Source organism: Tursiops truncatus, chromosome 8, assembly GCF_011762595.2.
Source record: "Tursiops truncatus isolate mTurTru1 chromosome 8, mTurTru1.mat.Y, whole genome shotgun sequence".
NCBI classification, from domain to species: Eukaryota; Metazoa; Chordata; class Mammalia; order Artiodactyla; family Delphinidae; genus Tursiops; species Tursiops truncatus.
In genome coordinates, this window is record NC_047041.1 from 9494829 (window position 1) to 9566917 (window position 72089).

The following is a 72089-nucleotide window of genomic DNA, read 5'->3' on the forward strand; positions in this document are numbered from 1 at the left end:
GCTTCCTAGTGTGTGGACACTTTTCCTCCTTCACAGCTCTCTCCCGCTGGTGCAGGACCCGTCCCTATCCTTTTGTCTCTGTTTAGTTTTTTCTTTTGCCCTAACCAGGTACGTGGGGGGTTCCTTGCCTTTTGGGAGGTCTGAGGTCTTCTGCCAGCGTTCAGTAGGTGCTCCGTAGGAGTTGTTCCACACGTAGATGTATTTCTGGTGTATCTGTGGGGAGGAAGGTGATCTCTGCGTCTTACTCTTCCGCCATCTTCCCGGAAGTCTCATAAATACAATTTTAATTGGGAAAAATATTTGTTTTCTTCATGCGGAATCCCCAGATGAATTCACATTAAAGGCATCGAGCCTAGAGTATATCCTAGACAGATGCTCTCGGAAGGGTAAGAATAGAATGTGTCTGACGTGATGGCATATACCGTACTTTGGCCAGCGTCAAGAATGGTCAGCCAAGTGAGGCACTCACTGCTCTATTTCAACAGCCCGACCAAAAAGGCACTCCACCACCTGCTTACCAGCTACAGCAGCCACACGCAGAGGGTTCAGAGTCCCACAGGGATGCTGGGGGAGTCTGTTTCAGGTGCCCAGGAGCACAGTGCTTGGCCTGTGGTGGATGCCAGGCAAGGAGTCCTGATGTTCGCAGCTCCAGGCAGATGCCCTAGTCTCTGGCTCCCCATTTCATGTACTTCTGTCCATCTCCAGCCAATTTATCCTTTTCGTGGCATCTAAACTAGTTGAAGTGTGATTGCTCTAAGAATGCACAAGCCTTCTGCAAATTGGGTTTCTCTGTTATTTTGAAATATTTGAAATGAAAAAGCGAAATTAGTTCCAAATTTGTTGAACATTAAATTTGTCAGTAAAAAGAAAATAACTCACATTATTTAAATATGATTTCAACGGCAAAGTTTTAAATGGTGGTAAGAATGATCTAAACTCTACCACTGTGCATACAAAATTTCTCACTGATGATGATTATAAAAGAAATTAGAGATACAGTCATTAAAAATTCTTGCTCAAGAATTGCAAATAACTATTTCAAGCACAAAGCCTGTTAACAAAGAAATTATATTCCAGAAGCAAGTACCAATTTTCATTTAGAATTATGAGTATATTTTATTTGGGAATGTTATTTAATAAAAAATGATAAATCTCATTTAAGAGATATTTTTGATGTTTGAATAATTTACATTATTATAGTAGGTAATGAATATACCAACTTTTCTGATTTTACCATCAAATATATCCTGAAAACTTCATAATACATACATTTTCAATTTAATAAATAATGCAAAATTTATGTAATCACAAACCAGTTCATAAAATAGAATATTGTAGAATATTTTATTCAGTATTTTTAGCTGTTTTGAGTGGGTGGTAGACCCAATAGCCTAGCCCAACAATACCAGAAATGACAGTTGTTAAATAGCTTATTTAGTCAACTTTGTTCTCAAATTAGATTAGGTGGTAAGGGGGCATTCACTGTATAGTGATACTTTAGGTGGATGTCTTCAGCTGTTATGTCTTCAAATATTTTTCTACCACTCCTCCTCTCTGCTGTCTGGGACTCCAATTACATATGAGGTTACTCCAATTACATAATATGATGTCTTAGGGCTCACTGATGCTCTGTTCATTCTTTTCTAGGCTTTTTTTGTTGTCTCTGGATATCATTTTGGTTACTTTCTATTGCTGTTCTTTAAGTTCACTCATCATTTCTTCTGATGTGGTGTTAACTCCATTCAACACATTTATTTTTACATACATTTTTTAGAATTATTTTAGATTTATAGAAGAATTGTTAATATAATAGAGAGTTACTATATATTTCATATTTTGTTCCTCTTGCTATCTTACATTAGTGTGATACATATGTCACAGTTAGTGAACCAATATTGATAATTATTGTTAAAGTCCATACTTTATCCAGATTTTCTTAGTTTTTACCTAATGTCCCTTTTCTATCCTAGGATCCCATTCGGGATACCACATTGTGTTGATTAGTCATGTCTCATTGGGTTCCTCTTGGCTGTCACATTTTCTCAGACTTCCCATGTTTTGGATAACTTTGACAGTTTTGAAGAGTATTAGTCAGGTATTTTGTAGAATATCCCTCAATTGGGATTTCTAATGTTTTTCTCATGATTATTTTTGGATTCTGTATTTTTTTGGATTTGGTGTATTTTTCATTTCACACGTTGTATTTTTCAGATCAAGGAAGTCAATATGGGCCTTGTCATGCCTTGACATTTTTTTTCTTGAATATATAGAATATATTAATAACAGCTCTTTTTTTTCTTATCTGCTGATTTTAAAATATGTTATTTTCAGTATGTTTCTACAGATTGAGGTTTTTCCTCATTGTGGATTGAATTTTCCTGCTTTTTGCATGCCAAGTTTTAAGCTAGTTTTTAGTTGGATTTCCTGTTATTTTAAACATGAAATGTTGCCATATTTTTAAACTGAAATTACTCATTTGTAAATTTTTTATAAGAAAGATAAAAAGAGATTGAAGCTTGGCTGTCACTATTGGTGATAGAAACACAAACACACTGTAATAATTGGCAGGGCTCATGGAGCACAAGCTTAAATGGGAAGTGATTAATGTCCCAGTTGTATCTGATTATTTTTTTTTCTCGGTTTTCTTTCTTTATGTCAACTTCATTGAATTTCCCCAGGTTGGAGACATGGATTCAATATAAGTCAGAATATTCTTTATGGAAACACCCAAGCCCAATCCTGTGTAAGACTACTGACCCATCTGGTCCAGTATTAAGCCTCTAAGGTTGGTATGGAAAGGTGTGGATTGGCCTACGCATACTGATAGTAGATATTAGAGATGTGTTACAAAAACACAGACTAGTTTTCCATAGTAAGTCCTGAGAGATCTACTGAACAATATATTGTTTAAACTATTGAGCTGTATAAATTTTTACACAAATTTTCCTTATAAAGTTTTATAAAAACATTTCAAATTATATTTTATGAGGTCTAGTTTACATATAGTAAAATATACAAATATGAGGTCTACAGCTTGATGACTTTTTACCTAAGTATAAACTCATTTAATCACCACCCAGAAAAAGATACAGAACATTTCCATGACCCCAGAAATTTCCCTTATGTCACTTTCTAGTCAATAGACAAATCCCATACACCAGTTGAGGTAACCATTGCTCTCATTTCTATCACTTTAATTTTGCCTGTTATTTAAAATCTTATAAATAAAGTCATACTGTTTATACTCTTTTGAGTCTGCCATCTTCGTTCAACATAATGATTTTTGTATTTCAACCATATTGGTGCATGTATCAGAACATTGTTTTATGAGAAATATCTCACTGAATGTATTTTCTACAATTTCCTTATCTATTCTCTTATTGATGGAAATTTGGCTATTGAAATAAAACCTCAGTGAACATCCTTGTACAAGTATTTTTTCTGACATATGCACTAACTTCTCTGTATATGTGATAGCCGTGGAATGTCTGGATCAGATACTACATATGGTGCAACTTTATTAGAAAATACCAATTTGTTTTCCAAAGTACCTATATAATTTTACTCTTCTAACAGCAGTGTATGAAAGTTCCAGGTGTTCCACATCCACATGTTCACTTGGTATAGACAGTTAGTAATTTTAGCCATTCTAGTGTGTATGCAGTGGTATCTCATTATAATTTTAATTTGCATTTTCCTTAGGACAAAGGATGTTGAGATACATTTTTTCAAATTTATTAATATTTGAGCCTGTATTGCTTCTTGGAATGATAACTTTAAACCGTTTTTAAATACATATTGGAAAAAAAAGAAATACAATTGTCTGTGTTCTCAGATGACATGATTGTCTCTGTAGACAGTCCCTCAAAATTGACAGCAACAACTACAAAACAAACAAATGAACAAAAAAACCTCTTGGAACTAATAAGTAGCTAGAGGAGAGTCACAGGATACGAAGTTAACATACAAAGGTTAATAGCTTTCCTATATACCAAGCACTGGATGATTGGAATTTGTAATGAAAAACTCAATACTATTCATATTGTCACCCCACCCCTACCCTCCAAAAAGAAGAAATAATTAATTATAAGTCTAACAAAATATATAAAGTATCTATATGTGGAAAACTACAAAACTCTAATAAAAGTAATAAAAAATCTAAATAAATGGAAAGATACTCCATGTTTGTGGATTAGAAGACTCAATTATGTTAAGATGTCAATTCTTCTTAACTTCATCTGTATCGTCAATGTGATCCCAATCAAAATCCCAGCAAGTTTTTGTGGATATCAACAAACTGATTCTAAAGTTTATATGGAAAGGGAAAAGACCCTAAATATCAAATACAATACTGAAGGAGAACAAAGTTGTAGGACAGATACTGTCCAACTTCAGGACTCACTATAAAACTACAGTAATCAAGTCAGTGTGGTAGTGATGAAAGAAAAGACAGTGGATCAGAAGAGAGAACCTGACGTTGACCAACAATATATAGTCAACTGATCTTTGACAAAAGAGCAAAGGCAATCAATGGAATAATGGTAGTCTTCTTCACAAATGATGCTAGAAAAATCAGATGCCCATTTGCAAAAACATGAGTTTAGACACAGACTTTACACCTTTCAAAAACAAACAGGGCTTCCCTGGTGGCGCAGTGGTTGAGAATCTGCCTGCCAATACAGGGGACATGGATTCGAGCCCTGGTCTGGGACGATCCCACATGCCGCGGAGCAACTAGGCCCGTGAGCCACAACTACTGAGCCTGCGCATCTGGAGCCTGAGCCCCACAACAAGAGAGGCCGCGATAGTGAGAGGCCCGCGCACCGCGATGAAGAGTGGCCCCCGCTTGCTGCAACTAGAGAAAGCCCTCGCACAGAAACGAAGACCCAACACAGCCAAAAATAAAAATAAATTAATTAATTAATTAAAAAAAAAGAGTGGAGGCTTCTTCCTTCAGCTCTACCGTGCTGTTTATCCATTGAACTTCCAGTCAGAAGACCTGGGTTTACCTCAGGTTCTGTCACTAACAGTCAAATCTTGCATGGATCACTTCACTTCTACTGACCTTTGTTTAAAAAACAAAACAAACAAACAAACAAAAAAAACCAGAAACAGGACCAGACTCTAGGACCCCACCCAAGATCTGCTGAATTAGATTTTGCCTTCCCATTTTCTTCCTGACACTTACAGATTTAACTTTCTTTCCATTATATATTTACATTTAAAAATATATTATTAGCCAGTGATTCCAGATGCTTGCAGCAGCTTAGCTCAGTGTGACATAATACTGCAAATTAAAATTCTGTTTAGTTAAAAAAGGTTTACATTTTTTGCATCTTTATGATAATATAGTATGGTATAAAACTTAAATTACCACTGACATTGATAAATTAGAACATAACGGGCTTGAGTTACTTAAAAAGGAGCCAGGAATTAACAAAAGATACCATGGTATATCTCAGTGAAAAGGATCAGGCTACTGTGACCATCATGTAGGTAGAAGAAAGGAGGGTAATGGATTAGTTTTGCAATGTAAGAATAAGCTCAGAGTATCTCTACACTCATTCTCTGCCTGTATTTACACTGGTTGTGTTAAAAGTGAAAGAATGACCTTTAATTCTAATTTAGTACCTTGCTATAAACTTTTCTTGTAATGTGATTTGATGTAATATAAACTTAAAGGGAGTGTTTCTGGTTCTTGCATCACCTAAATAAGAGTTCTTAACATTTCCAGGAAATAAAATAGTTTTAACGAATCTCTAAGGTCCTCATCAAGGCTAAGCCCAAGAAAGTCTGTCTTGTGAGACACATTTCAAGTTTGCCCTAAGGAATTTTTAGTCCCCTTGTAATTTCTAAGGGTCTGATCATAATAATTGGGACTCATTTTTGTAATGATTAGGTTTTCAACTATCCTACGTGTAAAACCCATATGAGGGATTTCCCACATGTATTTCTTGCCTCTCTGCTCTTTTTCTTTTTATTCTTTCTCATTGAGTTCACCTGATTCCATGGCTTTAACCTCTGTGGAAATGGTCCCCAAATCTTTTTCTCAGATTCTGGTCTTCCTCTTGAGCATTATTTAGCCTTATTTAGGTTGTATACTTCTACTTGCTTGTCCAGCTGGCAACTCAAGATCACCATGTTCAAAGCTGAATGCCTATTGTTTATGAATATTTCCATTCTTTCTGAATTCTCTCTGTTTGTAGTTAACACCATAATTTAACCAAGCACCTAGGCTAATATCTTTGGGATTTTTTTGGTCTACTTCTATCCCCTTTGTGAGAAGTTCTGATGACTCTTTCCTTTCAGTGTCTCTTGCATGTGTTTGTTTCTTGGAATTGCTCACAATGGCACTGTTAATTCAGGGAATTTCTTATCATTCATTGACTATTGGAATTGCCTCTTGTGAGTCACCTTGCCTCCAGTCTCTCTTATGCCAGTCCATTCTGCCAGCCATTGCCATATTACTCTTTCTAAGCTTGCACTTAGATTATTTCAATCCTGTGTCAGAAAAGAAGTAAAAATGTCAAATGGTTCCTAATGGCCTCTCATAGTGAGCTGACCTTGATTTTGGCATTTGAAAACTTCCTGTATTGACCCAAATCTGCCTTTTGATCTGAGTCTAGGCAGTCAGGGAGAGACATTGAGACCTTTCTGAGAGTCTGTGGAAGTCCTCTTTGTGACATTCAGGGAGGATGGAAATTATATTCTTTTCTCTGAGCTTAGCAACTTTGATCTGAGTTTATGTTGCATTCAGCAGGGACCTTTCTGAGAGCTTGTGGAAGTCTGACAGTCTGGGAGGATGGAAGTTACTTTATTTCTCTGAGCTCAGTTAATCCAGCAGGATTGAGGTCCCCATGTAAAAGGGTGAGTGTTGAATTTTATCTGTCATGTTATTCTTCCAAACCTCATCTCAGAAAGCCAAGGACTCCCTGAAATGACACACCTTCTCTCTGCTGAGACAATCATTGATCATTAGGTGGGCCTGGTAAGCTCTCAAAGCAGAAGTGGAGCAAAGATGCTGTAGTCATGAGTGGTCACAGGGTTACTGAATCTTATCCCTGTAGAACTTGCCCATTAGTGTTTTTGATATATATTATCTTTAAAAATTCCCTCAGCCTTTACACAAAGGAGAAAACAAAGGCACACAGAGGGTTGGCTTGGGTTCATTCTCCTATTCTGTGTCTCAACCTCATTATAGTGGGATTGGGTGGAGAGAGCTGGGTACTCATTTTAATGTTACACTTTGTCCTGTTCCCACAGATATGTCCTAGGGAAGAATGGCCCCAGGGAACGACTCTTCAGTGACTGAGTTTATCCTGCTGGGTTTAACACAACAGCCAGAACTCCAGCTGCCTCTCTTTTTCATTTTCCTAGGAATATATCTGGTCACGGTGGTGGGGAACACTGGCTTGATTATTCTGATTGGTCTGAACCCTCACCTGCACACTCTCTTCAACTTTTCCTTCATTGATCTCTGCCACTCCTCTGTCATCACCCCTAAAATACTGATGAGTTTTGTAAACCAAAACATCATCTCTTAAGCAGAGTGCATGGTTCAGCTTTGTTTCTTCTCCTTCTTTGTTATTGAAAAGTGCTGTATTTTGACGTCAATGGCCTATGATCGATATGTGGCTTTCTGTAAGCCCCTGCTTTACAAGGTCTCCATGTCCCATCAGGTCTGCCTCACACAGATGGTGGGTGCATACGCGATGGGGCTTGTGGGTACCATGGCCCACACTGGGTGCATGCTGAGACTCCTTCTGTGATGGTAACATCATCGATCATTACATGTGTGACATTCCTCCTCTCCTCCAGCTCTCCTGCGCAAGCACCTACATCAATGAGCTGGTGGTTTTCGTTGTGGTGGGTGTCAGTGTCATAGTGCCCAGTCTCACCAACTCCATTTATTATACCTTGATCCTCTCCAACATCCTCTGCATCTGTTCTACAGCAGGTGGGTCCAAAGCCTTCAGTACCTGCAGCTCTCACATAATTCTGGTTTCTCTTTTCTTTGGATCATCAGCATTCATGTAACTGAAGCCTTTTCCTGCTGTGTCTCTGAATCGAGATAAAGTATCCACAGTTTTTTACACCATTGTGGGGCCAATGATGAATCTTTTCATTTACAGTATGAGGAACAAAGATGTCCAAGTTGCACTGAGTAAGACTTTGCGTAAAATGGTGTTCTCCTGAATGAAATCTGTGTTAGTTATTGATGCCAAATCCTCATAAGGGCAAACAACATATAAAGCTATGGAGATAATAGTAAGAAATCAAAAAAGAAATGTAAATGATTTGAAAGTGTAAATTAACTTAGTTATATAAATCACTTCTCAAGAAAATGTAAGGAAGAGGAGGATCAGCCGTTCACTCTCACCTTCTGATATTCCAATTATGCATATTTTTTCACTTTTGAAGTTGTTTCAGAGTTTTTGAATGTTCTGTTTTTCACTCTTTTTCTCTTTGGATTTGATTTTGGGAAGTTTCAATTGACTGATCTTCAAGCCACTGGTTCTTTTTCTAAACTGTGTTGGGTTTTGATGAGCACATAGAAGGAATGCTTCATTTATGTTACTGTGCCTTTTATTTCTAGCATTTTCTTTTGATAGTTTTTGTTAGAGTTTCCATCTCTCTGTTTACCCATTGATTCTTACACGTTGTCTATTTTTCCCTTAGAGTCCTTAACATGTTCATTATAGACATTTTAATTCCCTGTTCAATAACTTCTACATCTCATTCTTATCTGAGTCTGGTTCTGTGGCTTGCATTACCTCTTAAGACTGTTTCTTTGTCTTGTAATATTTTGTTGAAAGATAATATGCTGTCTCAGGTACTAACCACTTAGTTAATAGCTATTAGGGTGAGAATTTTTGGTATCCTGGCTAGGATTTTGGCTATGTTTAATTCTGTTGTGTCTATGGTTGCCAGAGTTATTTGTATGGAAATATGTTAATATAAATGTTTCAGACCGTACATGAAATTTCTAAAAATCTTATATGTTCTGGTATAATGTTATAAGTCATAATTCTAGTTATTACTTTAAAATGTATATCTCAGAAATAATTAAATTTCCTTGTCAATTGCATTATTATGAACTTTCATCAAATCTTTAACCGTGGTCATTTTTAAGTCTTTTGTCATTTACAGACAGTTCTGGGTGTACTCTGATGCTTTCGCAAAAATGTTCCTATAAAAGGGTTTCATCTTCAAGGAATTCATGGAAAAGACTCTGACAAGTACAGGTTTTTGGTAACTGATTATACTGCTGAACTGAATGAATAAGTGTTTTCAGAACTCTAATGGAAAACTGATGAATTCGTAAAAGTGCTAACAAAAGATCGAGATAAAAAAATTAATTACATGGGACTGAGTGAACTGCTGAGGATGACTACAATTTTTGTGACTTTCTGTTTGAATAAAAAAAAAATCCCACAAGGACTCAGAGGCAAAAAATATACAAATCAATTTTCATTGCAAAGTAAAGGAGCTGTTACAGTGGAGGATCACTGGACTGAATGTCAATATTATGACATAGTATGAGTGTGTTTCGTGTTTGGTAATTGCAATCATTGTTTGCATCCATTTACAATACTTGGTGTCAGTTTATTTATCTCTTGTAAAAATAAAATACAGTGTGTGTGGGGAAAAAATTTTTGTCAAAATATATTATATGTACTGTACAAGTTTACATGTCATAATAAGTATACAGCTTGATATATATTCACTAACAACAGATAATTTAATCAGCACCCAAATTAATTTATTTCACTTTCATGCCATCCTACAAAACCTGGGAAAGCATATCCACCTTCCTTTATTCATTCTATGTTCAGCTAGGATGGAATAGAGGAGGAGAATATGTGGAAACAATGCAGTATATGGTTAAGTATAAAGTTTAGGCCACCAAGGCTCTCCTCCATACCTGTTATCAATTGTTGACTTCATGGAATCTTGTAGTAAAGTACCTGAAAATCCAAGAGACTCTTAGCAACTCCCTTCTAGGAAGCAGAATATGGTTATGGTCTCTGCCCTGTGGGAATTCTCTCTTTCTTGAAGGTCATCACAGGGGAACTGAGATAACTCGTAGAGTGATGGAAACATGAGTAGGAACTAAAAAGTGACTGGTCAGATGAATAGGAGGGAGAGATGGGGATACAACCCCACCACCAAAGCCCATCAACAGGTAGGCTTTTTCCACAGCTACCCCATCCCTCTGTCTTCTAGTAAAGATAAAGCTGTTGTTTGTCCCATGCAGCTCATGCAACAAAAGACAGTGATTTAAACGTAGAGGGGTATGTGTTGCAGTACTTACAGACCCTGTGAAGCAAAGGAAGACGTGATTTCTGCCAGTCTGAGTCTCTTTCTCGTAAAGCTCATATAAAAGAGAGTCTGTAAGGACAGAGCTGGGTTCCCTATTAATGTAGTTTTCTTCTATTCTCACAGATTTCCGAAGTTGAGAATGCTGGCTAGAAATGACTCCTTAGTGCCTGAATTTATACTTGCTGGATTAACAGACCATCCAGAGCTCCAGCAGCCCCTCTTTTACCTGTTTCTAATGATCTACATTGTCACCATGGTGGGCAACCTGGGCTCGATCATTATTATTGGTCTAAATTCTCACCTCCACACCCCCGTGTACTATTTAGTCTTCAACTTATCCTTCATTGATCTCTGTTACTCCTCTGTTTTCACCCCCCAGATGCTGATGAACTTTGTATTCAAGAAGAATATCATCTTCTATGTTGGGCGCATGACTCAGCTGTTTTTCTTTCTCTTTTTTGTCATCTCTGAATGCTATATGTTGACCTCAATGGCCTATGATAGCTATGTGGCCATCTGTACTCCATTGCTGTATAAGGTCACCATGTTCCATAAGGTCTGTTTGGTGCTATCTTTGGCTGTGTATGTGATGGGGTTTACTGGAGCCTCTGCCCACACAGGGTGCATGCTTAGACGAACCTTCTGCAATGTTAATATCAACCATTACTTGTGTGACATCCTCCCACTCCTCCAAGTCTCTTGCACCAGCACTTATGTCAGTGAGGTGGTAGTTCTCATTGTTGTGGGTATTAATATCACAGTACCTAGTTTCACCATCCTAGTTTCTTACATCTTCATCCTTACTAGCATTCCTCATATCAAATCTGCTCAGGGAAGATCAAAAGCCTTCAGCACGTGTAGCTCCCACATCATTGCTCTCTCCTTTTTTGGTTCAGCAGCATTCATGTACCTTAAATATTCTTCTCCTGGATCTATGGACCTGAAAAAAATTTATTCTGTTTTCTATACTAATGTGGTGCCCATGGTCAATCCTTTGATTTACATTTTGAGAAACAAGGATATCAAAGTTACACTGAGGAAATCCCTGTTTAAGAATCCAGAGGAGAACCATGTTCTAATTTGAATCAGCGATATTGTAAAGAAATTCAACTTTTTATTTATTTTTACTGGTGTCTTTCAAGAAGACTGTATTTATCACCATGTTGCTTCTACAGATATTTTTATATGTGGTATGGACTTGTCTTATCACTTCCCTCACTGCTGATCTTGTCTCATATTTGGCCTCTGTATCTCCTGCACCTCATATCAGTTTACTGAATAACATGTTTATAAAAGGAATAAATATGCTGACCTTTTTAAAAATAATTTTTTCATACTTCCATCTTCTGAGCTATTCCTAATCTGGACAAATATGGTGAATCATAAATCACAGAAAGTTAAAATTATATCTTACTCATCTAAACACAGAAGTGCCAAATACTGTAGAAATATTCTCATTCTTGTCGATACTCTTGCTGGTATAGGGAACGGGATTCAATAAAATGTCTTAATACAAACTAGTATATAGCTTGAAGTATCATCAGGTTCTCTGATCTTTCCCTTTTGTTCTATATTTCTTATCAACTCTCTTTTTATATTTTGCCCTTTCTTGTTCCCTTTGAGAATGGCAAAATCTATACAATTTACCACCTGTTTCTGAGAGCCTCTATCAGCCCAGTTCATTTAATATTGAAGAGAATATATGTAGCTCCACCTTTTATTGCCAAAGATGGTGTTAATAAAGTACCATTAAAGGAATAATATGTACCTTAGGATATGTACCTTAGGATCCTAGCAAGGGGGCTGACTGGTTTATTATAAAACTTGCATTCGTTATTATCTACAATGACAGCAAATATTTTTAAAAAGAGCATATAGCTCTTACTGCATAGTTTGTTATTTATCACTTTAAAGGAAAATACTGCACATTAAGTTAGGAGAAATATGTTAGACATTGTTTTACTTACCTAATGAGATTTATGATGAAAAAAGGTGTATATTAATGATAATAAACTATATTTTTTCCAACATTTTTTGCGCTTGTTTAAACCTGTACCTCAGTCCATTCAGGCTGCTGTAACAAAATACCACAGACTCAATGACATAAACAACAGAAATTTATTTCTCACAGTTCTGGAGGTTGGAAGTCCAAGATCAGGGTATCAGCATAAATGGGTGAGGGCACTTTTCTGGTTCGCTCCCTTCTCATTATATGCTCACAAGGTGGAAGGGGCTAGTGATTTCTGTGAGATGTCTTTCATAAGGTACTAATCCCAATTATGAGGGTTCCATCTTCATGACTTAAGTACCTCCTAAAGGCTCCATCTCCCAATATCATCACCTTTGGGGGTGTTAGGATTCCAACACTTGACCATAACACCTTGTCTCCCCAATAAGATAATAAACAGATTTAAAGTAGATGCTGTTTTCTCTAATTTCCCTATTTCTCCAGTGCTTTTCTGTTTGTATATTTAGAATGTCAGATGTATTTGGAGGGCAAGAAGAATAGTGGTTACCTCTGGGGAGGGGATGGGTATTGACTGAGAAGGGGAACAAGGGAACCTTTCTAGGAAATGTGTATCTTGAATTATATTTTATATGGGCATATATATATAGGTAAAATTCATTGAACCATACTAAGATTTATGTTTCCTTTTTAATGAAGTATAGTTGATTTATACTATCATATTAGTTTCATTTGCACAACATAGTGATTCAATATTTTTATAGATTATACTCCATTTAAAGTTATTACAAAATAATGGCTATATTTCACTGCACTGTACAATATATCCTTGCTGATTACTTATTTTATACATAGTAGTTTTTAAGCCTTAGTCCCATACATGTAATCTGCCCCTCCCTCCTTCCCTCTGCCCTTTGGTAACTAGTAGTTTGTTTTCTATATCTGTGAGCATGTTTTTGTTTTGCATATACATTCATTTGTATTATTTTTTTAGATTCCATATGTAAGTGATATAATACAGTATTTGTCTTTCTCTGTCTGACTTATTTCACTAGGTCCATTCGTGTTGCTGCAAATGGCAGAATTTCAATATTTTTATGGCTGAGTAATATTCCATCTTTATCTGTCTATCATATCTTTATCCATTCGTCTATTGATGGGCCTTTGGGTTGCTTCCATATCTTGGCAATTGTAAATAGTGCTTCTATGAACATTGGGGCATATGTATCTTTTTAAATTAGTGTTTTTGTTTTTTTCCCAGATATACCTCCAACAGTGGAAATGCTGGATCATATGGTAGATCTATTTTTTAATTTTTTTGAGGAACCTCCATACTGTTTTCCATGGTGGCTGCACCAATTTACACTCCCACAAACAGTGTACAAGTGTTCTCTTTTCTCCACATCTTCTCCAACATTTGTTATTTGTAGAGTTTTGATAATAGCCATTCTGACAGGCGTGAGGCGATATTTTGTTGTTTTGATTTGCGCTTTCCTGACAGTTAGCGATGTTGAGCATCTTTTCATGTGTCTGTTGGCCATCTATATGCCTCCTTTTGAAAACTGTCTGTTCAGGACTTCTACCCATTTTTAACTTGTGTTGTTTGTGTTTTTTTGATATTGAGTTGTATGATCTGTTTACATATGTTGGCTATTAACCCGTTATCCGTCATATTATTTATAAATATTTTCTCCCATTCAGTATGTTGTCTTTTCGTTTTGTTGATGGTTTCCTTTGCTATGCAAAAGCTTTTAAGTTTAATTAGGTCCCGTTTGTTTATGTTTGCTTTTATTTCATTTACCTTAGGTGACAGATGTAAAAAAATATTCCTACAGTTTATGTCAAAGAGTGTTCTGCTTATGTTTTCTTCTAGGATTTTTATGGTTTCATGTGTTACATTTAGGTCTTTAATCCATTTTCAGTTTATTTTTGTATATGGTCAGGAAATGTTCATCCCATTGTTTTACAAGTAGCTGTCCAGTTTTCCCAGCATCACTTGTTGAAAAGAATGTCATTTCTTCACTGTATATTCTTCACTTCTTTGTTGTAGATTGACAATAAATGTGTGGGTTTTTTTCTGGGATCTCTATTCTGTTTCATTGATCTGTGTGTCTGTTTTTGTGCAGGCACCACTCTGTTTTGATTACTCTAGCTTTGTAGTATAGTCTGAAGGCTGGTAGGGTAATACATCCAGCTTTATTCTTCTTTTCTCAAGATTGTTTTGGCAGTTTGGGGCCTTTTTTGGTTGTATGTGAATTTTAGGATTAATTTTTCTAGTTCTGTGAAAAATATCATAGGTATTTTTTTAGGGATTGCATTAAATCTTTAGATTGCTTTGTGTGGTATGCCCATTTTAACAACATTAATTGTTTGAATCCAAGAGCACAGGATATCATTTCATTTCTTTGTATCATATTCAGTTTCCTTTACCAGTGTTTTATATTTTCCAGATTACACATCTTTCACCTCTTTGGTTTAGTTTCTTCCTATGTATTTTATTCTTTTTCAAACTATTTTAAATGGGCTTTATTTTTTACTTTCTTTTTCTGATAGTTTATTGTGTGTGGAAACTCAACAGATTTCTGTATGTTAGTCTTGTATCCCGCAACATTGCTGAATTCATTTATTCTAATAGCTTTGGGGTGGAGACTTTAGCATTTTCTATATAATGTATCATGTCATCTGCAAATAGTGGCAATTTTACTTCTTCCCTTCAAATTAGGATACCTCATTTCTTTTTCTTGTGTGATTGCTGTGGCTAGGACTTCCAATTCTGTGTTGGAAATAGATAAATAGAAGTTGCAAGACTGGTATCCTTGTATGGTTCCTGAATTTAGAGGAAAGGCTTTCAGCTTTTCACCATTATGATGTTACATGTGGATTCATCATAAATGGCCTTTGTTATGTTGAGATATGTTCCCTCAATACCCACTTTGCTAAGTGTTTTTTATCATGACTGGATGTTGAATTTTGTCAAATGTTTTTTCTGTCTATTGAGATGATTGTGTGATTTTTATTCTTCCCTTTTTTTTTTTTTTGCGGTATGCAGGCCTCTCACCGCTGTGGCCTCTCCCGTCGTGAAGCACAGGCTCTGGACGCGCAGGCCCAGTGGCCATGGCCCACAGGCCCAGCCACTCCGCGGCATGTGGGATCCTCCCAGACCAGGTCACGAACCCATATCCCCTGCATCGGCAGGCAGACCCCCAACCACTGCGCCACCAGGGAAGCCCATATTCTTCCTTTTCTTAATGTGGTTTATCACATTGATTGATCTGTGAATGCTGAACCATCCTTGTGACTGTAGAATAAATTCAACTTGATCATGGTGTATGATCCTTTTTATATATTGTTGGATTTGGTTTGCTAATATTTTTTTGAGGATTTTTGCATCTATATTTGTCAGAGATATTGGCCTCTACCTTCCCTTTTTTGTAGTGTCTTTGCTTGATTTTGGTATCAGGGTAATGGTGGCCCTGTAGAATGAGTTTGATAATGTTCTGTCCTCTTCATTTTTTGGAACAGTTTGAGAAAGATAGGTATTATTTCTTCTTCATATTTTTGGTAGAATTCCCCTGTAAAGCTGTTCAGTCTTGGGCTTCCCCCCCCCCCCCCCCGGGAGACATTTAATTGCAAATTCAATTTCACTACTAGTGGTCAGTTCAAATTGCCTGTTTCTTCTTGATTCTATCTTGGAAGGTTGTATGTTTCTAGAAATTTGTCCATTACTTTTAGGTTGTCCAATTTGTTGGCATATAACTGTTTGCAACATTCTCTTATGATATTTTGTATCTCTGTGGTATCAGTTGTTCTTTCTCTTCTTTCTTTTCTTATTTTGTTTATTTGGGTTTTCTATATTTTCTTCCTGGTGAGCTTGGCTGGTGGTTTATCTTTTTTTTTTTTTTAAATTTTTCAAAAAAATAGCTCTGTTTCCTTGATCTTTTCTGTTGTTTTTTCTATTTCTATTTTATTTATTTCCTCTCTGAACTTTATTATTTCCTTCCTTCTCCTGGACTTTGGGCTTTCTTACTTCTTATTCTAATTCTTTTAGGTGGTAGATTAGGTTGTTTACTTGAGATTTTTCTTTCTTGAGGAAGACTTGTATCACTATAAACTTCCCTCTTAGAACTGCTTTTGCTGCATCCCATAGATTTTGGATTGTGTTGTTTCCATTTTCATTTGTTTCAAAGTATTTTCTGATTTACTCTTTGATTTCTTCATTGACCAATTGCTTTTTTAGTAGCACGTTGTTTAGTCTCCATGTGTTTGTGGTTTTCCCATTTTTCTTTATGTAATTGATTTTTAGTTTTATACCATGTGGTTGGAAAAATGCTTGATATAAGTTCTGTCCTTTAAAATTTGTTGAGACTTGTTTTGTGCCCTACCATGTGATCTATCCTATAATACACAGAACACAACAAAGAATTATCCACTTCAAAATACCATTAGCGCTAATTTGAGAAATCCTGCTATAATGAATATGGATTAATAGCAATGGGAACACTTCTCAGGTTCCTATTATATGTCAGGCATGTTCCTAATAAACTTTGGGTGATTTAACTAATTTAATCCACAAAACAGCCCTATGAGATAGCTCTTTTGCTAGCCTCATTTTATATACATAGGGATAAGTATATAAAAATATGCAAGGATCAGAGAGGTTATATGATTATCTATGGTCTTACAATTAAGAAGTTTAACAGCCAGATTTAAACTAAGTCTGACTTAAGGGGCCCATTCTTTTAACCATTTTGCTACAACACGTCTTTACAGAGGTGAAATCCATAAGCATGGACAGTGTTAAAGCTATGATACACTATTTCACTAATGCAATCCCAGAGGCTCTAGGAAAGTGCTAGTAAAGGCAAGTGATCATGCCCCATATGTTCCTTTTTTAGAACTGTGCATAGACACCAGGAGATGATGAAGAAAGTACAAAAGGGGCACCAATTTTTCTGCATTGGGGGTTAAGAATTCTCATTGTGAAATTATAAACTGAGTAGAACATTGTGTCTCCAAGGATCTATGATACAGGATGGAAACACAAACTCAGTAATTTCTACCCTCAGTGGGCTCACTTAACTTGAAAGGAAATCACGAGGGAGAGAATAATTTTCTGTGCTTCCAATCAATTTTCCCAGAACTATAGGGCATGGAAGAGAATCTCATTTGAATCAACTGATTGTTTTGGAGCTCATGTAAGGTTGCTTTCCTCCTTGCAAGTAAAGAGGACCTTCTGGGTAAATTCTCAAATAGAAATTATGGCTTGTTCCCCAGCATACCTCTTTTAGCAAGTCAAAGACTGAGGACCGTGCTGGTGGATACTGCCTCCTTCATTGTCAGAAACTTTGACCCTCTCAGGACTGTAAGGCAGAAGGGGCCTTAAGGTTCAATGGCAGTGAAGCATTCAGAAAAAAGGTGAGGGTTGAATCAACCCCCTTTTCTTTTCAGACCCCAAACTACATAAATCAATGGTTGTGGGGAACACTACCTGTTTAATTGCTCTTTTCAGCCCTGATCCTTAACGGACACGGGGGAGAAGGGAGAAAATGACATGCAGAGACACTGGGAGTCTACCAGCATGATTTCTGAACAGAGAAAAACAACAGTAGTAAGGGTAGAAAGGAGAAAATGAGGAATCATCAATCATTGCTTTTTGGATGTCTTAATATATGTCTTTATAAAAGTGAGATTATAAACGAGCAGATCCAGCTCTCCCTTGGAAAACAAAGAGGAAAAGTCCATTGTTAATGTCAGTTTCTACCCCTGTTCCTGCAGATCACAATTGGGCAATTAATGGCTACGGAAAATGCCTACTCTGTGACTGAGTTTATCCTTATGGGATTCACAGACCAACCTGAACTCCAACTACTCGTTTTTCCTGTTTCTGGTGAACTACATGGTCACTGTGGTAGGCAGTTTGTGCTTGATGAATCTAATTTGTCTAAATTCACACCTCCTCACCCCCATGTATTTTTTCGGCTTTAATCTGTCCTTTATTGATCTCTGTTACTCATGTGTCTTTACCCCAAAATGCTAAAGAGATTTATTTCAGAGAAGAACATCATCTCCTTTACAGGATGCATGTCTTAGCTATTTTTTTTCTGATTTTTTGTCAACTCTGAGTGCTATGTGTAGACAGCCATGGCCTGTGATCACTATGTGTCCATCTGTAAGCCACTGCTGTACACAGTCACCATGTCCCCTCAAGTCTGTTCTCTGCTTATGTCTGGTTCATATGTGATGGGGTTTGCTGGTATTGTGGTCCACACAGGGTGTATGATCAGGCTGATCTTCTGTGATTCCAACATCATCAACCATTACCTGTGTGACATCTTCCACCTCCTCCAGCTCTCCTGCAGCAGCACCTTTGCCAATGAACTTGTGGTTTCTGTTGTTGTGGGTACAGTTGTCATGGTATCTAGCTTCAATATCTGTTTCTTATACCTTGATTCTTTTCAACATCCTTCACATACCATCAGATAAAGGTTGGTCCAAAGCCTTCAGCACCATGGCTCCACATAATAACAGCTGGTCTATTCCATAGACTTGGGCTGCTCATTCATGTCAAGCCATCATTTGCTGGGTCTGTGGGTCAGGGGAAATTTTTCTCAGTGTTTTACGCCAATGTAGTACCCATGTTGAACCCTCTCATTTATAGCCTCAGGAACAAGGATGTCAAAATTGCTCTGAAGAAAACCATGAAGAGAATTACAAACTGAGCTGAACCATTTATACCTCCATTTTTGTCTTTTCCTTCTCTTCCTGCTCCACTTTATCCTCTTCCTACTATTCTTTTTTTTTCTTCATTTGTCTTTCTAAATTCTTCTTGGCAGGATTTCTTCTCTAATTTCTTTTATTTTCTTTTATTGCCACATGATGTAACCCCATGGGCCTATTCTTGGACTAGAGGGTCATTCTCAGCCCTTAGTAACCCTATACAAGTTGGAGACAATGGGCCAATAACCTTTCCCATCTAAGGATAACACTACTTACTTCTTTTCTTGTGTCTTTCCCATCCAAGGTAAGCCATGGAGGGGTATGCTGTCTAACCAATTTTTTTCTTTCTTGGTTTCATTACACAGCACCCTTTCCTGTTTCAATGATTTATTACTTACAATTTCATAAAACAGAAGGAATGACAAAAATTGTGGGTATGCTAAACTTGTAAATATTTCCAGAATTTATCAGAGTTCTTTTATTAATCACTCTTATTCTAGATTTTCAGTATGCATATATATATAGCAATTGAATACTTTGTTGAACTAAGGTTCTTTATTCTTGAGAATGCTTGAGAATGTATCAGCTACACTATTCTGCTCACCTTTCACAATACACACCAATAACAAACGCCTCTGTTTATGGTATTGGTCAACTGATATTTTGTCAGAAATGTAATTGAAATTGTTATCAACTTGTCTACATATCTGTGGATTGTGATTGTGATTAAAAATTAACCAATAGTATTTTTGGCTACAGAATAGATTGTCACATGTAATGTCAGGATTCTCTGTCTAACTGCAAAACACGGGTTCACCTTTGCAAAGGAAGATTTATTTCCTGCTTTCAAAACACAAACAATAATATATGGCAAAACCTTGTCCTACTGGACAACATGGTAATTGACTTTCAACATGGTAATTTGAACTCCTCCCTTTTGTCTCTCAGAAGGAAAATCTGTACTCCATAACAGATTACTCCATGGTAATTTGTAATTTGACTCCTCCCTTTTGTCTCTCAGAAGGAAAATTTGTACTCCATAACAGATTACTCCATGGTAATTTGTAATTTGACTCCTCCCTTTTCAACATGGTAATTTGACTCCTCCCTTTTGTCTCTCAGAAGGAAAATCTGTACTCCATAACAGATTACTCCATGGTAATTTGTAATTTGACTCCTCCCTTTTGTCTCTCAGAAGGAAAATTTGTACTCCATAACAGATTACTCCATGGTAATTTGTAATTTGACTCCTCCCTTTTCAACATGGTAATTTGACTCCTCCCTTTTGTCTCTCAGAAGGAAAATCTGTACTCCATAACAGATTACTCCATAATCTGTACTTTAATTCCTATTAAAAGATAAGTCTCCTCATCCTGTTTTATAGATAAGGAAATAGTTATATGACTTAATCAAGATCCTACAGCTAATGATGCAGAGCCCAGTTTTTGAACCCAATGTTCATCTCACAAAGAAATGGAATGAAAGAAAGAATTGTGAAGGGACAGATAGAGCTCCTAGAGCATTGTTTCTGAATGAGTTTGAAAGTGGGAGTTTTCCTCAGCCATGATTGCTGTGGCAGAGGGATGTTCTACAAGGCTCTGGTGCCTAACTAGAAAAGTGTACCTGCTTTTATGCCAATACCATACTGTCCTGATTACTGTAGCTTTGTAGTATAGTCTGAAGTCAGGGAGCCTGATTCCTCCAGCTCCGTTTTTCCTTCTCAAGATTCCTTTGGCTATTCAGGGCCTTTTGTGTTTCCATACAAATTGTGAAATTTTTTGTTCTATTCTGTGAAAAATGCCAGTGGTAGTTTGATAGGGATAGCATTGAATCTGTACATTGCTTTGGGTCATATAGTCATTTTCACAGTGTTCATTCTTCAAATCCAAGAACATGGTATATCTCTCCACCTATTTGTATCATCTTTAATTTCTTTCATCAGTGTCTTATAATTTTCTGCATACATGTCTTTTGTCTCCTTAGGTAGGTTTATTCCTAGATATTTTATTCCTTTTGTTGCAATGGTAAATGGGAGTGTTTCCTTAATTTCTCTTTCAGATTTTTCATCATGAGTGTATAGGAATGCAACAGATTTCTGTGCATTAACTTTGTATCCTGCAACTTTACCAAATTCATTATTTAGCTCTAGAAGTTTTCTGGTAGCATCTTTAGAATTCTCTATGTATAGTATCATTTCATCTGCAAACAGTGACAGCTTTACTTCTTCATTTCTAATTTGTATTCCTTTTATTTCTTTTTCTTCCCTGATTGCTGTGGCTAAAACTTCCAAAACAATGTTGAATAATAGCGGTGAGAGTGGGCAACCTTGTCTTGTTCCTGATGTTAGTGGAAATGGTTTCAGTTTTTCACCACTGAGAACGATGTTGGCTGTAGGTTTGTCGTATATGGCCTTTATTATGTTGAGGAAAGTTCCCTCTATGTCTACTTTCTGGAGGGTTATCATAAATGGGTGTTGAATTTTGTCGAAAGCTTTCTCTGCATCTATTGAGATGATCATATGGTTTTTCTCCTTCAATTTGTTAATACGGTGTATCACATTGATTGATTTGCGTATATTGAAGAATCCTTGCATTCCTGGGATAAACCCCACTTGATCATGGTGTAGGATCCTTTTAATGTGCTGTTGGATTCTGTTTGCTAGTATTTTGTTGAGGATTTTTGAATCTATGTTCATCAGTGATATGGGCCTGTAGTTTTTTATTTGTGACATCTTTGTCTGGTTTTGGTATCAGGGTGATGGTGGCCTCGTAGAATGAGTTGGGGAGTGTTCCTCCCTCTGCTATATTTTGGAAGAGTTTGAGAAGGATAGATGTTAACTCTTCTCTAAATGTTTGATAGAAATCACATGTGAAGCCATCTAGTCCTGGGCTTTAGTTTGTTGGAAGATTTTTAATCACAGTTTCAATTTCTTGCTTGTGATTGGTCTGTTCATACTTTCTATTTCTTCCTCGTTCAGTCTCAGAAGGTTGAGCATTTCTAAGAATTTGTCCATTTCTTCCAAGTTGTCCATTTTATTGGCATATAGTTGCTTGTAGTAATCTCTCATGATCCTTTGTATTCCTGCAGTGTCAGTTGTTACTTCTCCTTTTTTATTTCTAATTCTATTGATTTGAGTTTTCTCCCTCTTTTTCTTGATGAGTCTGGCTAATGGTTTATCAATTTTGTTTATCTTCTCAAAGAACCAGATTTTAGTTTTATTGATCTTTGCTATCATTTCCTTCACTTCTTTTTATTTCTGATCTGATCTTTATGATTTCTTTCCTCTGGCTAACTTTGGGGGGGCTTTTGTTCTTCTTTCTCTAATTGCTTTAGGTGTAAGGTTAAGCATGTATTTGAGATGTTTCTTGTTTCTTAAGGTAGGATTGTATTGCTATAAACTTCCCTCTTAGAACTGCTTTTGCTGCAACCCATAGGTTTTGGGTCATCATGTTTTCATTGTCATTTGTTTCTAGGTATTTTTTGATTTCCTCAGTGATCTCTTGGTTATTAAGTAGTGTATTGTTTAGCCTCCATGTGTTTGTATTTTTTACAGATTTTTTCCTGTAATTGATATCTAGTCTCATAGCGTTGTGGTCAGAAAAGATATTTGAAACGATTTCAATTTTCTTAAATTTACCAAGGCTTGATTTGTGACCCAAGATATGATCTATCGTGGCGAATGTTCCAAGAGCACTTAAGAAGAATGTGTTGTTTTTGGATGGAATGTCCTATAAATATCAATTAAGTCCACCTTGTTTAATGTATCATTTAAAGCTTGGTTTCCTTATTTATTTTCATTTTGGACGATCTGTCCATTGGTAAAGTGGGGTGTTAAAGTCCCCTACTATGATTGTGTTACTGTCAATTTCCCCTTTTGTGGCTGTTAGTATTTGCCTTATGTATTGAAGTGCTCCTATGTTGGGTGCATATATATTTACAATTGTTATATCTTCTTTTTGGATTGTTAAATCTTTTTTCACACTGTATGACAGTCTCTAGATCCATCCACGTCTCTACAAATGACCCAATTTCATTCCTTTTTATGGCTGAGTAATATTCCATTGTATATATGTACCACATCATCTTTACCTATTCATCTGTCAATGGGCATTTACGTTGCTTCCATGACCTGGCTATTGCAAACACTGCTGCAATGAACATTGGCATGCATGTGTCTTTTTGAATTATGGTTTTCTCTGGGTATATGCCCAGGAGTGGAATTGCTGGATCATATGGTAATTCTATTTTTAATTTTTTAAGGAACCTCCATACTGTTTTCCATAGTGGCTCTATCAATTTACATTCCCACCAACAGTGCAAGGGGGCTCCCTTTCCTCCACACCCTCTCCAGCATTTGTTGTTTGTAGATTTTCTGATGATGCCCATTCTAACTGGTGTGAGGTGATGCCTCATTGTAGTTTTGTTTTTTTGTTTTTTTTGTTTTTTTTTTGGTTTTTTTTTTTTTCGGTATGTGGGCCTCTCACTGTTGTGGCCTCTCCCATCGTGGAGCACAGGCTCCAGACGCGCAGGCTCAGCGGCCATGGCTCACGGGCCCAGCCGCTCCGCGGCATGTGGGATCTTCCCGGACCGGGGCACGAACCCACGTCCCCTGCATCGGCAGGCAGACTCTCAACCACTGCGCCACCAGGGAAGCCCCTCATTGTAGTTTTGATTTGCATTTCTCCAACAATTAGTGATGTTGAGCAGCTTTTCATGTGCCTCTTGGCCATCTGTATGTCTTCCATGGAGAAATGCCTATTTAGGTCTTCTGCCCATTTTTGGATTGGGTTGTTTTTTTAATATTGAGCTGCATGAGCTGTTTATATATTTTATAGATTAATCCTTTGTTGATTCATTTACAAATATTTTCTCCCATTCTCAGGGTTGTCTTTTCATCTTGTTTAGGATTTCCTTTGCTGTGCAAAGGCTTTTAAGTTTCATTAGTTCCCATTTGTTTTTGTTTTCATTTCCATTACTCTAGGTGGTGGATCAAAAAGGATCGTCCTCTAATTTATGTCAAAGAGTGTTCTTCCTATGTTTTCTCTAAGAGTTTTATAGTGTCCAGTCTTACATTTAAGTCTCTAATCCATTTTGAGTTTATTCTTGTATATGGTGTTAGGGAATGTTCTAATTTCATCCTTTTACATGTAGCTGTCCAGTTTCCCCAGCACTGTCTTTTCTACATTGTATACTCTTTGTCATACATTAGTTGACCATAGGTGTGTGGATTTATCTCTGAGCTTTCTATTTTATTCCATTGATCTATATTTCTGTTTTTGTGCCAGTTCCATATTGTCTTGATTACTGTAGTTTTATATTATAGTCTGAAGTCAGAGACTCTGATTTCTCCAGCTCCGTTTTTTTCCCTCAAGACTGCTTTGGCTATTCAGGGTCTTTTGTGTCTCTATACAAATTTTAAGATGTTTAGGTCTAGTTCCGTAAAAACTGCCATTGGTAATTTGATAGGGATTGCATTGAATCTGTAGATTGCTTTGGGTCATATAGTCATTTTCACAATATTGATTCTTCCAATCCAAGAACATGGTGTATCTCTCCATCTGTTGGTATCATCTTTAATTTCTGTCAACAGTGTCTTATAGTTTTCTGCATACAGATCTTTTGTCTCCCTAGGTAGGTTTATTCCTAGGTATTTTATTCGTTTTGTTACAATGGTAAATGGCAGTGTTTCCTTAATTTCTCTTTCAGATTTTTCATCATTAGTGTATAGGAATGCAAGAGATTTCTGTGCATTAATTTTGTATCTTGCAACTTTACCAAATTCATTGATTAGCTCTGGCAGCTTTCTGGTGGCATCTTTAGGATTCTCTATGTATAGTATCATGTCATTTGCAAACAGTGACAGCTTTACTTCTTCTTTTCCCATTTGGATTCCTCTTATTTCTTTTTCTTCTCTGATTGCCGTGGCTAGGATTTCCAAAACTATGTTGAATAATAGTGGTGAGAGTGGACATCCTTGTCTTGTTCCTGACCTTACAGGAAATGCTTTCAATTTTTCACCATAGAGAATAATGTTTGCTGTGGGTTTGTCGTATATAGCCTTTATTATATTGAGGTAGGTTCCCTCTATGCCCACTTTCTGGAGAGTTTTTATCATAAATGGGTATAGAATTTTGTCAAAAGATTTTTCTGCATCTATTGAGATTATCACTTGGTTTTTATTCTTCAATTTGTTAATATGGTGATTCACATTGATTGATTTACGTATATTGAAGAATCCTTGCATCCTTGGGATAAATCTCACTTGCTCATGGTGTATGATCCTTTTAATGTGTTGTTGGATTCTGTTTGGTAGTATTTTGTTGAGAATTTTTGCGTCTATATTCAGCAGTGATATTGGTCTGTAATTTTTTTCTTTTTTTTGTAGTATCTTTGTCTGGTTTTGGTATCAGGGTGATGGTGGCCTCATAGAATGAGTTTGGGAGTGTTCCTTCCTCTGCAATTTTTTTGGAAGAGTTTGAAAAGGATGGGTGTTAGCTCTTCTCTAAATGTTTGATAGAATTCACCTGTGAAGCCATCTGGCCCTGGACTTTTGTTTGTTGGAAGATTTTTAATCACACTTTCAATTTCATTGCTTGTGATTGGTCTGTCCATATTTTCTATTTCTTCCTGGTTCAGTCTTGGATGGTTATACCTTTTGACGAATTTGTCCATTTCTTCCAGGTTGTCCATTTTATTGGCATACAGTTGCTTGTAGTAGTCTCTTAGGATGCTTTCTATTTCTGCAGTGTCTCTTCTTTTTCATTTCTAATTTTATTGACTTGAGTCCTCTCCCTCTTTTTCCTGATAAGTCTGGCTAATGGTTTATCAATTTTGTTTATCTTCTCAAAGAACCAGCTTTTAGTTTTATTCATCTTTGCTATTGTTTTCTTTGTTTCTATTTCATTTATTTCTGCTCTGATCTTTATGATTTCTTTCCTTCTGCTAACTTTGGGTTTTGTTTGTTCTTCCTTCTCTAGCTCCTTTAGGTGTAAGGTTGGATTGTTTATTTGAGATTTTTCTTGTTTCTTGGTGTACGCTTGTATAGCTATAAACTTCACACTTAGAACTACTTTTGCTGCATCCCATAGGTTTTGGATCATCATGTTTTCATTGTCATTTCTCTCTAGGTATTTTTTGATTTCCTCTTTGATTTCTTCAGTGATCTCTTGGTTATTTAGTAACGTATTGTTTAGCCTCCATGTGTTTGTGTTTTTTAACGTTTTTTTCCCTGTACTTGATTTCTAATCTCATACTGTTGTGGTCAGAAAAGATGCTAGATATGATTTCAATTTTCTTAAATTTACTGAGGCTTGATTTCTGACCCAAGATGTGATCTATCCTGGAGAATGTTCCATGTGCACTTGAGAAGAAAGTGTAATCTGCTGTTTTTGGATGCAATGTCCTATAAATATCAATTAAATCTATCTCGTCTATTGTGTCATTTAAGGCTTCTGTTTCCTTGTTTTCATTTTGGATGATCTGTCCATTGGTGTAACTGAAGTGTTAAAGTCCCCCATTATTATTGTGTTACTGTCGATTTCCTCTTTTATAGCTGTTAGCAGTTGCCTTATGTATTGAGGTGCTCCTATGTTGGGTGCATATATATTTATAATTCTTATATCTTCTTCTTGAATTGATCCCCTGATCATTATGTAGTGTCCTTCCTTGTCTCTTGTAACATTAAAGTCTATTTTATCTGAGTATTGCTACGCCCAGTTTCTTTTGATTTCCATTTGCATAGAATATCTTTTTCAATCTCCTCACTTTCAGTCTGAATTTGTCCCTAGGTCTGAAGTGGTCTCTTGTAGACAACATTATATATGGGTATGTTTTTATATCCATTCAGCACGCCTCTGTCTTTTGGTGGAGCATTTAATCCATTCACGTTTAGGGTAATTATCGATATGTATGTTCCTATTACCATTTTCTTAATTGTTTTGGATTTGTATTTGGCGGTCCTTTTCTTCTCTTGTGATCCCACTTAGAGAAGTTCCTTTACCATTTGTTGTAAGCTGGTTTGGTGGTGCTGAATTCTCTTAGCTGTTGCTTGTCTGTAAAGCTTTTGATTTCTCCATCGAATCTGAATGAGATCCTTGCCAGGTACAGCCATCATGGTTGTAGGTTCTTCCCTTTCATCACTTTAAGTATATCATGCCACTCCCTTCTGACTTGCAGAGTTTCTGCTGAAAAATCAGCTGTTAACCTTATGGGAGTTCCCTTGTATGTTACTTGTCGTTTTTCCCTTGCTGCTTTTAATATTTTTACTTTGTATTTAATTTTTGAGAGTTTAATTAATATGTGTCATGGTGTGTTTCTCCTTGGATTTATCCTGTATGGGACTCTCTGGTCTTCCTGGACTTGATTAACTATTTCCTTTCCCGTATTAGGGACGTTTTTGACTATAATATCTTCAAATATTTTCTCAGTCCCTTTCTTTTTCTCTTCTTCTTCTGGGACCCCTAATATTTGAATGTTGGTGCAGTTAATGTAGTCCCAGAGATCTCTGAGACTGTCCTCAATTCTTTTCATTCTTTTTTCTTTATTCTGCTCTGCAGTAGTTACTTCCACTATTTTATCTACCAGGTCACTTATCCGTTCTTCTTCCTCAGTTATTCTGCTATTGATCCCTTCTAGAGAATTTTTAATTTCATTTATTGTTTTGTTCACCAGTTTGTTTGCTCTAGTTCTTCTAGGTCCTTGTTAAACATTTCTTGTATATTCTCCATTCTATTTCCAAAGTTCTGGATCATCTTTACTATCATCATTCTGAATTCTTTTTTAGTTAGACTGCCTATTTCCTCTTCATTTCTTAGGTCTGGTGGGTGTTTGCCTTGGTTATTCATCTGTTGTGTGTTTGCCTTGGTCTTTCATCTGTTGTGTGTTTCTCTGTCTTCTCGTTTTGCTTAACTTATTGTGTTTGGGGGGTCTCCTTTTTGCAGGCTGCAGGTTCGTAGTTCCCATTGTTTTTGCTGTCTGCTCCCAGTGGCTAAGGTTGGTTCAGTGGGTTGTGTAAGCTTCCTGGTGGAGGCGACTAGTGCCTGTATTCTGGTGGATGAGGCTGGATCTTGTCTTTCTGGTGGGCAGGTCCACGTCTGGTGGTGTGTTTTGGGGTGTCTGAGACCTTATTATCATTTTAGGCAGCCTCTCTGCTAATGGGTGGGGTTATGTTCCTGTCTTGCTAGTTCTTTGGAATAGGGTGTCCAGCACTGTAGCTTGCTGGTCGTTGAGTGCAGCTGGGTCTTGGCATTGAGATGAAGATCTCTGGGAGATTCTTGCCATTTGATATTACGTGCAGCTGGGAGGTCTCTTGTGGACCAGTGTCCTGAACTTGGCTCTCCCACCTCAGAGGCACATCCCTGATGCCTGGCTGCAGCACCAACAGCCTGTCATCCACACAGCTCAGAATAAAAGGAAGAAAAGAAAGAAAGAAAGAAAGAAAGAAGATAAAATAAAATAAAATAATTAAAATAAAAAATTTTAATAAAAAAAAACAAGAAAGAGAGCAACCAAAGCAAAAAACAAATCCACCAATGATAACACGTGCTAAAAACGATACTTAAAAAAAACAAAAAAAAAAATGACAGAGAGAACCCTATGGTAAAAGCAAAACTACACAGACAAAATCACACACAGAATCATACACATACACTGGAAGAGAAAAAGGGGGAAAATATCTATCTATCTATATATATGCAAAATATAAATTATATATTTAATATATATTAAATATATAATATGTATATAAAATATGTTATATATTAAATATATACATATATTATATATGTGTGTGTGTGTGTGTATATATATATATATATGTGTGTGTATATATATATATATATATTGCTCCCAAAGTCCACCTCCTCAATTGGGGAAGATACATTCTCTATTCAGGTATTCCACAGCTGCAGTGTACATCAAGTTGACTGTGGAGATTTAATCTGCTGCTCCTGAGGCTGCTGGGAGAAATTTCCTTTTCTGTTCTTTGTTCACACAGCTCCTGGAGTTTAGCTTTGGATTTGGCCCTGCCTCTGCGTGTAGGTCGCCTGAAGGCATCTGTTCTTCGCTCAGACAGGACAGGGTTAAAGGAGGAGCTGATTTGGGGACTCTGGCTCACTCAGGCAGGGGGGAGGGAAGGCTATGGAATGCGGGGCAAGCCTGCGGCGACAGAGGCCACCATGACGTTGCACCACCATGAGGCGTGCCATGTGTTCTCCCGAGGAAGTTTTCCCTGGATCATGGGACCCTGGCAGTGGTGGGCTGAACAGGCTCTCAGGACGGGAGGTGTGAATAGTGACGTGTGCTTGCACATAGGCTTCTTGGTGTCTGTAGCAAGCATACATATTGTCTCGTGCCCGTCTCTGGGGTCCGCACTGATAGCTGCAGCTCGCGCCCGTTTCTGGAGCTCCTTTAAGCCACACTCTTAATCCCCTCTCCTCACGCACCAAGAAACAAAAAGGCAAGAAAAAGTCTCTTGCCTCTTCGGCACCTCCAGAAGTTTTCCCGGACTCGCTCCCAGCTAGCTGTGGCGCACTAGCCCCTTCAGGCTGTGTTCACACAGCCAACCCCAGTCCTCTCCCTGGGATCCGACCTCCGAAGCCGGAGCCTCAGCTCCCAGCCCCCACCTGTCCCGGCAGGCGAGCAGACAAGCCTCTCAGGCTGGTGAGTGCTGGTCGGCACTGATCCTCTATGCAGGAATCTCTCCGCTTTGACCTCTGCACCCCCGTTGCTGCGCTCTCCTCTGTGGTTCTGAAGCTTCCCCCCTCCGCCACCACCCCCCCATCTCTGCCCGTGAAGGGCCTTCCTAGTGTGTGGAAAGCTTTCCTCCTTCACAGCTCGCTCCCACTGGTGCAGGTCCTGTCCCTATTCTTTTGTCTCTGTTTTTTCTTTTTTCTTTTGCCCTACCCAGGTACGTGGGGAGTTTCTTGCCTTTTGGGAGGTCTGAGGTCTTCTGCCAGCGTTCAGTAGGTGTTCTGTAGTAGTTGTTCCACATGTAGATGTATTTCTGATGTATTTGTGGGGAGGGAGGTGATCTCCACGTCTTACTCTTCCACCATCTTGAAGCTCCTCCTATCACTCACTTCTTTTAGAACAAGTTCCCACAGGTCAACAGCCTGCAGACACATGGCTGACAGGACTGTCCTAGATCACAACCCACCTTCCTGCCTCAAGCCAGACCACCTCTCTCATTTCATTCTTTTAATATTATCTTTCTCAGAGGAAAAGTCTTTAATTTTGATAACATCCAGTTTATTTAAAATTTTATGGACCATTTCTTTTCTCTCACATTTTAGGAGAGTGAAAAATAATTACCCAATTTTTCTTCCACATTATATGTATAATATCTTTTGCAGTTTTAAAAATAAGATATATGTATATCTCAAGGATCTTAATTTGATTTTTTTAAATGTTCTTAAAGCCTTCTTGGGATATTCCAAACAATTTTTTTTCCTTTTAATTCAAATATTGTCTAAGACAAAAGTCCCCATCAGAGGGAGCTGTTTACTAAGATTCTCACTGAAGCAATTTCCAATTGACAATAATTCCCTTCACTGATAGAGACCTACTTAGACCACATAACACTGTGGCCTAATTCATAGGGAAAATGAATATAGATTAATTTTTCACACTGTTCCAGTACTGATATGAAAGAAAATTATTATTTTAGGACAGTTAAAATTATAAGAAGGCTTTCTCCTAAAGACCCAGTGTTCCTTTTCTCCTTTAACAAGAGTTATGTTCTAGACTGTTTAGAGAATTTATGAACTAGCAAATCTCAGAGGGAACGTTTTTCCTTAAGTGAGTAATTGATAGGAGAGTTAATAGCCAAAATAAGGTAAAGTCCAGATTCCTGCATTTCTCTTTAAATAATAAATGTACTGTCCCATTGCAGGATTTGCTGGGATATATTTCTGAGTTCTATTGTCCAGAAATGCAATTGTTCATTGCCTTTGTACCCAGCTTCAATATGTCTGGCTTCATGCATGAACTGAGTGAAAGGCCTTCAACAAGTTTCAGAATTTCCTACAAATTCTCTACATAAATTGTTTTGACAGAGAAATTATAATCTTTACAAACAAGCAAAAGTTAAGAGAATTGCGCAACACCAACCCAGCTTTACAACAAATGCTAAAGAAACTCCTCTAGGGAGGATACACAAGAGAAGGAAAAGACCTACAATGACAAACCCAAAACAATTAAGAAAATGGTAATGGGAACATACATATTGATAATTACCTTAAATGTAAATGGATTAAACACTCCAACCAAAAGACATAGACTGGCTGAATGGATACAAAAGCACGACCCATGTATATGCTGTCTACAAAGACCCACTTCAGACCTAGGGACACATACAGACTGAAAGTGAGGAGATGGAAAAAGATAATCCATGCAAATGGAAATCAACAGAAAGCTGGAGTAGCAATTCTCATATCAGACAATATAGACTTTAAAATGAAGTCTATTACAAGAGACAGGGAAGGACACTACATAATGGTCAAGGAATCAATCCAAGAAGATATAACAGTTGTAAATATTTATGCACCCAACACAGGAGCACCTGAATACATAAGGCAAATGTGAACAGCCATAAAAGGGAAAATTGACAGTAACACAATAATACTAGGGGACTTTAATACCCCACTTTCACCAATGGACAGATCATCCAAAATGAAAATAAATAAGGAAACACAAGCTTTAAATGACAAATTAAGAAAGATGGACTTAATTGATAATTACAGGACACTCCATCCAAAAACAACAGAATACACTTTCTTCTCAAGTGCCTATGGAACATTCTCCAGGATAGATCATATCATGGGTCACAAATAAAGCCTTGGGAAATTTAAGAAAACTGAAATCATATCAAGTACCTTTTCTGACCACAACAGTATGAGACTAGATATCGATTACAGAAAAAAACTAAAAAATACAAACACATGGAGGCTAAACAATGTAGTAATAAATAACCAAGAGATCACTGAATAAATCAAAGAGGAAATAAAAAAATACCTAGAAACAAATGACAATGAAAACACGATGACCCAAAACCTATGGGATGCAGCAAAAGCAGTTCTAAGAGGGAAGTTTATAGCAATACAACCCTACCTCAAGAAACAAGAAAAATCTTAAATAAACAACCTAACCTTACTCCTAAAGCAACTAGAGAAAGAAGAACAAAAAAACCCCAAAGTTAGCAGAAGAAAAGAAATCATAAAGATCAGATCAGAAATAAATGAAAAAGAAATAAAGGAAATGATAGCAGAGATCAGTAAAGCTAAAAGCTGGTTCTTTGAGAAGATAAACAAAACTGGTAAACCACTAGCCAGACTCATCAGGAAAAAGAGGGAGAGGACTCAAATCAATAAAATTAGAAATGAAAAAGGAGAAGTTACAAGAGACATGGCAGAAATACAAAGCATTTCAAGAGACTACTACAAGCAACTCTATGCCAATAAAATGGGCAACCTGGAAGAAATGGACAAATTCTTAGAAAAGTATAACCATCCAAAACTGAACCAGGAAGAAATAGAAAATATGAACAGACCTATCACAAGCAATGAAATTGAAACTGTAATTAAAATCTTCCAACAAACAAAAGTCCAGGACCAGATGGCTTCACAGGTGAATTCTATCAAATATTTAGAGACGTGCTAACACTTATCCTTCTCAAACTCTTCCAAAATATAGCAGAGGGAACACTCCCAAACTCATTCTACGAGGCCACCATCACCCAAACCAGATAAAGATGTCACAGAGAAAGAAAACTACAGGCCAATATCACTGATGAACATAAAAGTACAAATCCTCAACAAAATACTTGCATACAGAATCCAACAGCACATTAAAAGGATCATAAACCATGACTAAGTGGGGTTTAACCCAGGGATGCAAGGATTCTTCAATATAGGCAAATCAATCAACGTGATACACGATATTAACAAATGGAAGGAGAAAAACCATATGATCATCTCAATAGATGCAGAGAAAGCTTTCGACAAAATTCAACACCCATTTATGATAAAATCCCTCCAGAAAGTAGGCATAGAGGGAACTTTCCTCAACATAATAAGGGCCATATATGACAAACCCACAGTCAACATCGTGCTCAATGGTGAAAAACTGAAAGCATTTCCACTAAGATCAGGAACAAGACAAGGTTGCACACTCTCACCACTCTTATTCAGCATAGTTTTGGACGTTTTAGCCACAGCAATCAGGGAAGAAAAAGAAATAAAAGGAATCCAAATAGGAAAAGAAGAAGTAAAGCTGTCACTGTTTGCAGATGACATGGTTCTATACATAGAGAATCCTAAAGATGCTACCAGAAAACTACTAGAGCAAATCAATGAATTTGGTAAAGTAGCAGGATACAAAATTAATGCACAGAAATCTCTTGCATTTCTATACACTAATGATGAAAAATCTGAAAGTGAAATTAAGAAAACACTCCCATTTACCATTGCAACAAAAAATAAAATACCTAGGAATAAACCTAACTAAGGAGACAAAAGACCTGTATGCAGAAAACTATAAGACACTGATGAAAAAAATTGAAGATGATACAAATAGATGGAGAGATATACCATGTTCTTGGATTGGAAAAATCAACATTGTGAAAATGACTATACGACCCAAAGCAATCTACAGATTCAATGCTATCCCTATCCAACTACCACTGGTATTTTTCACAGAACAAGAACAAAAAATTTCAAAATTTATATGGAAACACAAAAGACCCCGAATAGGCAAAGCAATCTTGAGAAAGAAAAACTGAGCTGGAGGAATCAGGCTCCCTGACTTCAGACTATACTACAAAGCTACAGTAATCAAGACAGTTATGGTACTGGCACAAAAACAGAAAGATAGATTAATGGAACAGGATAGAAAGTCCAGAGATAAACCCGCACACCTATGGTCACCTTATCTTTGATAAAGGAGGCAAGAGTATACAATGGTTAAAAGACAGCCTGTTCAATAAGTGGTGCTGGGAAAACGGGACAGCTACATGTAAAAGAATGAAATTAGAACACTCCCTAACACCATACAGAAATATAAACTCAAAATGGATTAAAGACCTAAATGTGAGGACAGACACTATCAAACTCTTAGAGGAAAACATAGGCAGAACACTCTATGACATAAATCACAGCAAGATCCTTTTTGAGAAAAAAAGACATGGAAATAAAAACAAAAATGAACAAATGGGATCTAATGAAACTTAAAACTTTTGCACAGCAAAGGAAACTATAAACAAGAGGAAATGACAACTCTCAGAATGGGAGAAAATATTTGCAAGTGAAGCAACTGACAAAGAATTAATCTCTAAAATTTACAAGCAGTTGTTGCAGCTCTGTATCAAAAAATCAAACAACCCAATCCAAAAATGAGAAGACGACCTAAATAGACATTTCTCCAAAGAAGATATACTAATGGGCAACAAACACATGAAAGGATGCTCAACATCACTAATCATTAGAGAAATTCAAATCAAAACTACAATGAGGTATCACCTCACACCAGTCAGAATGGATCATCAAAAAATCTACAAACAATAAATAATGGAGAGGATATGAAGAAAAGGGAACCCTCTTGCACTGTTGGGGGAATGTAAGTTGATACAGCCACATGGAGAACAGTATGGAGGTTCTTTAAAAAACTAAAAATAGAACTACCATATGACCCAGCAATTCCATTATTAGGCATATACCCTGAGAAAAGCATAATTCAAAAAGAGTCACGTACCACAATGTTCATTGCAGCACTATTTACAATAGCCAGGACGTGGAAGCAACCTAAGTGTCCCTGACAGATGAATGGATAAAGAAAATGTGGTACATATATACAATGGAATATTAGCCATAAAAAGAAATGAAATTGAGTTATTTGTAGTGAGGTGGATGGACCTAGAGTCTGTCATACACAGTGGAATAAGTCAGAAAGAGAAAAACAAATACAGTATGCTAACACATATATATGGAATCTAAAAATTAAAAAATGGTTCTGAAAACTTAGCGGCAGGACGGTAATAAAGATGCAGATGTAGAGAATGGACTTGAGGACACGGGGAGGGGGAAGGGTAATCTGGGATGAAGTGAGAGAGTGGCATGGACATATACACACTACCAAATGTAAAACAGATAGCTAGTGGGAAGCAGCCGCATAGCACAGGGAGATCAGCTCGGTGCTCTGTGACCACCTAGAGGCGTGGGATAAGGAGGGTGGAGGGAAACACAAGGCAGGGGGACATGGGGATATGTGTATACATATAGCTGGTTCACTTTGTTATACAGCAGACAGTAACACAACATTGTAAAGCAATTATACTCCATAAAGATGTTTTTAAAATGTCACAAGACACGTCAAATGGAAAGGTAAAGAACATTCCGAAGACATCAAGGAAACATGAGGTCCCAACTGAGATATGATAGGAATATTGGAATTATCAGAGAGGAAATTTTAAATAATTAAGAATATTTACTCAGGCACAGCGTTTTCGGTTTTTTTTTTCTGCTTTGTTTTTTTAAAAAATCTGTTTAATAAAGGTCTGAAACAGAGTATTTATTGAGGTCTCTTTATACTAAGGTCTTTGACTATGAACACTTAGAAAACTCTGATTGACTTTGAAATCCATATTATGCGTTGTGGCATTCTTCTGTCTTTCACTAACAGAAGTCATAGAAACAATGATCAGTGAAGGTGAGTCAGAATAGTTCTTACAGATGTCAACTGACAGCTTGATGGTTTCCAGGCATTCTTTTTCTTGAACAATATAAATGGATATCTAGAGAATAATGCTGATCCATGATTTTGTTACTCTTAGGTGGGCTTAAGAGTTTCACACATGACGTATTAAAAGCTGTATTCTTCACAAATAACAGATCATCATGAAAGGGTAGATGTTTGCAATAGGAAGTGTATAGCCCACAAGAGCCTCCCAAAGCCTAGTGAACCAGCCTAGGCAGAAGCATAGCCAAGCAAATCACCCCCTTGTTCAAAACTTTACAGAATGATCCCAAGAAGGAAAAAAAATCCAGAGTCTCAGTCTGGCTCTGTCTTCTGTATTTATTATATTCTTTATTGTATATTGCTATGGACAAAGAAGAATGAACTTGTTACCTCCAAAGTTCTTTCTGTTTATTTCAAGCTTTAGGAAAATTGGAATCTGCAGTAGAAGGGATTATATTATACATTTAAGGACTATAACACATGGTCTAAGTGACTAACAAAGAGTATCAATGTCTTTTGGGGAAAACTTGAAAAGGTTATAGTTAATGATTTCATTTTCATTTCTGCCTAGAGACAACAGGCTGACTGATGGCTTCTTCTTAGTTTTGTGCTTCTAGGATTTTTTTTCACCTTCCATCATCCCTGCTCTGTGGTCTTTACCACAACAGTCTCAACTCTGTTATTTCCTGGGACTGAAAATGAACTCTTCCTGGAATCCACGATTCATCTACAAGGCCTGTGCTTCAAAGAGCTCACTGCAGAGCTTTGCCTTGGCTTCTCAGGAGACTAGGAACTGTGAGATTTATTATAAAGTTGTATAGTCTACTTGAATTCTTAGAGGATGCTAAAACAGTTAATCATTGAGGAAAATTAAATCTGGAATGTATTAGTCATAAACTCACAGGCTTCAATCCTCTCAGGGTATGAGTTCAAATCAGGAAAGGAGTATTTAAACTGAGTCTAAATTATTTTCAGTTCCTATCATTATGCAACAATGATGTCTTAATTTTGACTCCTTTTCTGTTCTTGAAGGATGATTTACATTCGGTTCCATTGTAGCCATCTAATTTCTACACCTAGAACAAACCTTAGAATATCCATTCATAGTGATATAGATGCACTCTTTCTTGCTCCTGGACCCACTCACTTCCTTGTTATGGGTAGAAAGGAGACTTTTTCATTCTCTGTTATTCTCTGTTTTTGTTGGGTGTTTGCCCAGCTGGAGTAGCCAAGAGTTTGCATTTCATGTTAACATCAGGCCACAGGCTGACCTCTACCATCCTGTACATACTGAGTCTTTATGTTCAGGAATAGGTCTGTCTGTGACAGGAAGGAATAAATTATTCCTGACTTGACATAGATACTACATACTCCCAGGCTCTGAGTTAGTTCTGCTTCTTCAAAGGCTGTATGTGGTGATGGGCTGCTCAGTCACTTGTTTCCCCTCATTTGTATAGAACTTTGCCATTTACAGAAACACATTCTCATGTATTATCTAATTTTATTTATTTATTTTATTTTTATTTTTTATTTTTATTTTTTTGCGGTACGCGGGCCTCTCACTGCTGCAGCCTCTCCCATCGCGGAGCACAGGCTCCGGACGCGCAGGCTCAGCGGCCATGGCTCACGGGCCCAGCCGCTCCGTGGCATGTGGGATCTTCCCGGACCAGGGCACGAACCCGTGTCCCCTGCATCGGCAGGCAGACTCTCAACCAATGCGCCACCAGGGAAGCCCTGCATACAAAGTAAGGAGTCTATAAATAATAACCTTCATACTACTGAACCAAAGACAGCAAGGTGAGGCACAAATGGGTGAAGAGGCTATTTAAAACAATGAAATACAGACAGTCCCCAACTTGCAATAGTTCAACTAATGATTTTTTGACTTTCTGATGATGCAAAACCCACATGCATTTAGTAGAAACCCTGCTTCTAAGTTTGAATTTTGATATTTTCCCAGGCTCACGATGTGTGGTGGGATACTCTCTCGTGATGCTGGGCAGCAGCTGTGAGCCCCAGCTCGCAGGCAGCCACGTGATGCCGAGGGTAAACAACAAACCGAGAAAGTGCACGCTATTATCAGTATCACAAATCATACATTGGATATGAGAGGCAGTAGAGCAGAGCTGGGCTTGGAAGTGTCTTACTTTTCCAGGACTTTGGCGACAAAATATCACAAACTTGGGTGGCTTAAACAACAGAAATTAATTTTCTCACAGTTCTGGAATCTAGAAGTCTAAGATCAAGGAGACAGAAGGGTTGGTTTCCACTGAGAGGACAGCCTCTCTCCTTGGCTTGCTGCTGGCCACCCACTTGCTGCCTCCTCACGTGGCCATTCCCCTGGCAGTGCATCCCTGGTGTCTCTTTGTGTCTGCAGATTTCCTTTCTTATAAGAATACCAGTCACATTGGATTGGGGTCCACCCTAACAGCCTCATTTTAATTTAATTACCTCTATAAAGGTCCTATCTCCAAAAACGGCCATTCTGTGATATGGGGTCTGGAGGGGGTGGTTAAGCCTTCAACATATGAATTTGGGGGAAAAACACAATTCAGCCAGTAACAGAGTAAGACAAACACAGGGATGAATGCTAGCCAAGGTACCCACCACACGTATGGTTTTGAACAAGTCTCCCACGCTCTCAGTCTTATTTTTCTAACTGTAAAAGAGGGATCATAATGATAAGCATTTACCTCATAGGGTCATTAGGAGAATAAAATTAGGTAAGAATGGCAAGAACCTAGCATAGTGCTCAGCACACGATATATGCTCTATAAATCTCAGCTAATCACAACAAAAATTTACATTTTCTTGGTATCTCAAACATTTTCTGGTGGTAGCTTCAGTTTATCCTTTTCCATCTACAGTTATGATTTAATGTCTATCAGCTTGCTTCTTTACTATAAGTCCTTTTCAATCTAATATAATGTTTAAGCTTGTATTTTTGCTTCTTTTAAATGTCTTTGACAAAGTCTCAAATTTTGGTAGCAGTTTTAAGCAGCAGCAGCATTTCTGATATTTCCTAAGAATTTTTATCTTGTCTACTTTTTTGGCAAATTGGAAAAACGGTCTTTTTTGGCTTTTTTTCTAAGTCTTTGTTTACATCTCTTTACAATTTGTTAGCTGTAGATAAAACATAAATAGAAAGTAAGTCAAGAAGAGAAACAAATACCGTATGCTAACGCACATATATGGAATCTAAAAAACAGTACTGATGAACCTAGTGGCAGGGCAGGAATAAAGGTGCAGACATAGAGAACGGAGTTGAGTTCCCCCTAGTGGGGGAAGAGTAAGCTGGGACAAAGTGAGAGAGTAGCATTGACATATATACACTACCAAATGTAAAATTAGATAGCTAGGGGGAAGCAGCTGCATAGCACAGGGAGATCAGCTCAGTGCTTTGTGACCACCTAGAGGGGTGGGCTAGGGAGGGTGGGAGGGAGGCTCAAGAGAGAGGGGATATGAGGACATGTGTGTATGCATATAGTTGATTCACTTTATTGTACAGAAATTAACACAACATCGTAAAGCAATTATACTCCAATAAACGTGGAAAAAAAACATAAATAGATGTTGGATTGAGATAAAATGTATAATTCCAATATTCCAACATCTATCATATATTTGTGGGATCATATATTCAAGGGTTCAGCATTTTAGTGACTAAGTGAAGGAAAAGTAATTGTGAGAACTATCACAGGAAACAGCTTCATCCAATTTTGCCTCAAAATATTACATAATTATAAATTAATGTATAAAATAGTTTATATTAAATTAAAACATTTTATTATACTTACTACTGGCTAACATTTACCATGTACTCATTACATGCTCAGCCCTGTACTAAGCCCTTTACAGATAATATCTATTCTTCACAGTGACCTGTGAGTTGGGTACTTGTATCCTTCTCATAGTGCATTTGAAGAGTGTGTGCTCAGAGAGCTTGCCTAACACCACACGAATGACCAGTGGGAACTTAAACTCTGTCTGGCTATGAAGCCCAGCACACTCTTAAACAGTGTTCTTTGCCCCTAATATTCTTGAAGAATTATATCCAAAGGAAAACTTTGTGAACTAAATATGCCTTTCTTTAGCTTTTTAAAAAAAATTATTAATTAAAATGTATTTCTTAAGAAACAGAGAAGAGAGGAAGATAACATTTGCCAAATCCCTATTATGTTCAAGATACAGTGTGAATTGCTTTAAAGAAGCATCCAAGTCAATCTTTACAATTCAATGATGTAGGTTTAAATATCTCCATTTTGCTAATTAAAACATAGCAATTTAAATTAGCTAAGTAACTTATTGCAAGTCATAAAATGTTTACATGTTAAGATAAAATTAAAACTATCTCTGATTCTATCACTTCTCTTGGCTTAACGATTACTACAGTTTATTCCTCTCAAAGAAGAACACGAATCTGTTCTTAACAGATGCTTAATAACATCTGACAAATGTATAGACTGGGGTTCTGGCCATCAACAAAGTGTCATTGAGAAGTCACACTTTCATTTATTGTTAACAAATGAAGGGCTGGACAGTTCTGAACTGTAAATATTGTCTCCTTTTCTTCACTTCCCTGCATCTAGTTAACTGTTACTCTTGAGGTTCACTTTACCAATCTTATTTTCACATGATTAATTGATGCTGTATGCTATGATGTAAAATTGGAACACAAAGAAATAAGCACTTAACTATGTCTGAGACAGGGATATTCCACAAAGAAAATGAATATTTAACTTGGATTTTGAAGGATGTATAGAAGATTTTCCAGCAGAAGAATCAGGGAAGGGCATCCCAAGTGGCGAGAGTAAAATTTTTAAAGGCACAAAATTGTGAATGAATCTATTTTAAATGCTTTTTGGAAACCTTCTCCAACATCTGTACAGGATTAATCATTATATATTTTACATATTTCTGTTAAATATTTATTACCTTTTATTTTCATCAAGTGTATGTTTACCTCCCATGCTCAGGTATGAGCTTCTAAAGAACAGGACTTCTAGATCTTTGTAACTACAGTGCTCAACATAGTAAATGCTCAATAAATATGTGTTTCTTGAAAGAACAAGTCAATGAATGAATGAAAAATGAAAGGGGTGTGTCTGGGCAATGGTGAGGACATTTTAGCTAAATAGTAGACTGTGCCTGAGAGAGATGTGTGCGCTACTAGGTAAACACATGGCTTTGAGGGGACTACAGAGGTAGGCTGGGTCTGAGTGTTAGTTCCATAATACTATGCAAAGTTATTAAGTTATTTTAATGCAACGTATAAGCAATAAATTATTGAAGATCCTAAAGAAGCAGAGCAGTATTACATGGTTTGCATTTTGGAAAGGTAATAGTTTAAGAAGTGAATGAATTATGACCATAGCATTTCTTAGGACCTCTGTTCACATCCTTCCAGCCCACTCCAGAGGTCACCTTCAGATAATGTCTTTATGTCCTGAGGACTCCCCACATCCTCTGCCTGGCAGTAGTCTCTGGCCAAGGACTTTTTTTGGTTTACATATATGAGGCAGGCCACGAACCAATGTGGGGCAGGAGTCAGTACAAAAATACCCTAGCTTCCTTTTCACCCTAGTGGGACAACTTGGAGGTGTTTACAGACCATTTTTCCAGAAAATCTCCAGTGTGATTGAGCCCCAGTTCCCCACAGCAGTAAACTATTCATTGACACTTGCTTAATTGACTATCCTTTCCTGACTCACTTTCGCATTCCCTTATCATGTTTCTTGGGATCATCTTTCAAATAAATTGGGTTATACCCAAACCCTCGTCTCATTGTCTGCTACTGGGCAAATCCAAACTGAATAAAGTTTTCTATTTTTCTTTTCCCTAATAGAAGGAATTCTTGCAGGGAGGCTGGTAATAGTATCTTTGTGTCATATCTATACCTATTGACAGGTATGAAGAACCCACCAAAGTATTATGGATGTTTAAAAGAAAAGGGTTCTTACATTCTGGAAATTCATATTATTTATAAATAAAAACAACAGCAGAAAAATACATGTTGATCTACTCACACAATGGGATACTACACTTTGGCTAATGAATTACTTTCACACACATGCGATGACATAAATGTCGAAAAAGTAAAAATTTCAGTGAAAAAAAGAAAATTTCAGTAGAATTAAATTAATATAAAGATCAAAAACTTGCAATATGGACACATGAGGTAAAACTTTAAAACAAGGGAAAAATGAACCCAAAATTTAGGAGAGTGATGACTTCTAGTGTAAAGGGAGTGAAGGGAATGGAATCAGCCCAAGGTTCACTGGGAACATCCAACGTACAGACATCGCTCTACTCCTTAAACTAGGTAGTGGGACCCAGGTGTTCATTGTATCGGAGTTTTGTATACTTTACATATTTTCCATTAATATTATTTTTTAATTGTTTACTATTTAATAAAAACTTTTGAAAAAACTTCCAACAGGACAATGAAGGATGTCTTTTTGATGTCATTGTAGAATATTATTGCCACAGGCATTAAAACATTATTTTTAAACAATGGAATGTAAAATAAAGGGATGATTAAATAATCGACTCTGTTGTTTTTCACTAATTTAGCATCCCAGTAATCACAGGCATTATTACTCCTCCTACCCTAAGTGAACTAGCAGAGCATAAATAATGCTATTCTCTTAGCTTGAATGATTATTTTTGTAAAAGTAAAGCCAGTATTATTGACCAAAAAAATTGCAACTTAAGCGATAAGTGTCAGGATGAACCTAGAAGCCTTTAAAGGAACAAGAATCTACCTGGAGTCAGGTCTTGGATACCACTTTCTAGACCATGTTTGAATCCAGTGACTCAGGAAATGCTGCTGCTTGTAGCCACTCTTCTCAAAACATCCTCTGAACCTTTGCTTTAATATTCTTGTTCTCCTCTGGCCTCCCTGGTCTTGGACTTTGATTCTCTTTCTTTGCTCTGCCCCTGTGGATTAAATGGCTAGATGGTTTACTTGATTTGGGGTTTCTCCCACTGAGATTTTTTTCTTAAGTTCTTCTTACATTGTCCCTTTAATTGTAGAACACAGAAAAGTCTTATTCCACTATCGAAGCCACTATCACATGGGTAAAGTGTGTAGAAACCCATTTTTAAAAAGCAAAACAGAAAGATGAAGTAAATTTTAATACTACAGTTTATTTAACTTGGTTTTGTCACCAGCATGGTCCATTAGTAATTCCCAGGAAGTAAAAATAGAACCTCCCAAGAAAAAGGCTCAAATATCACAAACTAGGGTGACCTACCTCAGCTTCATTCTCACAGAAGGTCAGGGAAGCCAACCCCATGAAAGAAAAAAAGCCATTTTTCAGCCTGACCCCACCCAAAACTAGAAGACAGCTTAGAGGTTTCCTGAGGATGGCTGGGTTTTGCCCTATCTGAATCCCTAGCTCTGGTCTAATAGCTAGGCCTCTGTATGAATAGTTGAAAGGAAAGGATAATGATCCTTTTGAATGGAAATCAGAGTGGGAAGGGGCGTTTTAAGAACTGAAAAAGCAATTACCCTGCCCTGGCCCTCCCAGATTTAGCTAAACCCTTTGACCTTTACTTTCATGAGAGAAGGGGAATTGCCCTTGGGGTACTAGCTCAAAAACTGGGACCCCTTACTTAGGTGGTTGCTTATTTCTCTAAACAACTAGATCAAACCACTAAGGGATGGCCTTCTTGCCCCTGCTAAGGGATGCTAAAAAGTTAACATTTGTTCAGCTAATCACTATATGGACTCCACACCAGGTTCAGGTTTTAGTAAGTTCTAAGGGAACAGAATGGCTATCCCCCAAAGGTCAATTCAAAGTCAAGCTGTGCTTTAAGACAACCCAGTGGCTCCTATAAAAACCTGTCACACACTAAATCTTGCCACCCTGCTACCCACAGAACCTGGGCCCCTGAAGCATGATTGTATAGAAACCATATATAATCTATTCCAGTTGTCCCAGCCTAGGAAGCGAGCCTCTCCCAAACACCAAAGAGGAATGGTTCACAGACAGAGCAGTTTTATGAGAGAAGGAAAAAGGCTGGTGGGATACACAGTGACCTCCCAAACCCAAGTCACAGAAGCAAGAAGCCTAGCTCCAGGACTTCTGCCTAAAAGGTGGAGCTGATGGCTCTTAGAAGAGGGAAGCCTTAGAGCTTGGGACAGGGAAGTTCTTAAAATGTTTACACAGATTTTCGGTATTCGTATGCCGTCCTACACACACACGGGGCTATTACTACAGAGAATAAACAAGTGAAACATGGCTTAAACATACTGCTCTTAGAAGCAGTACAGCTTCCAAAAAAGACAGAGTAATTTATTGTAGGGGTCACCAAAAGGATGATGCGGAGGTAATAAAGGGAAACAACAAGGTGGATGCAACCGCCAAAAGGGCAGCCCCAGACCAGTAACTTGGCAGCCACCCATCATACCTTGAAGCCAGATCCATCCAATTATTCCCCAATCTACACAAAAGAAGAATTACACAAAGCCCGAAAATGGAACTTCAGTAAAGATCTAGGAGGCCGTGGGTGGCTAGTTAATAAACATGGGCAATACCTCTTTCCCCAAACTGCAGCTTGTCAAGCCATCAGGGAGGCTCATAACGGGCCTCAATATGGGAGGGAAGCCCTATATAATCGATTAGTTGAGTTGAGGTCTTGGTAACTCCTGGCATGAAAGTATAGTTAGTCGGAGAGTCGAGACCTGCCCCATCTGCACAGTGAACAGCCCCAGCACCAGAACCCCCACGCTCCCAGATAAGGTCCATTCAGACCAGAGGAACATACCCTGGAGAAGACTGCCATGCTGAGAATACTGGGCAATTTCAGGTATCTCTTGGTGCTAGTGGACACATTTTCTGGGTAGAGAGAAGTATTCCCTGCTAGATCTGAAATGGCAGCTGAAGTGGCTAAGGCATTACTAAAAGAAATAATCCCTAGGTTTGGGCTCCCAGGACCCCTACAAAGCAATAATGGTCCAGCATTTGTGTCTCAAGTAACAAATGGGATAACGAGTTCCCTGGGCATGAAATGGACCTTGCACTTAACCTGGAGACCCCAATCATCAGGAAAAGTAGAGAGCTCCAGTCAGGCCTTGAAACCAATCAGGCCTTGAAATGGGCCTTAGCAAAGCTATGTCAGGAAACTCAAAAATATTGTATTAACTTGCTTTCAATGGTCCTGCTTTGCCTGGGGTTAAATGTGTTCAGACTCATGTATGGTAGACCCACTCCTCAAGTCCCAGAGAAGGGACACCTTGAAGTCCCTTGAAATGGAACAACTCAAGTGTGCCTCCAGGTAGGAGAAACCAGGAGAGCTCTTGCTGAATATGGTCACCAGGTGCTGCCCCTACCTGACCTGACTCTGCACCCCTTCCTGCCAGGAGACTGGGTGCACCTAACCTGGAAAACAGGAGCCTGCAAGACCAGCTCGCTCCTAAGTGGCACGGACCCCACTCAGTGATCCTAGCCACCCATTCTGGCCTGAAGTGGCAGGGGTCACTCCATGAGTACATCAACTCTATGGAAGAGGCCCCCAAGCCCCAACCTCCAAAGAGACAATACGGGGCAAGAGCCACCCCTGACTACTTGTGTGACCCTCTCTCTAACCTGAAGCTTCTCTTCCGAAAAACAGCAATGTGTGACCAGGGATATTCAGGCCACGGCAGTGAGCCTCGCCAAAGACCAAGATACCTTCATTTTTAGGAAAAATTTGATATAAGACCATTATTCTCTTGCTAATATTTGGGCCATGCATCCTACATTGTCTGGTGTCCTTTGTCTCCAAAAGGATAAACAAGTGGTGCTCACTGAGGGAGACAAACAGTCAGGGCCGAGGCCTGGTGACCATCACACGCATCTAAAGGCAGCAGCTGGGGAGCAGCTCTGCTTCTCCCCCAGGGTGATGATGACACCCACACTCAGCAGGAGGCACTCACAGGAGACAGACCTCCACCCTCAGGCCCCCTCAAGACCGAGCGAGACAAAAGGCAGAGGAGGGGTTTGTCACCAACAAAGACCATTAACAATTCCCAGGAAATAAAAACAGAATCTGGGTAATAAAATTAGGTCTAACCTTTTTTTTCTTTTCTTCTGTGCTCAGTCTAGTTCCACTTGCTCATAGGGGGCCGCGTTCGGAGGCCTCGTCCCCTGCACATCAGACCAGACTTTCTCGCGGGAAATGCCGACGACGACACCCCAGCTCGAGGGGCTGTGCTACACCCAATTCGAGATGGCGGCGGCGGGCCGTGTGCAGAGACGCTGCACCAGGCACTGTGTGGAGCGTGAGCCGCGGAGCTGCTCCAGCCTCGCGAGAACTCCTTGCGCCCGACACTATCCACACGCTATCAAGCAGCCCCGCCCTCGCCATCCGCCTGTCCCGGAAGCCTGTGCTCCAGAATGGGAGTACGCACCTCTCCATTCTCTGATCAAAGGATAAAACCATCCTTTGCTTCTGAACTGAACTCGGTCTTATTCTACTGGCGTGAGTGACACCAGGTCCGCCAGGTAGGCGGACACTTCTTGGGGACAGACTCCGGAAGGTTAGTAGCACTATATCCAAAAATATTATCTTTTAAACATGTAATAACATAACTCTATTAAGGTAATTTACGTTCTTTTTTTTTTTGGTGCAAATCTTTAAAATTCATAATGCATTTTATACTTACAGCACATCTCAAAACAAACTAGCCACATTTCAAATGCTCAGTGGCCACACATGGCTTGTGGCTACAATATCGGCCAGCAAAGGTCCAGAATATAATTTTTTTAACTATGAATTTTTTTAATATGTAAATTTATTTATTTATTTTTTCTGTGTTGGGTCTTTGTTTCTGTGCGAGGGCTTTCTCTAGTTGCAGCGAGTGGGGGCCACTCTTCATCGCGGTGCGCAGGCCTCTCACTATCGTGGCCTCTCTTATTGCGGAGCACAGGCTCTAGAACGCAGGCTCAGTAGTTGTGGCACACAGGCTTAGTTGCTCCGCGGCATGTGGGATCTTCCCGGACCAGGGCTCGAATCTGTGTCCCCTGCATTGGCAGGTGGATTCTTAACCACTGCACCACCAGGGAAGCCCTAATTGTGTTAACTGTTGGTATTTATTTATATTTTTGTTACAGTTGAGTTTTGTTTCTCTTATAACATTTTTTCCTGTCTGCAAATTTGGAAATTATACTCTGTTTCTATTCTTTCAGTGAGTACCCTAGAAAATTTATCAAGTTTATTTAACTTAAAATCTAACATGAAACAGTATTTTATCCCCTCTTGTACCATTTGGTTTGGAAGCTCCAATTTTTCCTCTCCACTCTCACATTCTATTGTCATCCTAGCTTAACTTCACGAATTCAGCACTATTATGACTTTTTACAAAGAATTTTCATTTAGATTTATGTACACGTTCACCATTTTATTTTTTATTATTTCTTTCTACATATTAAATTATCTTAAAATTATTTTCTTTATTCTTGAATTGTATTTTTTAGAAATTACTTTACAGCTGGTCCGTTGGTAATAAATTCCCGAAGTGTTTGTCTGTAATATATTTATTTTACGATAGAAGATAATCTTACTAGATATACAATTCTGAGATGGCAATCATTTTCTCACCATACTTTAAAGATATTATTTAACTAAGTTTTGGCTTCCTTTGCTGCTGTTGAGAAACCGACAGTCATTTTAACTGCTGTTCCTATATAAGTGATCTTCCCTTTCTGGTTGTTTTCCATATTCTCCCTTGAGTGTCCTGAATCTGTTTCCCTTTTAAGTACTGCCCCACCTTCACTCACTCTGTTCTCTCTCCTGAAGGATACAAACTATGTATATAAATGTTCCCATTCCTTTCATTTCTTTGAACATTGTCTCATATTTTCAATGTCTATCTCTCTTTGCGTCATTAAAGATAAATTCTTTTGATATATCTTCCTAATTGCTAATTCTGTTTAAAAATTTACCTATTGTTTATCTCATCTTAACTCATTTGAAATAACTCAGTTGTTATTTCAATAATGATAGGTTAAAAGGATCCTTCAGTTCATGATATGCTAGTCAGTCTTAACAGAGGAATGAAAATAGAATCTGTCTGATAGCTTCTCTTCCTTCAATAAATATAATCTGAGGTTTTCAGCTAGGATATCCATATTATTAAATGATTAAAATATATGATCAAAATAACTTGAATGATTTTCAGTTAATTACATATTTCAGTTAGTTTGAATACATTTGGGTTTAAGGAAGGAAAAAAAGAGAGAAGAAATATTTTAGTTAAATAAAAATCAAATAGTTAAAGTTTAAAATGATCACAGAGTTGCTGTTTGCCTTTTTTCCCCCAGCACATCAATTATATAGATGAGAACTGAGGCCTAGTGATATAATTTGATTTGCCCAAGGCCACAGACAGAATTAGAACCCCTCACTCTTGAATGTTCTCTCTATTCTATATTTAGTGAAATCATAAAACATTTGAAAGACATCTTAAACTGTTCTAACCTTCTTCATTTCTTCACCCCTCACACAGAAATGGCCGTGAGAAACCAGACTAGCATGATTGAATTCACCCTTGTCTCCTTTCCCTCTGTCCAGGAGCTTCAGATCTTGCTATTTCTCATTCTCCTGCTGGCTTATACACTCACTATAACAGAAAACATTGTTATCATTTCCTTAATATGGACTGATAATCGTCTCCAAACACCAGTGTACTTCTTCCTCAATAGTTTGTCATTTTGGGACATTTTATTCACAACTACTATTGCCCCAAAGTTGCTAGCTTGCCTCTTAGAGGAAAAGAAAAACATACCTTTTGCTGGCTGCGTCATCCAAACATATTTCTACTTCTTTCTGGGGAAGTGGAGTTTATCTTCTTGGAGGTGATGTCCTTTGACCGCTATGTGGCCATCTGTAACCCGCTGTGCTACACCATCATCATGAATAGCAGGGCCTGCCTCCTGTTAGTTCTGGGCTGCTGGGAGGGGGCCTTCCCGTCAGTGCTTTGCCCAACTATTGTGGTGTCCAGATTGCCATACTGCACTGAAGAAATTAGTCATTTCTTCTGTGACATCGCTCCTTTACTGCAGGCGGCCTGCATAGACACTCATTTCATTGAGATGATAAGCTGCTTCTTATCTTCCCTCGTGGTCCTGACCTCGCTGGTGCTCACCACGTGTCCTACACCTATATCATTTCTACCATCCTGCGCATCCCCTCGGCCCAAGGATGTCAGAAAGCCTTTTCCACCGGTACTTCTCACATCACTGTGGTCTCCATTGCCTACGGGAGCAACATCTTCATGTATGTGAGACCCAGCCAGAGTCATTCCCTGGAATTTGACAAAGTGACAGCTATCCTCACCATAATGGGGACCCGTCTTCTGAACCCCTTCATTTATAGTCTAAGGAATGAAAAGGTAAAGGAAGTGTTGAGAGATGCAGTCAACAAAATTTTGCCCTTTTTGCACAGGAAACCTTAAAAGTTTGTTTGCTAAGAATGTCATTTTCAACTCTTGGACACAATGTGGAGTAAGGCATGCTTGAAGATCGTAAAATCAAAGATGTGTAAGAAGAAATGAAAAAGCTTTGTGCCACATCAGATGCAAAGTATTATAGTCAAGGTCCATAGGAGACAATTCAGCCATTGAGAAAATAACATGCTCTGAACTGTTATTGGACCGTCTCACACACAGAACATTATGAATTAAAGAAAAATACTGAAGTCAGAAAACCTGAATTTTAAGGCTAGCTCTATTACTTCTTTACCAGGTGACACTTGACCTCTCTGACCTTAGTTTCCCATCAGTAACATGCTTCTCCTATTTTTTTTTAATAGTTAAAGTAGGATTAACGGAGATAGTCTAAGTCATGCAACCACATGTAATTAAAAATGAACCTTCTGGGACTTCCCTGGCAGTCCAGTGGTTAAGACTCTGCACTTCCACTGCAGGGGATGCGGGTTCGATCCCTGGTTGGGGAACTAGGATCCCACATGCCACATGGCACAGACAGAAAAAAAAAAGTGACTCATCTAACTGGGTTTTTTCAGAATTTGCAAGATGATTGGAATCGTCCCTGACAGCCAAAGACTGTAAATAATAATAATAATACAAAAACAAGGAAGAGGAGTAACATAACCCTGTGTTTGTACATGTACGTACATACACATCTTATTTAATCCTCTTAACAACCTGGAGAAGCTGATATTTATATCTCCATTTTACAGATGAGAAAACTGAGGTTCACTGAGATTAAGCGTCTTGCCCCAAACTACATCACTAGTTTTGAATATATACTTCACTATGTCATGAAGTATGGAATGGGAAGAAACTTAAGAGGGGAAACAGAAGTTAACATGGAAGTTATCCACTTTTTCTGAGACAAGAGCATTCCCTACCAGTCCTAATTACCTGGAAAAATCTACAGACCAGGAAACATCAGGATGACTGACAATAGACTGTGAGAAGCAACGGCTTGAAAGGAGAACCAACTATTCAGAAGCAGTAACTAACCATGAGTCCAGATTGATCATCTGTGGCAACTGGCCAATGTGACCATCATCTACAGAAGAATTAGTATCCTAGGATGCATTTGGTTGGGGGAAAACAAAAGCAGAAGAGTAATCAAGCTGGCTTAAGTGAAATGGGTATTTATTATAATAATAATCAAGAATACCACATAAAACCCCAAAAGGTAAGAAACAGCAAGACCTGCTAAGGGGCTAGAATCAGGAACTAGAAATCCTTGAAAATCCAAGGCAAACACTCTCTTCCCTCTGAATTTCTCTCTTGCTTTCTTGGGGTTCATTTGGTCTCTGTATTATTGGTTTTTTCCCAAATATCTTGTGGTAAACTGAATGATGGCCCCAAAAGATATCCAGACCTAATCCCTGACCCTGTGACTCTAAGTAACATATAAAGTTTATATGGCAAAGGGATTTTGCGGATGCAATTACAGATCCTGCGATAGGGAGATTATCCTGGATTACCCAGGTGGTTCTATTGTATTTACAAGTGTCACATGAGCGAGGTAGAGGCAGATTTTACCACACAAAAGAAGGTAATGTGATCTTGGAAGCAGAGATTTGAAGATGCTATGCTGCTGGCTTTGAAGTTGGAGGAAGGGGCCATAAGCCAAGGACTGCACATCTCAAAGCTGGAAAAAGCAAAGAAATGGATTCTCTCTGCCCTAGAGCTCTTGGCATGGCCCAGCCAACACCCAGGTTTAGGCCCAGTAAAACTGACTTTGGATTTCTGTCTTCCAGAGCTATAATAGAATACATTAGTGTTATTTTAAGCCACCAAGCTTGTGGTAAATTCCTACAGCATCACAGCAAACTAGTACATACCTGATTCATGTTTCTCTGTCAGCAGACTCTTTCCACTTCTCTCTGCACATGGAAGGTAATGGTTGCTTCAGTCATTCACAGATATATGTATATTTCAATCATAGATATATATATACAAGTATATATATTGGATACATTTAAATATTTGAGATATACATTATTTATATCAACATTTATTTTAAATTATCAGAGTTCTAAATCCAAATTCCTGGAAAGAGGATCTGATTGATCTGATTGGAGAGAGCTGTCTTCCCTGATTCACTTATTTGTAAGAGGAAGGGTTTGGCAAGAGGTAAACTGCCCTCTGTCAACACAGCCACTGAGCAGGTGCTGTGGGGACAGGCATCTAAAAAGAGAGCTTAGGAACATGGAGAAGACAAGAGGCATCTCAAAGATCAAAATAGGTCATTACCAGTGTGGTCATTGACCGTCTAGCTATGTAGACAAAGATGAAGACCTTAAGAACTGGCAGGGAACCCATCATGGTAGAGATGTAGGTAGAGAAAGTACCATCTTCAGAATGGATTCAGAATATTATAAAAGAACATTGTCCAAAAAAAAAAAAGAACGTTGTCCGTCAAAAGATAGAGCAGTGGGCAAATGTTTAAAGGTCAAAAAAATGTAGAACAGGGAATTCCCTGGCGGTTCAGTGGTTAGGACTCCACGCATTCATCACCAGAAATGAAGCATTCACATAACTTTCTGCTCTGTATTCATAATCAGACATTAATTAAGATGGGATTTTGAAAGTTTGTGTCCTATCGAGGCCATAACAAAATAAGCAGCTAAAAAAATACAGATTTATTATCTTACTGTTCTGTAGGTCAGGAGTCCAATACAGGTCTCACCAGGCTGCAGACTGCATTCATTTCGAGGGGCTCTAGGGGACAATCCATTGCCTTCTCATTTGGGCTGTTGACAGAATTCATTTCCTTGAAGTTTAGGACCAAGGCCCTGTTACGTTGCTGGCTATCAGCCAAGGGCCAGTCCCAGTTTCTAGAAGGTGCTGCAGTGCTTGGCTCATGGCCCCCCTTCCTCCACCATCAAAGCCAACAACAGGGGGGCAAGTCTCTCATGTTTCACATCTCTCCTCCTCCTTCTGCCATCCCCTCTCTGACTCAGATGGAAAAAGTTCTTCCTTTTTAAGGACTCATTTGATTGGACTGAGCCCACCCAGAGAATCCACAATAATGCCACCAACTCAAGGTCCACATCCTGAATTACTTCTATAAAGTGCCTTTTGCAAGTAAAGTAGCATAGAGCTGACCCTCTGCACCCTCGTGTTCCACATCCACTGATTCAACCAACTATCAATCAAAAATACTTGGAAAAATTAAATTCCAGAAACTTCCAAAAGGCAAAATAAATTTGCTATGAGCTGGCAACTATTTACATAGCATTTACATTGGTTTTATAAGTAACCTAGAGATGATATAAAGTTTCAAAAGGATGTGCACAGGTTTATAGGCAAATACTACGTCATTTTATGAGGGACCTGGACCCAATTCCCCTTGAATACCAAGGGAGAAGTGTATTCACAGGTTCAGGGGATTAGGACAAGGCTATCTTTAGGTGCCATTATTCCGTTTACCAATGTTAAATTGCTAGTGTTAAAGGTGCAAGAATGTAAAAGTAAAAAACCAAACACGGTATGTTTTTTTAAAGCCAATACTAAATCCTAAACTCTCTGTCTTTCATCACTTGCAACCAGAAGAATTTACAAGACTCTTATGAAAGATTAGTGAAAAGCAGCAAAATATCTGGCAAATTCATATTTTAATAGTTATGTTTGTTTTTATTTAAATCATTGTTAGGTAAAATTTTATAAATTCATGTTGACCAATATTTGAGAGAAACTTTATCTGTAAATTTTTGATCACCTTCTAATTGATTCATCTTTTATGCTTTTGAAAAAAATTACATGGAAAATAGCAATTTCAGGTAATGCTCTTTTAACTGAGACATTAAATCAGAAAACCAAGAGTAAATACATGTAAGAGATACCTGAATGAAACTTGGGAACCATTTCTTGTAATTCTGCTTGTATCCTAATTCACTGGTAAATCCATTATCGTGATTTAATCTGAATTGTTATTAAAACAGAATGATTTTGCAACAAAAAAATCATTGTTAGGTGAAGATAAATGTAGTCGGCACTTTGTGCTGTTTTAACTTCTTAATGAATTCCCATGTTACTCAAAAGTCCCATTCTGAGATCATTAATTCAGGAAAGAAAGTCCTCAACAAATAAGGTAATTTAAACATGATTCAGGTATCCAAGTAGGGCTGGCCCCGGGTTGGACCAGCCTTGAAACTGAAAAGTACAAAAAGACTTCATAAACTCTTAAAAATGGTATAAATATACTGCTGTTTGTTGATCATTATTATGATGATGACCAACATTGTTATAATAGCAGATAATGATGTTTGTTTAATCAATGTAATGATATATTGATTCTGATTAGTTCAGTTAATTGGAAAATGGGAGCTACTTGTCCCAAATTTGAGGACAGCTAGAGAATTCTTCACTCTTCCTATTCTCACCTATGACCAGATGTTTCAAGCTATTGTTTTTCATATCAGAGATGGAAGGGGGAATATACCAAAATAACTTGTAGACATTTTAAACAATATCTACTTATTAGATATATTATATCCTCCAAATATGGATGAAGGGCATCCAACCAGAGAGCCACTGTTTTATGTAATGAGTTCATTGACGCTTCTACTTACCAGCTAATTCTCGCATATTCCTTCCTCCCAACTCAGTTGTAACAGATTATTCAGTAAGAATAACCATGATCATACGTCCCATTACATGACAAGGATTCTAAGGGCTACAGTAAAATGTGCCAAATAATTTATTTGGAGTTTGTCAAGAGCTTAACACAGTTACTCCATCAGTCTTCTCGTGCCCTTGGAATGGGATTTACGCTATTGGCTCCCAGATCCTCAGGCCTTGAGACTTGGACTGGAATCACACCACCAACTTTCCTGTGTCTCCGGCTTGCAGATGGCAGAATGTGAGACTTAACCTCCATAATCACATGAGCCAGTTCTTCATAACATATATATATGTGTGCATATATATATGAATTAGAAAATGGAACTTGAGGAAGGTCTTCTGAAAAAAACTATAGGAATATTCTTCAATGGCCACATCCCTTCTCTTGCATGGCAGAAAATATGTGACAATTATTGTGTTGATACATATTTTAAATTTTTTAAAGTCATATAGGGCTGTCTTTCCAATAAGCAGCCTGAAAAAATATCACTGTGGGGGTGAAGTTAACCTCACAAATGTAAGGCTCTGATTAGACATCCATCAAGAGAAGACTGCCTAGATCCCGGTTAATGAAAAACGGCGTGAAAAGGGTGACGATAGATGGAATGTCTACCAAAATTTTGCATTAAGCGATCCCAATGCTTTACCAACTCCTGAAACTTGTAAAAGGACCACAATGGATTCACTCAGTTTATGTTAGCTTTGGTAAGTTTCTGAATGGGGAAAAATAGATAATTCCTTCAGCACTAGTGCCGATTAAAATGGTGAAAGGCAAAAGAGGGGTTATGAATCTGAGTGACAGGAGGACCAAGGTCTCTTGGCACAAAACCCAGCAGAAGACTGGAGCCAATTTGCATCGGCATAAGTGAAACAGCCTGGTGAAGAAGGTTTGCTGGGATTGTGGACACTGGTATACAATGTACTTCCGTATATTAACGTAACAATGAAAAGTTAAAGGATAATGAAGTAGAGGGATATGGTGATATTGTAAAAATCAGGATTTAAAGTAGGAATTTTTGCTGTAGTTTTCAATTAATCTTTATTATAAGACATGAAAGTAGTAATAGGCACCCTGAGAATCCTCAGCATTCCGGTCATAATCCTCTTTGTCTCCATTATGTCCTAGCAACCCAATTTACTCTTGGGAATTGGGGTCAATACTCCAGCCAGTAGTAAACCTTTATTTTACTCAAGTGCTCAGTTGCATAAGGAGTTCAGAATGGCCAGGTGGCAGTTCAGTCTTCCAATTCAGTGGAACCACTGCTGTGTCTCATGGTAGAAACATTCTCTCCTTGGGGTCTAAAACCTCCTAACCAGCAGAGCTCAGAGTTTTCAAGATGAGAAACAAAAATTCTGTGAGTGTGTTATTAGAAGTAAAGTGAGATCATCACTACCACTTCTACCCCTTGATTACCAGCCCCTTGTATTCTGGATTTGGGGGAGACAGTATCACACAATAGTTGGTTCAAAGACTATGTTAAGCTTTTCAAGACAGAATCTTAAGCTTTCAGGTTGTTGTCTCCCAACAAGTGCTGTAACTGATCTGTCAATAACCTGTACACTCTTCAGCTGGACCAGCCATTTCTAGGCGATAGGATATGAGGTGATACCAGTTAAGTACATGGCCATGAGTCTATTGCTACACTTTTTTTTTTTTTTTTTTTTTTGCTGTAAGTGAAGTGTTGTGCTCCCCAGTCTTGTTTGCTCTTGTTTCCTCTTCATCCCACTGGTGAAGTAGTGAGTCCTGCTCTAGAGTTCTGGGGATGGCTGAACACAAGACACTCGATACTGGATGGATAAGATGGACGATACGTTATTAATCACGTATGTTCACAGCCCAGGGAGGAGAACACAGCATGCCCTGTAGGACCGCACAGGGGTTGCATTCAGAAGCAGAGTGAACAACTGCTCAGCTGGCAGAGAACTGAAGCTGGTTAGGTTGACGACTGGGTGGGATCCAGGTGGTCTGGCTGTTATGGGAACTAGCCAGGTGGGAGACTCTCCTGCTATGGGGGAGCATATCTGGCAAAAGCGGGGGGGCTCACAGTTAGGCCTTCGGGGCCCTGTGAGGCTCAAAGATGTTAAGACAGCACAAAATTTTAGGACTTATGATATGTCTCCCCAGTGGTACTTGAGGTATATTTTAAAATAATGCCCGGAGGCTCTTGCTTTTATTTCAGCTCCATTTTAGAGGTGTTCATTCCACTGCAACGACTTATTCTCAGTATCTCTCTCCCTGTCTCTTTGTCTCTCTCACTCTCTCTCTCTCCTTCTCCCTCTCCATCTCGTTTCCTTTCTCTCTTTGTAGAAATATATATACTTGTAGAAATACATATTTTTTATATTTTCACACGGAAAAAAATATTTTTTAATATTTTAGGCAGAAAGGTTGATAAGGAGAAAATGGGGTCATCCATCTGCTGGTGGCTGGATGAGGCCATGGAGTAAATGTACAGAAACAAAGAACTGTAGAATTGGGAGATAATAGTCCAAGATTGGTATCTTGGAGTTTGGGATTTCAGAGATTGAGTAATTCAGTGTAATGGCAAAATCCAGTTATAAAAATGGAGGAATGCAGGCGATAATCATTGATAGATTAAGACATTCAAATTTTAGCATCTTTTATAACTCTATTTATATAGATAATAAAGTTTCCCATAGTGATTGAAATTCTTAGGATGAAGTAGGAGACCATGAACCACTGAAAAAGTCTTTATTAAATGTATCTCCAGCAATTTTCATGTTTTCAAATTCAGTAAAAACTCCCCCGTCATTATCTTAATGTTATGCTCTACGGCAGTTGTTTACTTCTTTCTTGAAACTCAGCTGGGCACTAAATGACGTAACCAAGGAAAACGAACAAGATTGTGTAATATAAGCCTTGGAGAATTTTTATCCAAAACCAAAAGAGAGTGCAATTTGGGAACAAAATAACACCATCCTCAACAGCAAATAAGAATGAGCCTGTCCCTCCAGCCATGCATCCCTTACCCTTGGGGACAGGGAAAGGAGGAGGTGCATGCTCACTTGAAAGAGACTCAGTGGAATCAGCGTCCTCAAGTAAAAGTCAGATTTATGTTAAGATGAAAGGTACAGCGTTTCTAGTTCGGAGGAGAATTTTTTTTTAATTCTTATTTTAAAAATATGTACGTATTAGAGAATGAAGTTAAAGTTTATAGCAAGCTTGTGACTGTGAGAGATAAGTCAGGAGGATAGAATAACCATTGAACTGGGCTGAGTTCAGTATAAGGGCTTATGTTTCTGAACAAGGACAGGACAGGGATGAGAAACATAATGGAATTTACTATGGCTATATTTTCACCTGGAAGTTTTTTGTTAAATCTGTGCTGGTACAGACAGAGGTACTACGTGTTATCTGAAACTCTAGAATATTCATTGTTGGAGAATATTTCCTATTGTATCAATAACTTAAGTGGGATGAAAAGTTTTCTGTTTTTAACTTCTTTGTTGATTTTTTTAAGTATTCTTTTTCCTTTAAATGGATAAAGCAGGGCTTCCCTGGTGGCGCAGTGGTTGAGAGTCCGCCTGCCGATGCAGGGGACATGGGTTCGTGCCCCGGTCTGGGAAGATCCCACATGCCGCGGAGCGGCTGGGCCCGTGAGCCATGGCCACTGAGCCTGCGCGTCCGGAGCCTGTGCTCTGCAACGGGAGAGGCCACAGCAGTGAGAGGCCCGCCTAACGCAAAAAAAAAAAAAAAAAAAAGGATAAAACAAAATACCTGAGGAAATCCCCCAAGGAGCCCCTAACAGGTCTATTACACCTTCTAAAACTTTGTAATTGTGATTAGGTAGTTCAAAACCAACATTCTTTTATAACAATATTAATTAACTTCGTTTGACCCATACTCCCAAGAGCTGTTCCCCTCTAAATCTCTAAGGCAAATAATAAGCCTATGCAAAAAATATAGTTCATCCACTGAGGAAAGAATCATAAAAAAAAGGAAGCTTTATAGAGAAATGGAAAGGGATAACTTTTTTCTTTTTTAATTCAAGTCATCTTTAATCTGGTGATGTAGAGCATTCAAGACCATTTGGTAATGCTCCAATGGAAAGATTAATATTCTAGTAACCATGAAGGTGGAATGAAATACCAAAAACTGTACTGAGCACCCTTCACTGGCCATCCCTTGGTGAGGATGCTCGAATGATTCTGCCTCAGACACGTCTAGATGAGTTAATTGTATGAAATTCTATATCTAAAATAGCCGAGTTACTAAATACTTAATTAACCAAAGAGACAAAACATAGCCGCCTTGCATGGGGAAAAATACTTGAGAATTGAGAATCAATGTTTTTTTCTCGGATGAATTTCTTAAGTGGAGTTCGAGATGATCTACTCTAATACAGCTTTGACTGATTTAGTCCTGCAACGTTGTCAAGCCACTTAACACAACTACCACATTCTCTGTCTGCAGAAACAGACTGGAATTTGAGCTGTGCTGAAATCACTGGGATGTTGTGGGACAAAGAGGATTTCCAGATCATAGAGGTGTTTGACGGCTGTTGGGGTGGAAAAGGTCAGTATTTGGTCCCTAAGGAAAGTGCATGAATGTGTATTTGGAAGTTACAAAGACAGAGTTTGCCACTCCAAATAAGAGCTTTTTATTTAGCCAGTGCAAAAGCAGGATAGTCATTTCCCAATCACTGGAGTCATCCAAGCAATGGCTGGGTGGGTATGTGGCGAGAATACTGATCAGAAGGACTCACATTAGGGTGAGATGGTTCAGTGACCTAGTAAGGTTTATTTTATCTTTGAGAGGTATTTCTATGAGCTAGAAATAGCAATAGAAATGGCCAAAATTTTTTTTCAATGTACAATGCTTAGAATTAATTCATGCACACAGAATAATCAAAGTTTGAGCCTCTTACTGTGTCTGCACGTTAAAAACATGTTAGGAGAATTTTAAATCATCTGTTCAGCTGCCAAGATGTAAGTATACACTTTCACATATGTTTTGTTTACTAATATATCACTTTTGTTAAATTTATTTCTCTGTGTATAGTCTCTCTGATCTGTCAGTATACTTAGTGGGGTCAGATGTCAACCTGGGGGCATTCAGATTAAGTACGCATTAAAAATATCCCTCAGTTACAAACTAACCTTTTCATAATTTATTGATATTTACTCAGATAAGAAACAAGTAGCTCTAAGTGTTCATCTTCTTTAAGTCCATCCCAGTCTTTTCTGAATGGAACCATATTTTTTTAACAAGAATCTATTAAATATTGTCACACACATGATTTAATTTAAACCTCACAGCAGCTCATTTTGAATGTTATAATTACCCTCATTTCTCAGATGAAGAAACTATGACTCGGTTGAAGACTTTAATATAATGAAGATGAAAGCGATATAAACTGGGACTGGAACTCAGTTTTCCTAACTTCCCACATTAGTTAATACTTGAATCTTAACGTGTGAAATATCATTTGCCAGTTGAATGACCTCGTGGAAATAGTGATATAAAATACACACAAAAATGGCATCAGAAAGCCTCTCACAGAAAGTTCATATGAGATTTCATCTGCTATTACATTTGTATACATAGTCATGAGCAGCCATTTCTGTGGAGTCATTTACAGAATCATCTGGGAGGCTGTTCACTAGAATAAAAGAAGTTAGAATATTTGAGGTGGGGAAGAATGTTGGAAAAGTAACTGGTAGCAGGACTCCAAGACAATGAAAGGACCTTTTAAAGGTGTAATCCAACATTCTAATTTTTCAGACAAGAAAATTGAAGTTCAGAACATAAAAGGAGACTTTAAGAAAAGCACATCAGCTTAGTCTTGTGAAAGCCATCAGCTACCCAGCTTTAGGTATGATGTGGAGCTATTTATTACCTCAGAAAAAGAACCCATGAAAGCAATCTGTAAGTGATTTTGCATTATTAGAGGCTCTAGTAGGGCAAAACCTTTCTTGTATTTTTATATTATGATAGAAATAGTGAGAACAAATATGCTATTGGAAATAAGAGTATTCTAAGGAATAGTAAGATAGCTGCACAAAGACATATGTGCAAGAATATTTATTTGAGCATTATCTGTATAAGCAAGAAATGTTGATCATCTAAATTACCAACACTAAGCAACTGGCTGAATACATCACAGTCCCATCCATAGAACTGAACTATATGACCCTTCATAATGATTGTGTAAAGGAAACTCTGGGAGGTGTTAGGTGTGTCTGTGAGCGTGATTGTGATGATGATCTCCTGGGTATTTGCATACGTCCAGACTCATCAAATGGTACACATTAAAGATGTGCAGTTCTTTGTATATCAACTATACCTCGAAAAGTTGTTTTTAAGAAATGATTGTGTAGATTTCTAGTTATTGACGTGGAAAGATGATTATTATAAAAAAGAAAGAAAAAGCTGGTTACAAAATAATATGTTAGTAATTTATTCTAGGTACATATGTATGTAATTAGTACTTTGAAACAGCCTGGAAATATATACACCGAACTGTTGTCCTGTATCTCTGACTAGTTTAACTACAGATTATAAATTTTTTCCATTTGCATTTTCTAATTTTTTGCACTGAAAAATGTGTTTTTGTAATAGGAAAAACTTCAAATAAGAAGTGAAATAAGAAGGCAAACTTTTTATCTTGAAGGGGTCAGAGAGGAGGTGGGAGAAGGGAAATGAGGGGATTAGCTGTAACTTATTTATTAAGGAGCTAAGTAAAATCTAGACAGAGAAAGCACTGAGGTCAGAGTTCAAGAATGGGTAGTTTTAACCTGAAATGGGGAAATCTATGCAAAAGAACCATTTCTCAGATAGTAGGCGAAAGTACAACTTGGGTGATATTGATGTACAGTTTTGGTTTTGTTTTTTTTTGCGGTACGCGGGCCTCTCACTGTTGTGGCCTCTCCCGTTGCGGAGCACAGGCTCCGGACGCGCAGGCTCAGCGGCCATGGCTCACGGGCCCAGCCGCTCTGCTCTATGTGGGGTCTTCCCGGACCGGGGCACGAACCCATGTCCCCTGCATCGGCAGGCGGACTCTCAACCACTGCGCCACCAGGGAAGCCCCGATGTACAGTTTTATGATTTCAACTGATCAAGTAAATAAAGTAAGCTGAATTACCTCTACTTTACCTTTCTGTGTGTAATTTGTGAATTTTATTACATCGTATAATGTCCTCTTAAATAATCAGCCAGATATACAATGTACATATTACGTACTTCATGGAACATGCAGGAAGTAGGATTTGGACACAGGACCTAACCTGATAACAAGATACTCATGATTTCCTTTTGATGTATCATCTAAAGTGATTAATAGGAACCATGAGCCGTTGTTCCTTTTCGACATTCCTGGTCTATTTCCATAGATCTTTGCCTGCTAGGAAAAGACTTTAAAAATTGGGAGACTCTGGTGATCAGCAAATATTGGAAAAAAGAAATCAACCTTTACCTCTTACTAATGGCAGGTCACCAATGTCAACCGCCACAGTGAAAGAAAACTTGTTATAGAAAAGGCTAGAAAGTATTTAAAAGGGTTTCCCTCTCAGTGACTGTAAACTTCAGAATGATAGACGTTCTAGATAAAGTATGAGTCAGTACTTTAGCACATATTTAGCTAGGAAAGTAAAGCTGGACAGGTTGAAAAGAGCAGAAATTGCATTTTATTTATTTAAAATAAATTTATTTATTTATTTATTTTATTTTTGTCTGTGTTGGGTCTTCATTGATGCGCACAGGCTTTCTCTAGTTGTGGTGAGTGGCGGCTACTCTTCGTTGTGGTGCACGGGCTTCTCATTGCGGTGGCTTCTCTTGTTGTGGAGCAAAGGCTGTAGGTTTGCGGGCTTCAGTAGTTGTGGCATGCGGGCTCTGTAGTTGTGGCTCACGGGTTCTAGAGCACAGGCTCAGTAGTTGTGGAGCAAGGAGTTAGTCACTCGGCAGCATGTGGGATCTTCCCGGGCCATGGCTCAAACCCAGGTCCCCTGTGTTGGCAGGCAGATTCCCAACCACTGTGTCACCAGGGAAGTCCCAGAAATTGCATTTTAATGAGGAGAAATCTTAGAGGTTTTTTTTGATCCAGTCTTATCTCTTAATTTTATAGAAAAATGTGTGTCTAAATAGTATTTTGACTTTCCCAAGTTTGCACCATAATGACTTTCAGATCAAGGAATATATCCCTCGAGTCATTTCCCAATATAAGACACTCTCCACAATACATTTTCAACAGATATTTATAAAACTACCTTCTAGGGAATTGCCTGGAGGTCCAGTGGTTAGGACTCCGGGCTTCCACTGCCAGGGGCCCAGGTTCAGTATGTGGTCTGGGAACTAAGATTCCACAAGCCACATAGCATGGCCAAAAACAAACAAACAAAAAACAAAACAACAACAACAACAAAAAACTACCTTCCAGGCTGATTTCCTTTTTCTTGTTCCTTCAGGGAGACCTATTGTTGACATATGACAATGGCCGTGGGGAATTGCCTCACAGTGACTGAGTTCACCCTGACTGCCTTCCCAGCCCTCCTGGAGCTTCGAATATCCCTCTTTGTGGCTCTCTTGTTGGCTTACACACTAACAGCAATGGAAAACATTATCATCATCTCCCTAATATGGACTGATAATCACCTACAAACCCCAATGTACTTTTTCCTCAGTAATTTGTCCTTTCTGGATATTTTGTACACCACTGTCGTTACCCCAAAGTTGCTAGCCTGCCTCCTAGGAGAGAAGAAAAACATGTCCTTTGCTGGCTGCATTACCCAAACATATTTCTCCTTCTTTCTGGGAACCGTGGAGTTTATCCTCTTGGCAGTGATGTCCTTTGACTGTTGCGGGGCCATCTGTAACCCACTGCGCTACACCATCATCATGAACAGCAGGGCTTGCCTCCTGATGATTCTGGGCTGTTGGTTGGGAGCCTTCCTACCCGTGTTGGTACCAACTATAGTAGTGACAAGGCTACTCTACTGTAGCAAAGAAATTAATCATTTTTCCGTGACATTGCCCCTCTTCTACAGGTGGCCTGTATAGATACTCGTCTCACTGAGAAGGTAAACTTTCTCCTATCTGCCCTTGTCATCCTGAGTTCCCTGGCATTCACTACTGGATCCTACGTCTACATCATTTCTACCATCCTGCACATCCCCTCAGCCCAAGGCCGTCCAAAAGCTTTTTCCACCTGTGCTTCCCACATCACCATCGTTTCCATTGCTTATGGGAGCAACATCTTTGTGTATGTGAGACTCAGTCAGAGCCACTCCCTGGATTTTGACAAGGTAGCCACTGTCCTCATTACCGTAGTGACCCCTCTTCTGAACCCTTTTATTTATAGCTTGAGGAATGAAAAAGTGAAAGAAGTGTTGAGAGAGGCAATGAACGGAATCATGTCCCTGGTACTAAGGAAAACCTGACATGAACACTGAGTGTATCATACAGTGTTTATCTTCAGCACATTCATTCTGCATAAGTATAGTGCCATGCTGGCATGTCAGAAACCTGAGACTATGTCTGCAGGATGAGCAATGCCCACATCGAGCAGAAAGAAAATTCTGCTTATATCTGGAAAAAATTTAATCCATGTACCTTTTGGTATATTCATAGCTTAATATCATGAAAAGTTACCTGACTGGGATTCAGATGTCTTCAAATCTAGTCTTGGCTAACTTAGTTTATTTTCCAGGTGACTTTGACCATGTCAGAACTGATCTGAGCCTCAATGTCTCTAATCTACCAATGAAATAATAAAGTATCACTACTTGTAGTAAGACATGTTGAGTTAGAGAATGTTAACTTCATGTTAGGCACTCTTGAATATTTCAGGAGACCCGGTTCTCACCTCTATTAACCAGATCAGATAAATACCAAGTGAGGAGTGAGGGAAAAAGAGGTGAGACTCAGGATGATATCAAGCCTCTGGTTATAAACCTAAGTGAGAAGTGGAGATAGTCAATGCGATAAGGAACATAAGAAGGGAGGTGAGTGGTGGACCTATTGAATTGGAAGTTCCTGTAGGACATCCAGTTGTAAGTTGTCAGTTGGGTTATTATTTGAAGCTGAGGAAAGAGATATGACCTAGAACTATAGGAAATCATCAAATATATTAATGATAATTAAAGCCATAGAAGTGGCTGAGATAACCAGGAGGATAAAAAATTAGATTAAGGATGGGTGACCAATGAGAAGAAAACTAAGAGTATGAGATCATGAAATAGGATGAAAAACAAGGGGGAAAATAATACAAGTAGCATGATAAAGAATTAAAAGTATCTGTTGCATTTAGTAGCAGCAGATCATGAATAACTCTGGTAAAAGTTTGATAGAATTTAGGGATAAAAGCCAAAATATGTTGTAGATATTAAGAAACAGATGCAGCATAGAAGTAATGGAGAATTTAAATACAGACAAGGCTTCCCAGAAGGCTGGCTGAGAAGCTAAGCAGTATTATAATATGAAGGAAACGTGGGTTAGAAAAGGTTATTTTCTAATAGGAAGTGTGTTTCCTTATTTAAAATATTGATTGGAGGAGGGCAGTAGTGGAGGAGAGAGCAGGAAATGACCCATGTGATGGGTTACCTGAGATGGTCAAAGGTGATGACAGCAAGAACATTAGAGGAAAGATTGTTGTTGGCAGAAACTTGTAAAAATACTGATAAGTAGTAATGAATGAATCCAGAACCATGCCAGGTAACAACAAGGTGAAAATTGTCACAGTGCCTTTGGATGAATGGCCCAAAGTGAACCTAAAGAAGATACTTAGCCCCTAACTTCAGGTAGAAAATGACCAAAGAAAAGTATAACTTTAATAATGTGTGCAGATTGAGTAAATGAACTAAGTCCATCAGTGAGTAGTTTAATTTGTTAATGTACACAGGCCAAAGGAAATTATTCATTTATTCATCCATTCACCAAATATCGCTTGAGTGCCTACAATGTACCAGTAAACAGAACAGACAAAATCTCTGCCCCCAGTGGGTTTAAAATTATAGTAGGGAGAGACATGCAGTAAGTAAAATATAGACGGAAATCATATAAAAGGTTACATGGTGACAAATTTATGGAGAAATAGAAAGTAGGGAAAGGGAATAAGGAGTTTGGGGGATGGAGTTTCCATTTTAAATGAGGTGGTTAAGAAAGCCTTCTCTGAGAAGTTGACTTTTGAATAAGGATTTGAAGATGAGAGTGTGAGCCATGTGGAGGATATCTGGGAAAAGATGGTTACGTCAAAGTAGAACAAAGACCCCAAGGTGTGGTTAAGAGTGAGGGAAGCAAGCCCTCGTGCTGCAGCAATCAGCCATGGAGAGCACAGGTCATCTGAGAACCTCTGCTGCCAGATTCCAAGGACCAGTGTGAGCACCGAAACGGGGAACCTGATTCATCTGCACACTGCACTAGAACTGAGACAGGCTGGGACCTCAGACCTGAGACCCTTTGCTGCGATGCTTGCACCTGGACTAACATCTCCTCTTCTCCTAGAGCAACAAAATACAAAGAAGCTGTAAGGGACTAAAAAATAACTGAGTGCACATGCAGTTGGGGCAAATTTTGGACAACAAGATACAAAAAGGCCAAAAAAGAAAACCCAGCTGCCACTCTGAAGAGCCGGGAGCAGACAGGGAGCAGAAGCAGGGTGTCCAGAGCAAAAGCAGGATACTGCACATGCCCCCTGCACTTAACACCACCTAAGAGGTGGGCAGAACACCTAAGCCACCCCTCTGGCCCGACCCCTGGACCCACCCCTACCCTCACCCCATATAAGGAGCAAGCTCACCACCCCCCCACTCCAGGGAGCGAGCAAGGGAACCTGTTACTTGTTCTCACTCCCTCCTGCTGCAGCAGGATCCCCAGTAAAGCCTTGCCTGAATTTCTTGTCTGGCCTCTTATCAGTTTCTATTGATGGGGGAAGGCCAAGAACCCTTGTCGGTATCAGAACTAAAAACCAAAACATTGGACTATACCAAGCCCATATTGCTGAGGAATTGGTACTTAAACACAGCCACATATCAGCAATAAATATTGACTTCCTGTAAGAAATATACATGATTTACCCATAGTATTTTGATTTCTTTCAATGAATTCCTTTCCTTTATTTATTTAATTTATTTTTTGGCTGTGTCGTGTCTTTGTTGCGGAACGTGGGCTTCTCTCTAGTTGTGGCGTGCGGGTTTTCTCCCTCTAGTTGTGGTGTGCGGGTGGGCTCCAGAGCACATGGACTCTGTAGTTTGAGGCACATGGGCTCTCTCATTGAGGCGCGTGAGCTCTGTAATTGTGGCACACGGGATCTTAGTTCCCTGACCAGGGTTCAAACCCGCATCCCTGGCATGGGAGGGTGGATTCTTTACCACTGGACCACCAGGGAAGAACCCAATGAATTTCTTTCTTAAGTTTGAAGTTAAAGACTAATTTATATTCATTGCAGCACTATCTACAATAGCCAGGACATGGAAGCCACCTAAATGTCCATTAACAGAGGAATGTATAAAGAAGAGGTCGTACATATATACAATGGAATATTACTTAGGCATAAAAAAAAACAATGCCATTTGCAGCAACATGGAAGTCATCCTGAGCGAAGTAAGTCACACACAGAAAGACAGATATCATATGATACCATTTATATGTGGAATCTAAAAAAAGGGGTTACAAATGAACTAATTTACAAAACAGAAGTAGAGTCACAGATGTAGAAAACAAACTCATGGTTACCAGGGGATAAGGGGCAGGGAGGGATAAATTGGGAGATTGGGATTGACATATACACATTACTATATATGAAATAGATAACTAATAAGAACCTCCTGTATAGCACAGGGAATCCTACTCAGTGCTCTGTAATGGCCTATATGGGAAAAGAATCTAAAAAGAGAGTGGATATATGTGTATGTATAACTGATGCACTTTGCTGTACAGCAGAAACTAACACAACATTGTAAATCAACTATACTCCAATAAAATTTTTTTTAAAACTGTATTTTTTTTGAAAAGAAATATCTGAAATAGGGACAAACCAAATAATTCAGTTGCTTAGTACACTGATTCTCATAATCTGGCATAAATAAAATTCCTGGGCACATCCCAGGCCTGCTGTATCTGAAACACCAGGGGTGAAGCCCACCAATCTGTGTTCTAACAAGGTTTCCAGATGCTATGAAAGCAAGCAAACACTAGAGAACCATGGGCTTATGGAGAGCCAGGCAGGTAATCAGTTATTGAGACACATATATCATTTCTGTTGCTCACAAAAAGCCTTGATTAAGTATCGCCAGGAAACTTGCCTTACATTGTACTTTCTGATTTTTTAAATCATATAACACACAGTATTATTAATATGATCATCATTATGAAAATGAACCTTATTCTTATCATAGGTACTTATTGTTTGTGATCTCTGGCTTTTTCCGGTTCTTGAAAATAAAAAGCTTTAGTTTATATGGTTTATTTACCATTGTGTACATGAAGATCATTTTTCCTCATAACTCATTGTTCGGTAAGGTATTTATTCATAAAAAATGTGTTGAGTACACTTACTGAATCAGTATGGCACAGGCTCTGAATTTATATCTTCATTCCGACGTTTACTGCCAGTATGATGGTGGGAAAGATACTTAATCTCTCCGTACCTCAGTTGCCTTATCTATAAAATGAATTCTCATAGTAATTTCTAAACTTTAGGGTTATTGTATGATAAACTTAAAAGCACTATATCAGTGCATCACTGAATAAGTATTAGCTGTCCTTTTTAGGACCCTGTGTAAAATTCTATGGGAGGTTCTGAAGTTACAAAGATAAACAGGACATGAACTCTACCCCTAAGTAATTCATATTTTAATTTGATTTTTTTAATGATATATAAGAAAATACTGTGAATGATACATTCTAAAACTAAAGGAATTAATACTCTTGATTTTGACCATGATGGGGTAGCAGAGATTTTATTTAACCTTTTGACTTAAGCTACTAGAAAATGACAAAAGTACATAAAGTGACAGTTTTCAGACATTGGACAACAAGCAGTGCAGAATTGTAATCATTGAGAGAAGGGAGACAAAGTGAGCTTTACAATTGCCTGAACTTGCAGGCTGAATGCTATTTCTAGGCTGCAGCACAGGGAGGGAGCATTCAAACAGAGGCTGGCAGTGTCTCTGAATTGAGCAGAGATCAGAGTTCAGGGAGACCAGGTGACTTGCGTTTCCAGGGAAGAGGACCAGAGATGGGAGAGCTGCATAGAAAGATAACTCTGGAGATATGCAAAGGGGTCCCCTTAAGATTTTGTCTGAATATAGATCTAAGCACACTGAAAAAAATTTTTACCTGAAGGTGTGAATGAATCCACAAGAAATCAGAAAGCCAAATAATTCTCAGTGATCTCATAGGGATGGAAACAGTTTTTGTTCCCACCAGCCAGACTGGAAAGACCTTTTAATAAATGTGGCATTATTAAGAGTAATATAGGGCTTCCCTGGTGGCGCAGTGGTTGAGAGTCCGCCTGCTGATGCAGGGGACGCGGGTTCGTGCCCCGGTCCGGGAGGATCCCACGTGCCGCGGAGCGGCTGGGCCCGTGAGCCATGGCCGCTGAGCCTGCGCGTCCGGAGCCTGTGCTCCGCAACGGGAGAGGCCACGACAGTGAGAGGCCCGCAAAAAATAAAAAAATTAAAAAAAAAAAAGAGTAATGTAAGAGTAAGGGGGATAAATTATCGTTATTGCAAAAGCAAGCTAGCTTTTTCTTAAAAACCATTTTAAAATAATACTTGAAAGTATCAACCTGGTCCACAAGTAACTTAAGTGCCTCGGGGAACAAAGTCTGTCACACCCTAAAAGAATACAACCAAATCCATGACACTGTAAAATACACAACATCCAGCAGTCAAACAAAATTTTCAAGGCATACAAAGAGGCAGGATATTGTTATACATAACCAAGGGGGAATTCATGAAAGGAAATATCCAGGGCAGTGTGTACATGCTTGTCCACACAAAGCATGAGACAAAGAAAAATAAGAAATATTACAATTTTTGGAAATGGGATGTTCAAGAATGCCTTCAAAGTTTGAAAGTGGTTACCATGTATTAGAAATATTTTCTGGATACTGTCATATTTATAAATGTAACCCCTAATGTTTTAGTATAATCAATTGTCAGGGAGGAAGAGATTTTCCTGTGCCCTTCTAGGTTCTTCTGGCTGGTCTAAGAAACAAATTGACATGAGACAGATTAATAGGAGAAAATCAAACAAAATTTTAATAACATATATACATGGGAGACACCCAGGAAAACTGAGTAACTTGCCAAAAGGCCAAAGCCCTCACATTAAAAACCATCTTCAGCTAAAGACAAAAGAGGATGTTGAGGGTAGTGGTTTGGGACTTCAAAGGAGAGGAAAGTAATTCACATAGATGTGGAAAAACAAATGTTTGCTGAGCCTGGCAGAGATAATGGGACCCAGAGTGGACTCTGATCCCTGCCAAGTTTCCCATCACACCTAGCCTATATTGTTTGCAGATATCTCTTGTGGTAGCTGGATTCTGGGAACAGGCCCTTTGTCTAAATTCTTTGGGCAGCTAAGGGGGAGGTAAAAAGAAACATTTCTTAAGTCTTCTATTTCTTAACATCATCAGTCTAAAATAATCCTCATGCCAAAGAGACACATTTTGGGGTGGCAGATTTTGCTCCCCTACACAATTAAATAGAGGAAAATAAAAGAGATTTGATTATAAATTCATCTTAGTGGCAAACTGAAAATCCGTTCTCTTAATCTAGTGACTTACCGGGCTTAGCCTTACTGCTAGAAATTTTATGCTCTGCCTTTTGAATACCTAATCCCTTTTTTTGTTTGTTTCCTTGCTTGTTTTCATAGTTAAATACTGTAAGGAAGTCCTTGATCCTCTTGGGTTAAATTTGAAAGTTAAGTTTTGTTAGTAACACACTCCAACCACAAGGGGGAGTGCAAGAAACACACATGCCACCCTCCCTTTCACTTTTACCCTCCCCTCCAGTCACAGGAGGAATAATTAACAAGTTCACTGTATTGCACAATATAGGGGTCACTGCTCACACTGTAGTCTATCATATTTCAAATTCAAGACCTATCAGGGCCTAGGTGTTCTGGTGCTTTGGATTTGATAAGTGAACGAGTTAAAATTTTTGAGTTTAAGAATCCTAGGATTCCTGTCTCTATATGGCTGGTGCAGTTAAGAGAAGCCTGTGGTCTCCTACCACTGAAGACAGTGCCCTTCACCAACTATAATTCCCACATTAAGACATTACTGGTATAAGGAAAAGGGGCAGGAAGTTCTTATTGCCGGCCTGGGGCTCTAGGTTTTAGGCACAAATGATCCTTCTTTCCCTGGGGAGTTTCCCTTGGATTTTTTTCCATGTTTCTTCTTTTCTTAATCTTTAAATGCTTTTTTCTTTAATTTAATTTTATTTTTTTATACAGCAGGTTCTTATTAGTCATCCATTTTATACACATCAGTGTATACACGTCAATCCCAATCTCCCAATTCATCCCACCACCACCACTCCCACCACTTCCCGCCCTTGGTGTCCATACGTTTGTTCTCTACATCTGTGTCTCTATTTCTGCCCTGCATACTGGTTCATCTGTACCATTTTTCTAGGTTCCACATATATGCGTTAATATACGATATTTGTTTTTCTCTTTCTGACTTACTTCACTCTGTATGACAGGCTCTAGATCCATCCACGTCTCTACAAATGACCCAATTTCATTCCTTTTTATGGCTGAGTAATATTCCATTGTATATATGTACCACATCTTCTTTATCCATTCGTCTGTCGATGGGCATTTAGGATGCTTCCATGACCTGGCTATTGTAAACAGTGCTGCAATGAACATTGGGGTGCATGTGTCTTTTTGAATTATGGTGTCCTTGGGGTATACGCCCAGTAGTGGGATTGCTGGGTCATATGGTAATTCTATTTTTAGTTTTTTGTTTGTTTTTTTTGTGGTTTTTTTTTGCGGTACACGGGCCTCTCACTGTTGTGGCCTCTCCTGTTGTGGAGCACAGGCTCCAGACACGCAGGCTCAGCAGCCATGGCTCACGGGCCCAGCCACTCCGTGGCATGTGGGATCTTCCTGGACTGGGGCACGAACCCATGTCCCCTGCATCGGCAGGTGGACTCTCAACCACTGCGCCACCAGGGAAGCCCTATTTTTAGTTTTTTAAGGAACCTCCATACTGTTCTCCATAGTGGCTGTATCAATTTACATTCTCACCAACAGTGCAAGGGGGTTCCCTTTTCTCCACACCCTCTCCAGCATTTGTTGCTTGTAGGTTTTCTGATGATACCCATTCTAACTGGTGTGAGGTGATACCTCATTGTAGTTTTGATTTGCATTTCTCCAACAATTAGTGATGTTGAGCAGCTTTTCATGTGCCTCTTGGCCATCTGTATGTCTTCCATGGAGAAATGTCTATTTAGGTCTTCTGCCCATTTTTGGATTGGGTTGTTTGTTTTTTTAATATTGAGCTGCATGAGCTGTTTATATATTTTAGAGATTAATCCTTTGTCTGTTGATTCGTTTCCAAATATTTTCTCCCATTCTCAGGGTTGTCTTTTCGTCTTGTTTGTGGTTTCCTTTGCTGTGCAAAAGCTTTTAAGTTTCATTAGGTCCCATTTGTTTATTTTTGTTTTTATTTCCATTACTCTAGGAGATGGATCTACAAATATCTTGCTGTGATTTATGTCATAGAGTGTTCTTCCTATGTTTTCCTCCAAGAGTTTTATAGTGCCCGGTTTTACATTTAGGCCTCTAATCCATTATGAGTTTATTTTTGTGTATGGTGTAGGGAGTGTTCTAATTTCATTCTTTTACATGTAGCTGTCCAATTTTCCCAGCACCACTTATTGAAGAGACTGTCTTTTCTCCATTGTATATCCTTGCCTCCTTTGTCATAGATTAGTTGACCATAGGTGCATGGGTTTACCTCTGGGCTTTCTATCCTTTTCCATTGATCTCTATTTCTGTTTTTGTGCCAGTACCATATTGTCTTGATTACTGTAGCTTTGTAGTATAGTCTGAAGTCAGGGAGTCTGATTCCTCCAGCTCCATTTTTTTCCCTCAAGACTGCTTTGGCTACTCGGGGTCTCTTCTGTCTCCATACAAATTTGAAGATTTTCTGTTCTAGTTCTGTAAAAAATGCAATTGGTAATTTGAAAGGGATTGCATTGAATCTGTAGCTTGCTTTGGGTAGTATAGTCAACCACTGTGCCACCAGGGAAGGCCTCCCTTCTATGCTTCTTTATGCCGTCAGAGTG

The 72089-nt window shown here is 38.4% G+C and overlaps 2 protein-coding genes, 1 long non-coding RNA gene and 3 pseudogenes across 3 annotated transcripts; 5 read left to right on the forward strand and 1 right to left on the reverse strand.

The window, feature by feature from the left end:
* The first annotated feature begins 7280 nt into the window (after positions 1-7280).
* LOC101329763 (olfactory receptor 8B3-like) lies at positions 7281-8196 on the forward strand (annotated as a pseudogene).
* Positions 8197-10462: 2266 nt separating this feature from the next.
* LOC117313277 (olfactory receptor 8B3-like) lies at positions 10463-11407 on the forward strand. The gene has a single exon (XM_033861618.1). It carries the CDS (start codon positions 10463-10465, stop codon positions 11405-11407), a length of 945 nt encoding a protein of 314 aa, XP_033717509.1.
* A 6675-nt stretch (positions 11408-18082) lies between these two features.
* LOC101329471 (olfactory receptor 8C8-like) lies at positions 18083-19008 on the forward strand (annotated as a pseudogene).
* An 18288-nt stretch (positions 19009-37296) lies between these two features.
* LOC141279242 (uncharacterized) lies at positions 37297-45964 on the reverse strand. Its single transcript, XR_012333212.1, has 3 exons — positions 45794-45964; positions 42499-42673; positions 37297-37468 (listed from the first exon to the last, which is right to left on the reverse strand). It is a non-coding gene; the product is annotated as an uncharacterized lncRNA (long non-coding RNA).
* Positions 45965-48229: 2265 nt separating this feature from the next.
* On the forward strand, positions 48230-49175 carry LOC101327869 (olfactory receptor 6M1-like; annotated as a pseudogene).
* Positions 49176-62277: 13102 nt separating this feature from the next.
* On the forward strand, positions 62278-63224 carry LOC101328165 (olfactory receptor 6M1-like). Its single transcript, XM_019941983.1, is given in 2 exon segments — positions 62278-62806; positions 62809-63224. Coding segments are annotated over 2 exon segments (945 nt in total).
* The last annotated feature ends 8865 nt before the right edge of the window (positions 63225-72089 follow it).

Bases quoted from the DNA above. Each gene is read 5' to 3' on its own strand.
- LOC117313277 (XM_033861618.1), top strand. From the start codon at position 10,463: ATGCTGGCTAGAAATGACTCCTTAGTGCCTGAATTTATACTTGCTGGA.